Genomic DNA, 72089 nt, shown 5'->3' on the forward strand with positions numbered 1-72089 from the left:
GAAGTCGCCCAGTATGAGAGTGTTAGGTTGGACCCTAATATTCTCCAGAGTGCTTAGGAATGTGGAGTGTGAGTCTTGGGACATGGTTGGGGACCTAGAGCAGGCTACTACCTGAATTGCTGTCTTACCCAATGTTAGCTGCACCTGAAGTATCTCAGATGCGTTATGCTGGGCTACTAGTCTGGCAGTGTGCGCATCCTTTATATTTATATGGAAACACCACCTTCCTTGGAGCTTCAGTTCACGTTCTGGGGCTGAAAGGTGTGGAATGAGTTATAGCCTGGTTGTGCAGGGGTACTTTCTGCTGCCTTGAACCAGGTCTCTGTTCCAGCTCAAATGTCAATGTTTTCCATTTTAAGGAATGCTTACAGCACAAATGTCGATGTTCTCCATTTTAAGGAATGCTTTGAGTGTGTTGCCCTCCCTGATAAGGTCAGACCATAAATCAGTCTCATTTGAAGTAAAGATCAGATTGACATGACACTCTCACAGAACCAAAAAAAAAAAAAAAACTGAAACTGAGCCTACTAAGCAATGATATAAAACATTTCAAAGCCCCTGCTATTACAGCCATTAATGACTCATATGCAGAAGAGTACACAAATACCCTATATAGTTACTTAAACAAATGTATTGACTCAGCTGTACCTGACAGGACTAAAATCAGGTCCTCCCAAAAAACAAGCCACCCTGGTGGACAGTAAGTATAAATAAGTTATACAACAAAAGAAAGAAACCAATTTCTAAGAACAAAAGGGAACTTGCTCAACAGAGGAAGAATACCCTCTACAGCCTGAACAGGCAAATCAGATATATTGTAAAGTCCTCTAAGGCTAGTTTTGAGACTATATTAGCATCCCTAGCTAAAAGACAACTATAAGGCATTCTTTAGCTACATTCAAAACCTAAAAGGAATGCCCAGCTGTTTGCCAGACTTATAGTAGATGGTACCACCCACACTGAACCTGAGGAAATTGCCAACCTGCTAGCTGACAGAGTTGGCAATAACTTCACTCCCCTATTCCCACCAGCCATACCTCAAAGCATTCCTGACACCTGTCCTCTACCAAGTATCTCCAAAGAACAGATCACACAAGTGCTCACCAAGGCCAAAAACACGGCTGCTATGGGACCAGATAACATCCCAGGTTGTTTATTAAACAATTTAATAAAAGACTTAGCAGAACCACTTGGCACTCTCTTTAACCATAGTCTGAGCACTGGCTTTGTTCTGGCAAAGTAGAAAACAGCAACAGTGATCTCCTGGATTCTAGCACCTGACAAACAACTAACCGTGACTTTCTCCTTATCCAGCCTGGTGAGAGGCACATCTGTGTGTCTCACAATGGAGTCTGCTATGACTAATATGTTGGGTTTATGGTTAAGCCTTTGTGGTTGCGAGATACAGGTGTGTGAACTATGCGTGGTATGTGATGCGGAGGGTTGTGGAGTTCGTTTGTGTTTTTGTCTCTGAGGTCTCCTTAAAAAGACAAAAATCTCTAAACATACATATGTTTTTGCAGTGGCTGTGTCTTCATTCATGCTCTAAGTTGCAGTTTATAGTTATGACACTTTGGTTATTGTTCAGATATGGTGTTTCCTGTTTTCCATTGAGTGATTTTGTTAAGTCAAATGCCCTGGAACAGTTGGTCCTCACCCCCACAAGGGGCTCAACTGTCCTAGACCTAGTGCTCAGCAACATGGTGGATGTCACTGCAATACATAACAGCCTGGGAAGATATGATTGACAGACCATGATGCTTTGCTAGAGATGGCCTGCATCTATCTCACTTGGGCTTCAGGCTTCTGGCAAAGGCTCTTGTCTCCCCCATAGTGTCTTTCTTAAGAAAAGTTCTGAGGTCGATAAAACCAACATAAAAATTTCAACAAAATGTAAATTAAAGGTCATGCTGCTAAATGCTAGGAGTCTAAACATGAAACTGCACTCATTGCAAGCATTCTTAACACTGGAAGATGCTGACATTTGTGCAATCACAGAAACCTGGTTCAAAGCTGTGGAGAGCACCCCAATCTTACCTCATTACTCATCCTATCATACATTCAGACCCCAAACTGTGGGCAGCAAAGCCAAAGGAGGTGAAGTTTCAATTTATATTAAAGACATACACACCTCCAGGCTGGCCAAACAGTATGACGCACAGGAGACACTCCAGGTGCGGTTAACCACTGACAAGACCCCTATTCAAATCATAGATAGCTACAGGCCCCCACATTTGGTTCAGGATGCCCACTCCACCTATCTGGACCTCTTTGAATCTATCAAGATTCAACCCTTTACCCTGATCCTGGGTGACTAACTACCCAACCATAGACTGGAAAAACTACGCATGCCAGAATGCACATGCCCAGAGATTCCTCGATTTTATCAATGCAAATGCCTTGAAACAGTTGAAACCCCTACAAGAGGTGGTAATATCTTGGACTTGTTATTAATCAACATGAGTAACCACTGCAGTATCCCTGGTATAAACAGCTTCACAGTCCCCTCCCCCACTGTTAGAACTGGCACCAATGTCTAAATCTACACCAAAGTTCTATACAAGCACTTATATAGATGCATGGAATCAGGAATACCTGACAGGACAAAATCATCCTTTGCAAGGAACAGTAAACCTGTCTCTTGGATATCTGTAATAAATAAACTATATAAGATAAGGAAAAAATTGCTGTCCAGGACCAGTAAGGAGCAGGTGCCCAACTTGAAGCAATCTCTCCTTAGCCTGAACAAGCAAATAAGAGCACTAGTGAAATCCAATAAAGCCAGCTTCGAGTCCAAATTGGCCACATTTGCTAGAGACAGTCATAAGGCCTTCTTCACATATGTCCGCAATCTCAAAGGAAGCACCCAGATCTGTTCAGAGCTGGTGGTCAAGAATACCACATACACAAATGCTGTAGATATAGCCAAACTACTGGCTGACAGATTCAATGAACACTTCACCCCTCTGTCCCCCATCAGTAAATCAGGACATCCCTGTATCTGCCTCCCTCCCCTTATCTCTAGGGAATAGGTCATCACTTCCCTCTCAAAGGCAAAAAATACAGCCTCCATGGGACCCAATATCATCCCAGACTGCATTCTACAGGAACCTGCAGCACCATTAAGCACCCTACTCAACCAAAGCCCGAGTACTGGCTTTGTTTCAGCCAAGTGGAGGATAGCCACTGTCATCCCTTTACACAAAGGTGGAGCATCCGCCGATCCAGGAAATTATAGACCCATCAGCCTAACTAGCCTGATCTACAAGGCCATGGAATGGATTATCACTGATCTCATTAGCAGGGACATTGGCAACCCCACACAGTTTGGCTTTGTCAAGGGGAGGTCATGTCTTTTAAATCTAGTCGACTTCTTTGAGACAATCACCAAAACTGTGGAAGAGGGGAAGACAGTGCACACTGCCTACCTTGACCCGGCCAAAGCCATCGATACTATTCCCCACTTGGGCACACTAGATAAACTCTCTCAACTAGGCATCAATCCATATGTTATCAGATGGGTAGCAAACTGGCTAACTGATAGAACCCAGCTAATCAAAATATGGGAAGCCACCTCAAGCAGTAGCTCCATAATGAGTGACATACCCCAGGGATCGGTCTTGGGGCCTCTGTTATTTGGGATATACTTCTCTGAGGTGCAGGCTAAAACCAGTGGGCTATGGCTGACCAAGTTTGCAGATGACTGCAAACTGGGTGCGGTCATTGATTCCCCAAGTGCTGTGGATGTCCTTTAAGAGGGTCTCACCCAAACAAATGACTGGTGCCAGAAACATGGCCTCAGGTTGAATGCCAAAAAATACATCATCATTCCCTTTGGGGAGAGTGACATCCCAACATATTATCACATTAATAACAATGTCCTAAGCATGCAATCAGTCATCAGGGATTTGGGCACCCAGGTGATAACAACCTGACTTTTGACCACCATGTTGCTTCCATTGTACAGAAAGCTTTCTACATGGCACACATCATAAGTAAGGGTATCTCATTCGGGGACAAGGAGGTCATAACATCTCTGTACTCTTCCCTTATAGGGCCAGTTATTGAGTACAATGCCCCCTTCGGCATGTACCTCATAAATCAAAAGCAGCAGCTGGAGAGACCACAGAGGTTCCTCAGCAGAAGAATCCAGGGCCTCAAACATCTACCCTACACAGATAGGCTAAAAGCCATGTCCCTCTACTCAGTTTCATAGAGATTGCTCAGAGGTGACCCCTGTCTGGCATACAAAGAAATCTCAGACCCCCACCTTGATGGGACTGCTGCATATCTGCAGGCCGAGCTCCAATCGAGTAACCCACATGCGCAACCTCAGCCTGGTCTGTGACATCAACAGGACTTGTTGGCAGGACAGATTTGTGTCCCAGAGACTTCCCCTTCTGTGGAATAGACACCCTCTGCATGTCAAGCAGAGTATCTCATTATCCCTTTTCAAGCACAACCTGGATAACTGGATGGGAAACAGAAAATACACCCTTGGGATTCTACCTGTGCCCCAGCTGGACAGGAGCTTTGGGTGCTGACTTGTCTAAACATGGGCTAAACTCTTGGCTAGGCTTATAAGGGCCGCAGGGCCAATAGCCTAGTAACTTCCTATGATCCTAATGTACTTTAAAGACTTCTTCAGAACATTTACTGCACTAAAACAAATCCATTAAATAATCTCATTCTAATCATGTGATCTATCCCTCCTAAAAAATGAAAGGTACCATTTATAAAAAACAGATATATTAAAATTACTCTTACTTATATTAATGAAATGCATAATTTGAACTCACAACTTGCTAATATATATATATATATATATATATATATATATATATATATATATATATATATATATATATATACACACATATATATACATATATATATATATATACACACACACACACACACACACACACACACACACACACACACACACACACATACCTACATACACATATATATAGATATACATATATTTAGATCTAGATATGTGTTTCAATAAAGGATATTCCATTTTTAACTCAACTGTGGACTACCTACTATTTTCTATTTGATTATTTCATAGCACATATTTTATAGTTATATTTCACAGTTCGATTTTTATTTAGTGAACTAAGTGCATAACATAATTTAGGAAGTGAGCATCATACCCTCCACACTGTGAAGTTTCTTCTTTGTTTGTTTTGGAACCAGTGCAAGTTGCATACTGGGTTTTTCTGAGACTTCGAGGGACACCATGGATTTTCTTTTTGTTGCTATTGATGTTTTTTCTATAACATTGCAATAAATATCTTTGGAAAGGAGACAGTCAAGTGTGTGATTGGTTTGAAGCCCTCACTAAAGTACTGACACCCCTGATTGAGTAGAAGAGACAGCCACTGGCTGCATACAGGACCTCGCCCAATGAGGAGAACTTACAGGCACTCTGGTGTGCTTGGAGTCAAATGCAGCAGGTAGCTTGTTGGTGTGCGAATGATTCCTTTTGAAATGATGTGGACAGAATTAGGAGGACGTTTCTCTTGATGCAGATACAGATGGAAGTTTTTACAGCTCCTACCCTTACGTGTCAGGAAGCCCTTACTAGTGCCACACCACTGATCTTTGCTCCTTTTCTGATCTGACCCATCATTTCGGACCCTTGGATCCAAGTCTCCTGGGACCATCTGGATCGGAACAGAGGATCATAGTGTCTTCAACTTCAAAGGTTTCTGTGAGTGTACTGGCTCTGATAGTTTCAGATCTGGATGACTGTGCAGAGCTGACGCGTCCAGTTCGACTGTGAGGCATGACCTCAGTGCTCTCCTCATCACCATGAGCAACTGGTATTGTCTCACCTCACACAAGATTGCTTGGAAACATGAAGTGAAGGAAGCTCTCACTATGTATGAAACCCCACCTTAACAAGGAGAGCAGAGGATAAGAGAGCCCTCAGGCTGCCTCTTCCAGACTGGATTGTACAGCCACAGAAGATGCTGCTCAAATCAGTTCAATAGAGGTACAAACCTATGATCCTTTAGGAAGTATGCATATACATATACTTGCATATACACATACATGTAAACACATACATATACATATATTCACATACATATAAGATCCAGGTGTGGAGGTACCGGCACTATGTTGATGGATGTCGGGGGCAATTACTTGAATGTCTGTGTATGTTCGTAAATGTAACACTATCGTTTACATTTGTGATCAGTTTGTTTAGATTATTTTCTTTTTTTTCAGTGTAGTTATTGTAGATGAGGTTGCTTGATGATATCTATCTATGGGTTCACTTTGGAATCTTTAAGAACTGAAATGTCGAATTTCAGTATCTCCAAGACCAAATTGTCAAATCTGCAGTTGCGTGAAACTGCAGAATGTTGAACCCAAGGTACTGATGGCATGTTAGGTGTTATGTTTTTTAAGGATTTTGGGGAAGGTTTGTGTGTTTGTGACTGTGTTGGGGAGTTTTAGGTGTGGGTTAGGGTAGGTAGGTAAGAGTGTGAGTGTGTCAGTCTTCAGACTGGTGGTGTTTGTATGTATGTGATGTGTGTTTGTGCAAGGGAGCAGTGTAGAATGTGTGGTGGTGAGTTTTCTGTCTTTTGGTGTTTAGTGCAACCTTAGAGTTAGTATATATGAGTAGCGGGGATGTGGAGGGCACAGCCTCCCACATGGGGGATGCAGGGAGTCTTGCCCCCTGCTTATAGGAAGGGTAGGTGTGTGTGTTTGTTTTGTTGTGTTCGTGTGTGTTGTTTTGCTTTGTTGTAGTGTAGGGAGGTAGATGTATTTATGTTTGTATGTGTGGTGTAATGTTTTGTTGATGTTCGTGGTTTTGAATTTTGCAGTTTTGGTTTTCGGGTTTGTGAGTTTTTGGCTTTGTAGTCTCGAGATACTAAAATTTAATATTTCAGTATTTCGAGATTATAAACTGAATCCCTAGAAATATATATATATATATATATATATATATATATATATATATATATATATATATATATCATTTAAGCAATGTGAAGGCGTGGAATATTTTAGAGATTGTTCAGCATAAGTGCTTTTTCTGAGAATCTTCCATTACTGACTTTCTGAATGGATGGGTAAAAGTTTACTCTTTCAGAACTAAAAAAAAATATGCCTTTACTTATCAAGCTTAAAGACAGATATTTATTAATAGGAAGTTAATTTATGGAGACTTTCTTAACAGTGCCTCTAGGTGATTTGGTGACATAGACTAATACTAATGTGACACCCCAACCCCCATGTAAAAGTGGGAAAAGAGGGATTGGTGATGATGATGCTGACATTCATATCTGAAATTATGACATGACCATAGCAAATGGAAACATTCTGAGACTGTAAATCTTTAGGATGCAGCTTGAGTAGCCTATGCATAGACACGGCCCTGAGCATGTACTGTATAGGAAAAGACAATGCTGTTCATCATCTATCAGAGATAATAATCTGATTTTAAACAGTGGAGAAACGGATCCTTTTCTATGCAAATATTAAAACATTTGGATATGTAAATTATATTAAATAGCATCAGCAAACTGAAATGATGTATTTTAGTTGGCGCCATAGTGAAAGAACTACATAAATAAAAAAGGATTCTGTAACATGGATTTCAAGTGCCATCCAGTGGTTAAAGGATGTACTTAATTGCATGCTTGCTGTTTTAATATCTGCAGCTGAGCATTTAATTGGATTGAATTTCAAAGATAAGCTAAATGAAATGGTCTCTATAAAATGCTTTCTAAAGAAGTTGGCTTTAAACAGATAATAGTTTTACTGACTTCATTTGTGAGCCTTCAGTTTAGTTAAAATATTAATGTCATGGAAGATTTGTTTTTAATGGTCTAGTAAGTACATGTTTTTTTGGATCTGTTTAACAAACAATTTTATTAAGTGTTTTTAATATTTACACATAGTACCTTTATTCTTTATAGGTTGGGTGAATTGACAGGTAGGATTCTGGGACTTAAGTGTATTTGCCAAAGATTTTTTCCTTTGGCTTGTCAAAATCTACTGAATTGTATCTGTCACTTTAAAGCCATTTAATTAGTTTTAATAATTAGTTAATTAGCATTGTATGTGTTATTTATAAGCTCTGCAAAATGGCTGTACTTTGTCTGAAGAAGGAAAAACACAGTTTGTTTCCGAAAGCGCTTACTCAATAAATTGTTGTAAGTAATCTGCTAAGCCTTTCGTGCTTTTGATTCTTAGAAAGAACTACATAAATAAAAAAGGATTCTGTAATATGGATTTCAAGTGCCATCCAGTGGTTAAAGGATGTACTTAATTGCATGCTTGCTGTTTTAATATCTGCAGCTGAGCATTTAATTGGATTGAATTTCAAAGATAAGCTATAGGTGAAGTGATTATTTTCCTAAGTGCACAAAGGTGTATGTGTGTGCTCGTAAGCAGACACAGATCCTGAGACAGACTATATTTTATTTAGGACTGGGTTTGTTCCACAATAGGCCCCCACTTTCATTCAACCCTTTACAGGATCAACAGGATAATCAAAAATGAATGAATGAATGAATGAATGAATGAATGATTGAATGAATGAATGAATGATTGAATGAATGAATGAATATCTGGTCTATGGTGCTTTGCTATACTAGAGCTCAAGTTTTACTTTTCCTGGTTTTGTGCAGTAGGCATTTTACAAACACAAGTCAGGTTTTACTCATTTAAAGCCATACTACTGGCCTTCTGCAATCAGTGTGTTACCATGCATGTATGTAATCCTGCAGCTATTGAAACATGACTGTCTATCAGTACTAAGCTGTGATAATCATAATCATAACCTTAACCAGCATTTTTCTATACCGGATTCAATTTGACACAGGCAAGAATTGCCATGTCTTCAAACCCCTAAAAATCAGATACAAAAAAGTAGAAAAGTTATCTTTTATCAAAAACATATTTATCTTTATATGGAAGACACATTCTCCAAGGCCCTAATTGTAAAATTAATTATAATACATAAAATTAAAACTTTAATTTAATATTATTTTTCTGATTAATTGATCAGAAGATTAAATAAATTAATTTATTTTGTTCATCAGGTAAGTGAACTGATCTAAGGATCCTTCTCACACATGACTTGGGCCATACAGCAAAGACAACGCTAACATTAAAGAATATGAACACAATATCCAATTCTTACAAGAAACAGAATGAGTACATCTAGTATGCATACATTAAAACAGTGGTACAGCACCACTAAACTGAATGGAATAGTGAGCAGTGCACAAATGAATACAGAAACACCCATCGACACACTCACAGTCTCACACAGGCACACACACACAAACTGACAGACGGACTCAAATTGACACACATGCACAAACACACGCACACAAATACACACACACACACACACACACACACACATGGAAATATGAATTTGTATAAAAGAAGCACCATAAATATGGAAAAAATGTTGGTATAACACTGAATTTGAACAATTTTAATAAAGTGTACATGCAGTTAAAGCATTTTAAGTAGCAGAATAAATACTGCATCAATTTCCATACAGAAATCAAGTTAATTAGTATATATTATATTATTACATTTATAGAAGGGTTAACCTATTCATATTGCTTACCAAATATATTCAAGTTAAGAAAGATCTGAATATTTGGAACAATTTTAACCATTTCATAAATCTCCGGACTTTACTTCTGACCAGAATCTGTGTAATTCATAAATTATAGAAAATGGAGAACGGACATGCCAGTGTTAAATAGAACTGTGCCAGTATAGTATATGATGTAAACATTTTGGGTGCCAAGTATATCAGAGAGAGTTGTATTATGGCAAAGATGAGATTTATAACTTCAGTCACTGAATAAGATATGCTTAGTATTTATAGTATTTAGAAAAAGTGTTCATGTACAGTATTTGCAGTATGTACAGAGTAACATGACCAGTTATGCTTCAAGGTGAGATGCAGTTACTAATTGGTTCAGAGGCCATAAAGCAGGTTTGGGTGTAGTATTTTCCCTGAATTCCAGAAGTAGGTGAACATAAAATTTTCAATGAAGTACCTTTTTAAAGCTTTCTGTATAAGCCTGCCAGTTTTTCCAGTTTTATCTAGTATATTTTAACTGCCAGAACTATTTTGATAAATAGCTTTTCACATGTAGCTAGTATATAGGAGGCTCTCTGTACTTGGATACTAATCATGAATTCATAGGGGAAAGGACAGATTTCATAGCCCAAGTAAGTTCTTTAATGGAAAACCAGAAGGCTGCAGGTTCTTTTCAAACTCCAGGTGATTGGATTCCTATTACAAAGCCAAAGTTTAAATATTAATTCTAACCAATTAAAACATGGCATGAATATTCAAGACTCCAAAAACAAGTAAGTAATAAAACAGTCAATTGTTTATGTGAAAAAAAAATCTAAGTACTATTCTAGCTAGAAAAGTACATCCAAAATTTTTAAAGTTTGCAATAAATATAAAGAATAGTTACAAATTAATAAGTTAATGTAATACTTAATTGTTTTTGGAGTCTAGAACTATTCATCCTACATTTTGATTTGTTGGAATCAGCATTTAAGCTATGGTTTTGTAATAGGAACCCATGCACTGATGAAGTCCTTCAAAGGATAAATGTGCTTAGCATGAGTTCTACCTGGATTTTACTACCTATTTCATTAAATACAGCCTTCTAAACTGTTTTGAAGTTTTGGAAGCCTTTTTGATCCTGCAATTCACTACTTCCTTGTTCTTGTGATTATCTCTTGGCACATATTGAAACCAGTAGGAGTCCTTTCATTTGTATACAAAAAACTGTAAATTTATAATATATTTACATATTTGCAAATATTTACAGATGTACAGATATATAGATATACAAATCATGTCACACATATTCATAATTTCCTTTTCAATCATACTAAGTTTTAATCTCTATTAAACCCACACTGCTTTTTCCATAACTGCCATCTGATTTTGTTTAATATTGATGCTAAATCCATTTGCCTTTAAACATAATTTAATGTATTCTTTCATTTCATGTAACCCATGTGACATAAATAACTTTTTATCTATTCTTTTAGCATATTCCTTACTTCTATTATTTTAATATCCATATTTAATCATATCCATGTTTATTTTATCTACTTCTTTTATATCTTCAAAAAATATTCTTTACATAGTTTTACTCATAGTATTTTTTTACTCTTTTACATTTCAAAAACACATGTTCCATAGCTTCTTCTTCTTCTTGACAATGTAAATATATTCAATCACTTTTCTTTTTATAGGGTATGACATCCCCTCTTGGGCCCTTTATCAAGGATCCTTTGAACAAAAATGGATACACCCAGTACTTCCAGATGCAGCTCTCTGCATCAAGCATGATTTCACTTAAGAGCACTCAGTTATATAGAGTTAAATTAATATTAATACAAATGATAGTGTTTGACCAATGCAGTTAGGCTTTCAGGAGTGGCCACAGAGTCACAAAATAGATATAAGTACTCTCAAAGGTTAAAATATTCTCTAAAGGACCAGCCATAATGAAAAAATTAAATATATTTAATAATAAATAATAAAAGAACATGAAAATACTAAATAGCTATTTACAATAAACACCATACATTCATTCACAGGAAATTTTAAAATAGCACAGATGAATAGATTCATACAGATATAGAAAACTAATCTCAGTATATTTTTCTGACTGATCTAAAGAATTCAAACCAACAAACTGATAAAAATACAAAAATCACAGCATGTCTGCAAGGAATAACAACCTTGAAACTATCAATAAAAAATTCCAATGTAAAAAATAAAGAAAACCTATCTCAAGACTTCTTCAGAGGTCAGTACAAGTAAAATCAAGGTTTAAATATACCACTTCAGTTAGTCATGTGACTTAAACAACTCTTAAATAGGTAATACCATGCTAAGCCTACCTACATAAGTCTTTTAATTTTAAAAGACTCAAGATGGAAGTAGTTTCATTCAAAACTGGCCAATAACCCACTTTTAAGATTAATTGCCAGTATAACTCCCTTTTCTCAAGGAAAAGGTGCCAAAGTTTACCTCTAGGGTTTTGAGTAACTTAATCCATGATAACAAATTTAAAATAATGTTCAGGAAAATCATTTAAGTGTTTTGCCAGAGCATTCGTTGTTTTTTTATACAGACATCATAAAGGTGTTCATACATCCCACTTGTTAACATCTGTTCTGTCTTTTCTATATAAAAGCACATACAATGTTGACACAAAGCGGCATATATAATACCTTTACTCCAGCAGTTAAATGTCCCTTTAACCAGATAGACATTGTTTCTTATACTAAAATAGCACCCTGTGTGAATCCATTTATAGAACTTACAAGAGCCACATTTATTTACTTGTACTGACATCTGAAAATGTCTTGATACAGGTTCAAGATGAAAGTGCTCATCATTGTTTTTCTTTGTGAATTTTATTTATCTGGTTATTCAAGACTCTTTTTACAGTAACATTTTTTATTGTTCTTTACAAGGTTGCTCTTCCCTGTAGACATGCTGCGATTTTTGTAGTTTGATCTAAAGAATTACTAGTCCCTGGTCACTTACTACAGCAAGACAATATGATGTTGGTGAGAGATCCCTCTTTGTCTGGTTACAAAAACAAACTGCTCTAACACTTCAGTCTCATCTAGTATTAAAACATCATTTTTTCTCTGGATTACATAATGACATCACAAATGTTTGGTCATCTGACATCTGGTTCCCATACAACCCCACCCATTCCTAGCAACTGGCCCAGAATCTCGCACATATGTGTCAATAACACACACAGATAGATATTTGCTAAGATCTGTTGCAGCTTCTGGAAGTAATAAAACCATTTCAACACTTACACCCTTCCTACAGGCACTAATAAACCATTCCCTGTCGCAGACATTTCATCTCTAGTTGAAGTCAGAGCAATAAGATACAATCTTTATGGCCTAAATTAAGTAATTTAATTTCTTACTATTTTTCAAAGTTAGCTGGAGTAAGATTAACCTCATATCTTCCAGTATCCTATTCACAACAGTACAGTCTGATATAAATGTATATTTCTTTTCTTTCTAGCAGGAAACAGTGTTGATACACTTTAATGCAAGCGATTTTACAAATATATTTTCTACACAAGCATCTGTACAAATCAGTTTGATATACAAATGATATATAATTCTTCACAAAATTCCAGCTAGCTGTGCTGACATATGTTACACATCCACTGCCCTACTTCTCCTGGCATAGCTGGCAATATGTCGCATTGGCATATATGGCATATTTCCTTTTACTGGCAATGTATCTATTACTAGTCTCCACAAAAAATATTGACATTCTACTTTCTGATTATACCATTCTTTTTACTGGATTTAATCTAGAACCCCATATAAATTATATATGTGTATATATATATATATAAATATATATATATATATATATATATATGTATATATATCTGCAGTAATCCCTTTTCAAAAACTGTACCAACATAAACACACTTGTTAAGTATGCTATTTCCCATCAGTACTGAATTTATTTTTTTCTGAATAATAATTTATATGTTGTCCAGAAAAATTTCCCAATGAATTCTACTTATATCTTTATTCTCAAATTTTATTCCTAACACAGAAATGTCATTCATTGTAAAATATATACCCCCCCTATGTTTACTATGTCACATAAACCTTTACTTTTCACTTTATTTAAAGCTATTCCTGCCACCACTAGACACTCATTTGTGCAAAGTATTATTTTTTATCCAATTTTTGTTTTTTTGCAATTATTATGATGTCATCTGCATATGTTAACAGAAGTGGAATACTTAACCTTTCAGGTGTTATGTACACTGCCTCCTTCATTTTGTAATTTATTTCACATATTATCACATTCATAACTAATGCAAAGTATATACAGCTCATTGCACATTCATGTCTTACACCACTCTTCATATGTACCGCATGGCTTAACCAGCCATTTACAAGCATGTTTACTTTATTATTATATGCTGACATACATAATTTACTAATTTACTAACTTTTTCGCTTATGTTATTTCTTTCATCATTATCCATAACATTTTATGTCCAATTATAACAAATGCCTTATAAAGCTCTTCTATCATGACTTTCACTTCTTCTTTTCTTTTCATATCATCCACAATTTATCTAGCTATCATTAATAATTTTTGACACCCCTTACCCGTTATACTATATATACTATCTTCCATAATATTTTCCATTTTAGATTCAAATCTTCTTTGTAGTATTTTCATAAATATCTTATAATCAATATAATTCAGCACTATCAATCTCCAGTGTTTTGTCTTCTATCTTCCTTCATCCATATGAATTTAAGTATTCTACTACATAATTCTTTATGCATAAAACCTTCATTTAACTATTCATTCCAAATATTAAAAAATATTTTATTACAGTTTCTTAATTTTTAAAAGAATCATAGGCCTAAAGCAGGTGCCCTATGCTGACCGCCTTAAAAAACTCCAGCTATACTCTATCACATATCGTCTACTCAGAGGCAATCTCTGCTTAACATATAAGGCCATGTCAAACCCAGAGCTGTTGGACATGCTACACTTAAAGAAATCCCAATCCCTCAGAGCCACATGCTCCAGGGATCTAAACCTTGTTATCACAATAAACAAAACATGCTGGAGGGATAGGTTCCTGACCCAGAGACTCCCCAGACTCTGGAATAGACTGCCCATACATGTCAAGCAGAGCACCTCTTTGGCCTTCCTCAAGAGGAACCTTGACAATTGGATGGGAGAAAGGAAATTCACCCCAGGATCACATCAGTCACCCTGCTAGACAGGGGTCCAGGGAAGTAAATAGTGTGGGAAGAAATAGCCAGGGAATTGTTATGGCTAGGCTTGTATAGGCCCTAGAGCCGATAGCCTAGTACCAACCTATGAACCTATACATTTCATACCTATTCCATCTGGTCCTGAACCAAATCTATATTTACTTCTCCTAATACTAATATTTTATCTAGCTCATTTAAAGAAATCTCCCTTTCCAACTCTTTACTCTCTTTTTTCTGGTAACCTTTTCAATTTCCATTTTTTTTACAACCTTCTTTTTTTCTTTAAACATTTCTTGTATGTATTGTACTACACTACTGATAATCTTTTCCTAAGTTCTTTCCATTTCTCCTTCTACTCTTTTTTATTTTTCTTATTACATCATTATTTTTCTTTACTAACTTGCATAAGTAATTCAATACTTTTCTGTTTTTCTTTTTAAAAAATACCTTTGTTTATATAACAATTCTTATATTTTTTCTTGATTTCTTTCATATAAGCTTTTTCTTTGTCAAAGTACCTTCTATCACTATGTTCTAAATCTTCCATTGCATTGTTACATGTTATTTTATATTTTCCTTTCTCGACTTTTCTCACATCATATTGCCACTGTAAAAAACATTTTTTTATATTTTTTCTTAAATATCATCCACCATTTATAACACTTTTTTAAAAATATTCTTAGTGATATGATCTTTCAGTGACTGTATTACTGATCTCTCCTTCATTTTATGCTTTCTTGTTTATCTATTTTATTTATTTGTCTATTATTATAAATTCCTTGTTTTCTTTTATCTTTAGCCATATAACAGGATTAACAGAACATTCTATACATACCCCTTTTGTAAGTACACACATTTTTATCCTAAAGTTTTAACTAACCACATCTTATGTTATAATATTTTTCTTCTATCATATTAAAATATTAATATTTGACGACAGTGTAATATCTGATTAAATAAGCTTTCCCTTTCTTTAAAATTAATATACACATATAGCGTTCTAAAGCTAAATACTTGTTCTTTCCATTTTAACACTACAATGGTTAATCTTTCCATTTTTGCTAAAGTTACATCTAATATCTTTACTGTATTTCTACAGAATATAGCTATTCCAGAATATCTTTCATTTCCCAAACTCCAGATTATCTTTCATCCCCATAGTTTCTCTGTTTGTAGTTTTTCTTCATTTGTTAAAAATCCTGTGTCTTCTAATGTAATTACATCTCCTTCACATGTATTACACCACACTAAAATCCCTATTCTTCTTACTATAGCCTTAATACTACTCACATTTACAGAAAGCACTTTAAAATGTTCATTATTCCTTTTCTCCTTAGATTTATGGTTTTATAAGTTCATAGCTAATTACTAGGTTTGCTTTCTTAATGGGCCATTCTTAGGCTAGCCAGTTTCCATCTCAAAGGTGAGAATCAAACACTGTAACTTGTGTTTGTGGGTCAAACACCTTAACCATTATACACATCCCCACTCAGCTGTATATATTTGTTTTCACCCATTTCCTTCTGTTTTACTTCTGTACTTATACATTTAAATTTCATTTCTCTGTCTTTTAATCTTTTACCAATATAATTCTTTTTTCTTTTACTACCTCCCAATTTATATCATCTTCATCACTTATTCCAGAAACTTTTTCTATGTCATCTTTATTATTTTTCTCTCCTACTTTTCCTCCATTTCTACTACTTCTAAAATGTCTTTTCTTTGTTCATTATCTTTTTTTTCTTTTTCCTTACTCTTATTTTTATTTTTGCAATCCATCCGTTACTGTCCACATTTTATTACATTTATAACATTTCAATTCACATTTTTGCATCATGTCCCATTTCTCCACAAATATAACATTTTCTTTTATCACATTTACTTATCAAATATCCTTCTTTTCCAAACACAAAAAATACTTTGCCCTGTCCTCAGTATTTTACAATGCCCCTGTTCATCTTTACATTTATCATGCCTGATATATGTACAATTTTTTTCTATTTAAAATGCAACATTACAGTACTACCCACTAGTCCATAGACCCCTTTGTCGTAAACTTTCACAGTGTCCAGTACTTCTTTTCATGAAGTTTTCAAATGTTCTTTCAAAGTCTCTCTTTCCATCTCTATTTGAAACTGTAGATTAATTTATTTTGCTACTCTGTTAAATGGTTTTATCACTTGAATATTCCATGGGTTACAGTCTTTTTTTCATATTCTCCAAGAATAAATTCCATTAATCAAATATAATGTCACAAAATGTCTCTTTGTTATTAAGAATAAACAGTCTTACCTCATGTGCTTTTAAACCCAAAGGAGCTATTATATTGTCCCAAACTTTATACCTGTCCAATTCTTTGTCTTCTTTACTTTGAATTCTTTCTATGTACTTCCATTTTTTACTTTCTTCTGTCTTCTTTTCTGCTACTTCTCTTTTGCCTTCTTTTACTTTCTCTGTGTATGTTTTCTTTTCTATCTCACCACTATTCTTCAGGATTGTCTCTGCATCCTCCTTTTGTATTCTCTCCATAATGTCCTCCCCAAAGGAAATGTCTGCTTCATTTCCTGGCTCACTCTGCTTCACCATTTCTTTAACTAACCCATCTCACAACCCTCCCAACTTGTTGTAATTATATATCCATTTGCCGACTCATTTCTATCAACACATTCTCAGAATCCTGCACACATTCTCTGGTCTTGTTATTTGCTTTCCCTCCATTACCCTCACCACTCCTTTATCTCCTTCTCTATCCATCTGCCTCCCCATTTTTCTGGGCTATCTCTGTACCTGGAATGGAAAAAGGAAGTACTCCTGTAAAATAGGCCCCCCTCACAACAACAATCAGTAGCGGAAGTTCCCACTTGTCATGGCCAAATATCCCCTAGTGTTATAAATATCATCTTGAGTCTCCCCTGAAAACAGGCCACTAGCCTAGCTAAACTAACCATGTCAACAAAGGATAGATAGATAAATAAATACATAAAAAATAAATATGTGAGAAGTAGCTTTCAAATAGTCTGAAGGTTAGTGAGTTAACTGCAGAAATTGCTAAGTCTGTTAAACAATATAACTCCTCGGAGTTCCCATGATCTCCAATCCAATCTTGAGAATTTCATTTTCTCCCTAATTCTATAACCTTAAATATTGGATTCATGTGTGCAATTATAATGCTCATCTGTGAATACTGATCCTTTGAATGATTTCAGTAAAACATGTTAAAAATTACACAGATTTCAACTTATCCCAAGACTGTCCCCGGGATTCACGAATGCTAAAGCTCTGTGCAGGAACATTGTAGCAACTCCTGCATGGAGTTTGGCTGCCAAGCGATTTAGCAAACAGCTGATCTGACGTGCATGAGCCTGTCTACACTGTTCCTGCATGGAAGAGCATGCGGCATGCTAATCACCTCCTTTGCTAGTGAAAACCATGCAAATGAGGTGAATTAATGATTCAGGAAGCTGCCAGGTCTCCATGCAGGAACAATGTCCATGCAGAAATGTGCTCAGTTACTAAGTGAACTCATTTCTGCAAAAAAGAAAACGGAGGCATGACAGCTCAAATAAAAGCATGTATTCACATCTCTAGGCATGTCAATGGCCAAATATATGGCCATTGGGATGAATAAATGTTTAATTTTAATCAAAAATAATACTTTGTTTTGTGGCCAGTCTCAGCTGTTTAAATATAGGGCAGTGGTGCACAAACACAATTGTGCCGAAAATAAAAGCAAATGTGAAAACCCAAGTTTAAGGGAAATCTGCATTTTGCCATTATAGTCTATGGCATGCAGAATCAAAATACCAGGGGACAGTGGTTGTCAAGGGGAAAGGCTCCATATCAGTACAGTATCTATGGGATAAGGCAGTGGGGTATGCAAATGAAGGGAATGTTACTGAATCACAAAATATTCCAAGTCCAAAACCTGCACCTAACCATGTAGGTGCTAGAACATGATCATGTAGGCAGAAGGAGCAAATAGCATGAAAAGGGGGTGTGTCATGCTTGCTGTAAGCACATTGGAGCGCTGTTGCTCGGGTTTGCACTTAGCTAAGTCCAGCTAGGCAAGGGGGTGTTTCTTAGGCTATATAGCTTTGTTTACACTGCCTACAGGGGTGTGCACCGGGTCTTAAAAAAAAAAAAAAAAAACAGGAAATGGCAGCCTGTGTATATTTTTTATTTTATTTATTTTACATTAGTTAACTGGGTTAGTCTGGCTGAGCTTTTGGCTCATTTACAGCAGAGACCAGGGGAAAAAAGCTCCTCTGGACTAGAAAACAATTTATTAAATTTTAGTAACAGAGTAGTAACAATCAGCTATAGGATCTTACAGAGACCTGGAGAGAAAAAAAAAAAAAAGCTTCTCAGGCAATTCAATTATACAGAATATTAATAATTGTCAGACAAGTTATAGGATCTTACAGAGACCTGGAGAGAAAAAAAAAAGCTTCTCAGGCAATTCAATTATACAGAATATTAATAATTGTCAGACAAGTATGTGAGTTGTTACAAACAAGGTTTTAAGCAATTAGCAGAAGAAAATGTGACTAGTTACAATATTATTTTAGCTGCTTAGAGCAAAATGAGTTAATAGGCAGATGCTTATTTAAAGTGGGTAGGATCTAGTTGTATAGGAGTTTGGAAACAAGAAAGGAAAGTAGGAATGGCTAGTAGGAGATGTAGGGGAGGTAGAGTATAGGAGACAGACTAGACAGGTAGGTTGTTTTGAGATTGTAAGAATTAAGAGTGGATGGAGATAGAGGAAGGGAAGAGGTAGAAGAGGCAGGGGAATAGTGTTAGAGATACATTAAGAGTGAGATGATGAAATAGGAGAAAGGATGGAGGTTTCAGGATGGTTGGCTACAGTGGAAAGACCATTTTGTTTTTAGGTATTTCCTTGTGGCTAATTTGAAACTTTTGCTATGCTGGAGGGATTTTATTTCCAAGTAGAGTTGTTTCCAGGATATAGCTGGGTTATAGTTAGAGAAGGCAGCGTATTTTGGTTTTGGGTTTGTAGATGTCTAATAATTCTTGATTTGAGCTGCATAGCATCCTAGCAGGGTAATATTTGGATATGATAGTGGAGAGGCTGGGGCAGAAGGAGGGTAGATAGAGAATAGAGTGGATGATTTGTAGTTGATATAGTTGGAGCAGCTGAGGAAATTCTAGCCAGTCCAGTTGCTGTATTGCTAAGCAGTGGTGTGACTTGTAGGTTTAGTTAGCTGCAAATCTGGCGATCTTATTATAGGTAGTTTCAAGCTTAGAAATAAGTGTAGAATTTAGGTTTGTGAATATGTGGCAGCTGCACAGGAGTGGTGGGAGTAATAATGCCTGGGAGAGAGTTATTCGGGCAGTGTTAGTTAAGTATTTCTTGCTACAGAAAAGGTGTCCAAGTTTCTGATGAGTTCTTTTTACCAAGTTAGTAATATGGAGATCAAACTTAAGCTGATCATCTATTGTAACACCTAGCAATTTAGTACTAGATTCAGCTGAGATGATAGTGTTGTTGCAGGATAAGATGGTAAATGTACTTTTGAGTGTGGTGATGTTTTTAGGGAGTAAGAGTAGGAGCTTAGTTTTTTTGGATTATGTATTAGTTTGTTATCACTAAGCCAAGTCTCAATGGTGTGGAAGGATGCCTGGGTAGTTGAGTGGAGGTCAGTTGGGTTGTCAGCAATGGTTATAACAGTTGAGTCATCAGCATATTGCACAAGAGATGACTGAGGACAAGAGGAGTAGAGCAAGTTGATGAAAATATTAAAGAGTAGTGGTCCAAGTATGGACCCTTGGGGGACTCCCATTTGTACAGTGATAGGGGAGGATAGTGCATAGAGCCATTTAACTTATTGCTGGCGGGTTGAGAGATAGCTGGAGAACCAGGAGATAGTAGGGGGAGAGAAATGTAAGTTAGTGAGTTTATCTAGGAGGAGTGGGTGAGAGACAGTGTCAAAGGCTTTAGAAAGGTCAAGGAATAGGCATGAGACAAGTTTATTGTCATCACAAGCTAGGGAGACTATGTTGATGAATGATATGAGTGCAGTAGTTGTACTATGCTTGAGACGGAAACCATGCTGTGTGTGTGTGAGAAGGTTTTCCTGGTGAAGGCAATGCATTACTTGCTTGTGAATGCATTTCTCTAGGATTTTTGAGAGTGGAGAGAGTATGGCAATCGGTCTGAAGTTGGATATGTCTGAGGAGTTCCCCCCTTTGTGAATGGGTAGAGTAAAGAAATTCTTCCACACAGTGGGTACATAGGATTCAGAAATGGATTGGTTGATTAAGATGGATACAGGATAGGCAAGAGGTTTAGAGGCAATCTGCAGGAAGTAAGAGGGTATCTTGTCAACAGATGGGAAGCAAGGTTTAAGTTTAGAGAGTAATGACTTTACATAGTTAGTTGATACTGCTTTTAGAGAGAAGTTAGGAGGGTTTGGAAAAGGTATAGAGTGTGGGGGTGCTAGTGTTGTTTCTGGGGGGGGAGATAAATTATGGAGGTTATCGAGTTTATAAAATGATTGTTAAATTTGTTGGCTATGTCTTCAGGTGCTGCATTGGGACATGGGTTAGGAGAGAAAGGGTTTCCTGGATGAAGAGTCTATTTAATAGAGCTCCAGAATTTCTTTGGGTCTGATTTAAGAGTAGAAGGAGGATTGGCATAGAAGTTTCTTTTGTCATAATGGATGATTTTTTATTTTATTTTATTTCTGAGTTCTTTATATTTCTGAAGAAGAGAATGGGTCCTAGTTTTAGCCCACATTTTCCAAATCCTATCCCGGTCTTTAATGAGGGTTCTGGTAGATTTGGTGAGCCAGGGAGCAGTATTAGATTTGATTTGATTCTAATTGTGTGAAGAGGAGCAAGGGAGTTAAGAATAGGTTCATAGGTTCATAGGTTCATACTAGGCTATCTGCCCTAGGGCATTTATAAGCCTAGCCAGAATGTGTTTGGCTTTCACCACCCATTTTAAATTTATTTTGCCATGCCCTTTTTCGAGGTTAGTATACTGTGCCTCTGTCTAACAGTGACACAGAAGTGATACCCGGGGTAAACCTACGATCTCCCATCCACTCATCAAGATTCCTCTTGAAGAGAGTCAATGAGGGACTCTGCCTAACCTGGACTGGGATTTTATTCCAGAGTGAAGGGAGCCTCTGGGTTATGAATCTGTCCCTCCAGCATGTCCTATTTATTTCAGTGCTGAGGTTCAAGTCTCTCAAGCGCGTAGCTCAATGGGATTTGGATTTTCTGAGGTGCAGCATGTCCATTAATTCCGGGTTGGACATGGCTTTATACGTCAGGCACAGATCGCCTCTGAACAGGCGGTATATGCCACTGAGTAGAGCTGGAGTTTCTTTAATCGGGCAGCATATGGCATCTGTTTGAGCCCTTTGATCCTCTTGGTGAGGTACTTTTGGGGTCTTTCCAGTTGCTGCAGGTGTCTGGTAAGGTACATCCCAAAAGGGGCATTGTACTCAATTATGGGCCTGATGACGGATGAGTCAAGAGGCACGGTGACCTCCCCTGATCTAGATGTGAATCCCTTCATGATTAGGTGGGCTATATAAAATGTTTTTCTAACCACTTTGGCCACATGGTTGTCAAATGAGAGATTGCTATCAACTTGGGTCCCCAGGTCCCTAATTACTTCTTCTGTACTTAATGGATTACCACCTATGTGGTAATTTATGGGCACTTTGTTTTTGCCAAAGGGGATGACTATACACTTTTTGGCATTTAGCTTGAGGCCATGGCTCTGGCACCAGTTGTCTGTTTCTATGAGGCCCTTTTGGAGGATGCTTGTGTCGGCTGGAGAGTCGATTATGGTGCCCAGTTTGCAGTCATCTGCGAACTTGGCCACAGTCCTTCCGTGTTGTCCTGTACCACCGAAAAATATATACCGAACAAGAGAGGTCCCAGGACTGAGCCTTGTGGGACACCACTTGTAACTGGTTTGGAGTCTGACATGGCTCCAGCAATTCTAACCATGTGGGTTCTGTCCTTGAGCCAGTTTGCAATCCATCTAGTGACATAGGGGGTTTATATTTAAGCTGGTGAGCTTATCTATAATGCCCGAGTGGGGTATTGTATCGAAGGCTTTTGCGAGGTCCAGGTAGGCTGTGTGGACCACCTTCCCCTCGTCAATGGCCTTGGTGACTGTTTCAAAGAAATCAACCAGGTTTAAGAGGCAGGATCTGCCCTTAACAAAGCCGAACTGGGTAGGATCCAGTGTCTGTAGGTCCCCAATATCTTTATTTATGAGGTCCATGATGATTCTTTCCATAGCTTTGCAGACCAAGCTAGTCAGGCTTATGGGGCGATAGTTTCCAGGATCCGTTGAGGCACCACCTTTATGGAGAGGGACCACTGTTGCTGTACGCCACTCTTTGGGCAAATATCCTGTAGTAAGGCTGAGATTGAACAGTAGTTTTATGTTTGGGTTTAGCTCTTCTTGGAGTTCATGTAGGATGCAGCCCGGGACACCATCTGGTCCCATTGATGCTGTGTTTTTTGCTTTGGAGAGGGCGGCTCTTACCTGAGCATCTGAGATGTCAGGGGGTCAGCACTCTGCTGGGATAGATATTTGCCCTTTGGTGGGGAGTTTGCGCTGAACCTGTCAGCTAGGATGTTGGCAATGTCTGTGGGTTTGGTGTATTTTTTGTCATTTTGGACTAATTCTGAGCATATCTGGGAATTACCACCCAGGTTCCTAACATAACTAAAGAAATGTTTGGAAATGTAGTGCTGAAGGAGTGGACAGCTTCATCTAAAGGAAGAGTGGTGAGGTAAGACTAGTTAATTTTGGAGAGTTGGTGAATAATGGAGTTAGGACAGAAATGAGAAAGTGAGCGGGTGGTAATAAATTTGTTAGGTTTGTTAAGGTGGGGAGTATGTCTGGTAACGGTTATAGGGCAGTGGTCGCTGAGGGCATTTGGAAGGGTTTTGGAGTTATGATAGTTTTGAGGGTGGGAGACCAATATCCAGTCAAGAAGAGAGCTAGGTAGGTGAGATTTATTAATGTAGATTGGGGTTGTGATTAAGCTGCTCAAACCCATGTAGGTTTATACAGGAAGTAGTGCTGGGAGCTTGTATTGTAAGCCAATCAATATTAACATCTCCCAGTATAATTATTTCATTGTGGATGGTATGTGAGAGGTGAGATAGGATGTTCTCAAGTACGTTAATATTATCACCAGAGGGGATATAGATTGCTGTGACAGTTAAGGTGTTGAAACTGTTAAGTTTAAAGTTGGTCAGTAGGAGTTCAGCTGGTGAGAAGGAGGGTAAGTCTAGTATGGGACTGATATGGGAGAGACAGTTGGAGTAGAGTATGGAGACTCCTCCTCCTTTTCTTTTAGATCGATTTAATCTAAGGATATTATAGCCAGGAGGGATGATTTCACTGTCCAGATGGTGTGGTTTTAACCATGTTTCAGTTAGGGTAACTATGTCAGGAGTATAGTTAGCTATCCAAGCATGGAGTTCTTGAACTTTATTTACAAGTATCCTGACATTGATAGAGCAGAATTGTACTTGTTTTTGTGGGTTGGAATGGGTTGGCAGGTTTAGATACAGGGGGGTATTGTCCAGGGTAGTATCTGTAGGGCCTGGGTTAGGATGAATGTCACCAGATAGAAGTAGAGGTTTGTAATGGGGTTTTAATTTGAGTAAGTAGACTTTTTTTTTGTTTTAAAGGGGAGGGGGGAGATATTTTTATTTTAGGAATGGGAGTGGTGGGGGGAGGATGGAGGGACAAATTAGTAGATAGGGTTGTGGTGTAGTACTTGAGTTAAGAGTGGTGTTTGAGGGATGGAAATATGGAGTAGGTAATTGTGAGTGATAGGAGGTGAGGTGATGACGTATAAGGAGTAGAGAAGGTAAGAGTACAGTTTGAGTTGTAAGAGACATGTCACTTTATGGGATGTAGAACAGAGGATGAGAGGAAGGGGTGGCAGTAAGGTAGATAGGAGGTGAGGTGACAGTATAAGGAGTAGAGAAGGTAAGAGTATAGTTTGAGTTGTAAGAGACATGTCACTTTATGGGATGTAGAACAGAAAATGAGAGGAAGGGGTGGCAGTAAGGTAGATAGGAGGTAAGGTGACAGAGTATAAGGAGTAGAGAAGGTAAGAGTACAGTCTGAGTTGTAAGAGATGTGCCACTTTATGGGATATAGAACAGAGGATGAGAGGAAGGGGTGGCAGTAAGGTAGATAGGAGGTGAGGTGACTATAAGGAGTTGAGAAGGTAAGAGGATAGTTTGAGTTGTAAGAGGCATGTCACTTTATGGGATGTAGAACAGAGGATGAGAGGAAGGGGTGTGAGTAAGGTATAGTAGTCTTTGATAGTTGATAGTAGGTAAGTGTGGTGGAGGAGCAAAGAAGGGATATGTAAGCAAGGGTGTGTGTCTGAGGCTGTATAGCCTTGTTTATCTTGCCTAAATGGGTATGCATGGTCCACACCAGGATTTAAGCCACAAAATAAAAAAAAGAAAAATGGAATGGCAAGTGGAACGAGGCAAAAAAGGAAATAGCAGAATAGTGGCACTCAAACACAAGTAATAGAGCTGACAAGTGGAATGTATCATACTCAGCCAATCACACAGCCAGCATCTGCAGCACACCACTATAAACTATGCAAACACCTTTCAGTCTGGTTTCTCCCACAAACTCTACATCACTGGTGTACACAGATGGGGAAGTTTTACCTGATAAAACTAACAAAATGTTAGGGGCTGCTGTCACTCTCATATATCAGTATTTGCAAGAGGCTGAGGGTGGTGAAGAGGACAATGCTGACAATTGCCTCAGACTTATGAAGAGGAGGAGAAGAGTGTTCAGGCCCAGGGTAACCTATCAGGGGCTACATGATCTGGAGATAGAAAAGTGCTGTAGGGTGGACAGGGACATGTTGCAGCAAATTGTGGAACTGTGTCAGCCTTGCCTCACATCCAGAAAAAACAAAGGGGAACCAATCCCAGTTGATACCAAGGTATGTGTATCTTTAAGATTACTAGCTACAGGTACTTTCCAAAGACCAACTAGGGATATCATGGGGGTCTCACAGGCATCTGTGTTCCAGGATACTCTACCAGTTCGTTGATGCCATGCGACCACATGCCGAGGAGCACATTAAATTCCCCACCACTCTTGAGGAGAGGAACTGCAATATGCATCTCTTCCACCATGTAGCAGACTACCCAGAGATACTAGGTGCGATAGACTGCACACACATCCACATCAAAGCACCACCTGCTGACCAGGTTAGGGTCTACATAAACCGCAAGGGGTTCCACTCCGTCAACAACCAGGTCATGTGCTATGCCCAGGGCATTATCATGAATGTGTGTGCTGGCTGCCCTGGAGGTTATCATGACTCCCACATCTGGCATTCCTCACAGCTGTATCAGTGGTTGGCAAGGGGGGACATCCTGTATGGCCATTTAGTGGGGGATGCTGGCTATGCACTGGATCAGTGGATGATGACACCCATCTGAAATGCAGACACCCACACAAGAATGCCATAATGAGGCACACTCACAAATCAGGATCATTATAGAGCATGTTTTTGGGATTTTCAAGTCACGGTTCCACTGCCTTGACATATCTGGTGGAGCCTTGCAGTACTCTCCAGCCACATGTGCACACATGTTCATAGTATGTGCCATGCTACACAATATGAACCTGCGGAAACAACTGCAGCAGGAACAAAATGAGGAAGGGCCACGCAGCCCCCTGCCATTGCCAAGACCTCCACAGACACAGAGGGACTCTGAGGAGGAACATCATGAGCCTACCCCTGTAGGCAGATGGGGGCATGCCCAGTATGCCCTGGCCTTGGCAAAGAGGCAAAACATAGCACATACACTGACACTGTAGGGCCCAGGGACTGCTCTCTCTCTCTCTCTCTGACTTGCACACACAGTAAAATGGATGCCAAACATCACACCACCTATACCTGCCCATGTATAGGCAGTGTACTGCATGCAACCAACATAGTCAGCCCTCAAGCACCACCCTCACAACAGCTGCAGGCACAAGATAAGCCAGTCTCTGTAACAAAATAAACAAATTGAGTAGAATTTTCTGATAGCATATCTATGGTATTGATCATAAAGGAATGGGGTGGCTAACTGGTATAGCAGCAGACAACTGACAGCTCTGTGGGACAGCAGGATGTGTATCCCCAGTACTGCCCTACCCACATCATGCAGTACCACCCTAGTCAACAAATACCACTGCAGTATATGTGGTCAGACAAATAACTGGGGGGATATAGGTCACATGCATGGATGTCAAAGTGGGGGTCTGATACCCACCACCAACCCCACACAGCAGATCTGCTGTGGAAAACCATACAGAAATGCCTGGCAAAGGCCCCCACAAGGCGACATCCATGAAATCCTCACCCACAGACATTTACACAATGATATCACAGCAGGTCTGGCAGTAGCAGTTTGGCTTTGAAAGGTAAGAAGTCTGAAACTACAAATGTCCATGTCCAAACAATCTGACCTGTTGTTGATACTGTTATGCCTATAATCAGAAAGATAGGGCACACCACTATGCTACATGGGACCAAAATGTTACGCAAATATCAGCACAGTCTGTGCAGATGTGTATCGTGTACAGTCATGTCATCCCCCCATAGTCCCATAGAAATTCAGTAACATGTTCCTAGACTTAAGCAGCATCCAGCTGTCACCTAGAGAGATGGTGCAATAGTAACAGAAAGCAATTGTCAGTAACAACCACAGTCAACTTACTGGTGCCATCCCATGTGTGTCTCCTGCCAGCAGCCTGGGAACATGTGATCATCAGAATGCACTGTCCTGCTACAGATGGCCTGCATCTGTCACACTTGGCCTATAGGCCACTGGCAAATTCATATTCATCACCTGCAGTGCCCTTTAGGGAGTGTCATGGGGTCCATAACACCAACATAACACGGTCCACAAAATGCAAAGAAAGGCCATGGTGACAACTGCTAGGAGTAAACTTGCCAGCCTCATGGAGCCAGAAATTGTGACAAAGCCATGAATAATGGGGTGATGAAGGCCCAAAGAGAAGGGCACCTGTGAAATACTGCTCTAATAATGTTGATGGAATGACTTGTAGTAGCAGGGAATGTCTGATGGGTACAAAGTCTGAAACTGCAATGTCAACTGTCAGTAATATCTGACTTCAACCCTGAGTGACATGCAAAACACTTTTGCTGGAAAACCACACCTGTTTGGGTAACCAGAAAGATATACAAGTCATGGATGTGGACATTGTGTAACATTCTGTACAGTCAACAAGCAGGGCTAGGTGTTTAAACATGGGAATGCACTCACTGCAGACGGGTCTAACCCTGGAAGGTGGTGACATGTCTGCACCTACAGAACCCTGGGCCACAAACAAGGGGAGTAACACACCCCTCCCTGATCACTCATCCTAGGCAACATCCTGACCCCAACATGTGGCCATCCAAGCAAAATGAGGTGGGCCATACATATATGTGTGACAAACATGCACCTCCAGGCTGGACAAACAGTCTGACACACACAAGACCCTCCAAGTCTAGTCAACCATTGAGAAGAACCCAATGCAAAGTACTGATAGCTATAGGCAAACATATCTGCCCAGGACACACATCCCCCACATATCCTATCCCCTACAAATCTATCTGGAGTCTGCCTGTCACCCTGATCCTGTCTGACTTATATTACCAAACTGTGTACTGGAAATCAGACCAGGCCAGAACATAAATGCACAGAGATTCTACCATTGTAATATATCACCAAGGTGCTGGACCATTTCCACAGCACCAGCAGTCAATTGCTTATAGGCACACCCCTCAACAGGCTGAATTGTGCAAGAATGCATAGCATTAGGCCCATAAACCTTCTGTGTGCATCATACATCCTGTATTCCTCTGGTAAATCACTGTGATTATCTGAGGAGGTATGTCATGAGGTACTGAAACAATACATGACAGTATCAAATGGCATATATGACAGATGTCTGCTAAAACAAGCCTTGTGAACCTAGCAACACATACATTACTGAGAGAAATTGTCGCAATCACTGTATGGCCCATTGTCCCACATTTTGATAGGCTATTTCCAAATATCCTACACCAACAAGTTGAGAGATATGGCTGTAGCACAAAACAAACTGGACTGGAATACAACACTCCCTGGAATGGAGTCCCACATCTACTATAGAAGGACACACTGGGCATACTCATACACTTGGAGAAATGTCAGTAGGATCTAGGAATAAACAGGCCTTCCCCACCCAGTGCACTTCCCATTGCCCCACCTCAGAAGTCCTGAAGATGTCTGTCACCATAGAAGTTGCTTTTGTTAGGCCTAGCCCTATAAGCTCTGTGGCATGTGCAATAACTGCATAACACTATAGTACAAATAGCTAGTTAGCTAGGAGTTCTAATCTCAGTCCTGGAAAATGTAAATGTGTGTGTGTGTGTGTGTGTGTGTGTGTGTGTGTGTGTGTGTGTGTGTGTGTGTGTGTGTGTGTGTTCACAACTAAAGGCTTTTGGGTCCATTCAAACCCAGTACACTTCCCCTTTCCCTACTGTAGCAGTCCTGCAGATATCAGTCATCTTAGAAGTGCCTTCCATCAAACCTCAGCCCCATAAGTTCTGTGGTGCGTGCGATAAATGCGTAATGCTATAATACAAATAAATAGTTTAGTAGGAGTTCTATTCTCAGACTTGGCAAATGTAGAAGTGTATGTGACAGTTGTGTATACTAGACTGCGGGAGATGTGTGTTTCTTTGTTTATAGGTGAAACAGTTTTACGCCATTCCCACCCATGACACTGCACACTGCCTAACCTTATCAGTCCAGATGATGTCAGTCCCTTATCAGCAACTTTGGACAGCTGTTAAACCTGTAAGCTCAGTAGTTTGTGTGATAAATGCTTAACACTATAGTACAAATGAGTAGTTTGGCAGGGGATTCTACTCTTGTATCTGGCAAATGTGTGTGTGGGTATGTATGGTTGTAAGCAGAAGTATTTTGATACATTTCCCACTCACTGCCCTACTTTATCAGTCCTGCTGATGTCATTCCCACTCACTGCCCTACTTTATTAGTCCTGCTGATGTCATTCCCCATATAACACCTTTGGCGAGCCCCTGTCCAGTAAGCTCTGTAGCACATGTGGTAACTGTGTAACACTGTAGTTCAAATCACTAGTTAGGTAGGGGTTCTACTCTCACATCTGGTAAGTGTGTGTGTGTGTGTGTGTGTGTGTGTGTGTGTGTGTGTGTGTGTGTGTGTGTGTGTATACTTGTGTCTGTTTGTAGGGCAAAGTATTTTGATAAGTTTAACACCCACTGCACTACTATCAGTCCTGCTGATATCATTCCCTTGATAGGTTCACAATTGTGTAGTAGGCTAATGGCCAAGGAGCCTTAACAAGCCTAGTACTTAGAAGGGCCCTGCCATTGTGCCACCTGATGCTACTTTCCAGTGCCTGTATAAAATACAGCCACTGCAGTGATCCTTGGGTTGAACTGTCTATTATCCATCCAGTCAGCAAGATTTCTCTGGAACAGGGTCAGCTAGGTACTGTGAATGACATGTATAGAAAGTGTATTCCAGGGTATTTGCAGTCTCTTGGTGAGGGACCTGTCCCACCAGCATGTTGTGGTAATTGTGGTACTGATGTACAGGGCTCTACAGTGTGTGGTTTGGATGGATTTATATGTAGCATTTCTGACCCAGCTGGGTCAGGCATGGCTTTGTAAGTCAAGCACAGATAGCTGCTAATTAGGTGACATGACACAGAGAATAGCTTGGGTCTTCTGAGTCTGTCTTTGTAGGATGTGTGTTTAATGCCTAGGAACCCCTTTGTGATGTACGTATGTGGCTTCTCCAGCTGTAGCAGGTGTCTAGGGAGGTACATGGCAAATGGACCATCATACTTGGGGAGTGGTTTAATGAGAGAATAGTAGACAGAGATAATTACCTCTGTCTTCCTGGATGCAAAACCCTTGGTAATGCAATGCGCCATATAGAAGGAGTTCCTGACCACAGTGGCAATGTGGTGCTTGAAGGAGAAGTTGTTGTCAACCTGGTCCCCAGATCTCTTATAATGCCTACAGTGTTCATTGGGCTCCCATTTATGTGGTACTTACTAGGAACTGAGTGTTTTGCCAAAGGGGACAATGATGCATTTTGTGGTGTTAAGCTTCTGGCCATGGTTGCCATACCACTCATTGGTCTCAGTGAGGCCTTTTTGTAGGATGTCTGCATCACTTTTGGAGTTTGTGATAGCTGCCAGCTTGCAGTCCTCTGTGAACTTGGTCAGCCAGAGTTCCTCTGTGTTGGGCTGGACTCCTGAGAAGTAGATGCTGGACAGGACACTGTCCAGTACTTATCCCTGTGGGGCTCCACTCGTGACTGCTTGCCAGTCTGACTTGGAGTTTGCCACCGTCACACTGTGTGTTCTGTGAACCAATTTGCAAACCACCTACTGACATAGGGGTTGATGCCTAGTTTGTTGGGTTTATCAATAATACCTGACTGAGGAATGGTATCAGAAGCCTTGGCCAGATTGAGGTAGGCTGTATGCAGTGCCTTACTGTCATACACTACCCTGGTGACTCACTGAAAGACATCAACGAAGTTGAGCAGGCATGATCTGTCATTCACTAAGCCAAACTGTGTGGGGTCCAGAGTTAGGGGATCACCCATATCATGTCAATCAGGTCCCTGATGATGAGGTTCATAATGGTACATAGTAGACTTGTCAGGCTAAGGGCTCAATAATCCCCAGGGTCTGTAGATGCTACCACTTTATGGAGTGGGATGACTGTAGCAGTGTGCCATTTTGGAAGGACAAAGCCTGAGGTGAGGCTGTGGCTGACCAGGGTGTACAGATGTGGTGCCAGGTCTTTGTATGTCACATAGAACACAGCCACTGATATGTTGGGGTCCCATGGAAGCTGTATCCTAGCCTGTGGACAATACAGGTCTAACCTGGACTGCAGTAATGCTGGGTACCTGGTATTCATCTGCCATTGTGATTGTCCCCTTGTGGGGGAGAGGGGTAAAGCTGGCACTGAATGTGTTGGCAAGACTGTGGCCAATATTTGTTGTCTCAGAATAGGAATTAGCATTGTGCATTAACTCATAGCACTTGTGGTTATTGCTGTAGAGGTTGCTGATACAACTATCAAAGGCTTTTGTGATTGTCATCAGTGTCTGCTGCAATTCCATGAAGGATCCCAAGTTGTGTTTGAGGCTAATAATGGGGTTCACCCATCTTGGGGCACCACCTTTTTCTGCAACAGTGTCCTCCTTCTGATGTATACTTTAGTAATGGCAGGGGACCATCACATTGGCTTCCACTGTGTGGAGGACAGTGTCTGTGTTCTGTTGGCTATGGCTAGTACCATGCATCCATGTACATGTTTGTGCAGTGCATATGTATATGATGAGACAGTCATGCAGCTATTTCCCATTGGCATGTGTGCAGTGAAGTCATCCACCCCTGTTTGTATGACTGCAGTGTCAGCATTGGAGAGGTTTTGCAAGGTTGTTACCTTTGTGGGGGTGTGCGTGAGATGTTGAGCCCCATGTTGATTACATCATGTTTGAATCTGACTAGGTAGAGATTGACAGCTGTGGTTGAGCAACAGTCCCATAAGTAAGTAATCAACACAGGTCAATGTTGTTGCATCCTCTACTGGAGGTCAGTATGTGCCATTCCTGGGCATTGAAACTGATGAATTCCATGAAGTATTGGGCCAGTGTACTGGTGCTTGACTACTTTCCCCAGGTGATGGAGGGATAGTGGAAGTCTCCTACTATGTCAGCATTGGGTTGGACCTTCATACATGTCAGGGTGTTGAGGAATGTGCATTGACAGTTTAGGGACAAAGCTGGGGACCGATATCAGGCTATGGTGTGGATTGCACTATTCCCCAAAGTCAGTTGTAGCGGATGTACCTTGGATGCAGTATGCTGGGATACTAGCCTGGAAGTGTACATATCCATTATGAACATGGAGACAACACCACCTGTGGAGATGTAGTCCATGTTTTGGTGCTGACAGCTGTGGAATGCATCATAGCCTGTTAGTGCAGGGCTGCTGTCTGCTGCTGTGAACCACCTCTCTGTTACAGCAGAAATTTTAATGTCCTCCACTCTGAGGGGTGCTTTGAGTGACTGCATCTTGACAGATGTCTTCTGCTGAGCAGTATGACCCTTAGATTGCGTACATGTCTAGCTGTTACAGTGGTAATTTGAGTTGGAACACTGCCTAATAAGGCACTATAGGGGTGGCAAGACACTTACCCTGTACCCGAAAACCCAAGGTTGACAGATTTAGGACATCTCTGGCAAGGCATTGAGGTCTGTCAATCATGTTATCCCAAGCAGAGAGATACTGTACCCCCTGAGAATGACACACAACACGTAAGCCAGTGTTGTAGTCAATTATCTGTTGATAGTACTGCTGCATCATTCTGGGTGACAGCAGTATACTGCTCATGGCTACTGTCACACCTGCCTGGACCACATAATCCGAGTGTTCAACCACGTCTCTTGTCATGTAGTCCAGGGAGGTGTGTCTCAGGTCATTCACACCCACATGGATGATGACAGAGTGATACTTGTAGTTGTTATGGAGTGGCCTGACTGGGTGTGTCATGTGTTGGATGCTGGCACATGATAGACAGTTGGCTGTTACCTCCTTCATAATCAACTTAGTGAATGGGACATTTGTGTGCCACAGTACTGAGTTAACCATGCTCACTGTATTGTGCATGGTGGTCAGCTTAGGAGCTTAGGTTGAGGGGCACACTGTGTAGGTGACATATGTGTCCTTTGACATGTGCTATGCCGTGGTGTCTGAGTGGGTGTCTGTCTTGCTGGTCTGTGCTGTTTGTGTAATTGTCCATTGAGTGCGTCTGTGAAGGTGGATGTGTGGCTTTTCAGTGTATGTCAGGGCTGTCATAGTTGGTGTTGTGGCAAGCTATGTGGTCCACATGGTGTGGTGCAGGTGTTGATCTTATCCTCTTGACCAGCTAGTCCAGTCTTTGCTGGAGAGTGCATATTTTCACATTTGGTGATATACAGGTAACTCTCACTGGTCTGAGTGTTTGGAGTTTAGAGGAGGGGCTTGTCTGTGTACATGAGGCAGTTGCAACAGTGCCTCAGAATGGACAAGTGCACCAGGTTAATGGGTGAAAGCACAGAAAACCGCACTTCAATCATGACAGGGGGTGGTCATAAGTAGTAAGTACTAGGGCTAATTCTGTAATGAACAAGCATTGCTGATAGTTCCCAGGTGTGATACACTTATTGATAGAATAACCTGTCGAAGTGCAAAGCTATAATGCTATTTGAAATGCAAGAAGGAAAGAACTAGCAAAATGTAAGGGAGAAACTGAAGTCAGACATCATGCCAGCTGTAATACTTTACCAAAGCTGTGCAGTTATCAGCACCTTTGGCCAGTGGTAAATTCAGTAAGCTCTGTAGCACATGCAGTAACTGCATAACACTATAGTACAAGTAGCTGGATAGGCAGGTGTTCTAATCTCAATACTGGCAAGTGTGTGTGTGAGAATCATATACTGTGTGGGTTATACCATTTTTGACTTGTGTACCACCCTTTACACTTCTCCTCACTCCAATTTAGTAGTCCTGTTGATGTCATTCACCTTAGAAGTACCTTTGGTGTAGGTGAAATAGTATAAGCTCTGTGGCATGTTTGATAACTGTGTAACACTATAGTAGATGTAACTAGATAAGCAGGAGTTCTAATCCTAATACTGGCAACTGTGTGTATGAATCAGATACTGTGTGGCTTATACCATTTTGATTTGTATACCACCCTTTACACTTTCCCCACCCTACTAGTGTTGTTGTTGTCATTCACCTTAGAAGTATCTTTGGACAAGGTGAAATTGTGTAAGCTGTATGGCGCATCTGCTAACTGTGTACTACCATAATGTGAATAACTAAATAGGCAAGAGTTCTAATCTCAATACTGGCAAGTGTTTGTGTGAGAATCATGTACTGTGAAGGTTATACCATTTTGAGTTGTGTACTACCATACTCATCTTAATTTAGTTGATGTCATTCACCTTACAGGTACCTTTTGATGAGGTGAAATTGTGTAAGCTCCGTGGTGTGTCTGATACCTGTGTAACACTATAGTAGACATAAACAGATAGGTAGGCATTCTAATCTCAATACGTGTATGTGTGTGTGTGTGTGTGTGTGTGTGTGTGTGTGTGTGTGTATCATATCTTATGTGGCTGATACCATTTTGATGTGTGTACCATACATGGCAGGTGACCACCTCCTGATGCCATTACTTTATATAGTGTGGTAATGGCATCTGCCTCACATGCAGCATGTGAAACCATTGTACAGGCCATGCTAGTACTCTGTACAGATGTGTCTGGAACATCCAGATGTTTGGAATCTATTAGTGCTCTGTCTGCCATAACAATGCCCATGCATGTGATATTGCTGCCAAATGGACCACAGTGAGTACACTGACACATATGGCAGCATCAGGTATCATACCTGACTTAAACAGTATACTGATACAATGTCTGCTACCCTCACACTTGTCCAGGCTTGTAGATGCAATACATGAGTCCAGATGATTGGTTTTACAAGTGAATTGTTCATGTCATGGGTCACATTACAGGTTGGGAAAGGTGTGGACTGACATATTGTGGTCTCTATAAGTATATATATTTATATATATATATATATATATATATATATATATATATATATCAGAAAAAATGGCATCTTAACAGGTTTGTGTATACATTTTATATCCACTGTATATCAGTAATGTTTCACACATGTCCCCTACCTTAGTCAATTTGTCCAACATATTTTGCTGGTGTCTGTACAGGCATCTTCCACTGACAAGTTGTGAGGTATGCTACAGGAATGTTACATTATCTGCAGATAGGCTCCTGTGGTGGCCACTGTGATGCTATACAATCAACCCTATCACAGATGAACATGCACATAAAGTCACAGGTGAACATGCACATAAAGCAATATGGCTATTATTCATAATCATGGGCATGGTAACTTGTATGCTCTCCACATGCCTGGGGTATTGCCAAAGCACAACTGACAAATTCCATACTCACCAGCTTCAGGCTTATGAAGACCAGAGAGACCTATGTAGTTGTGGGAGAGAGGTATTGTCAGCAGACTCACATGTGTCTTTGGTAAAGGATGGATTCAGCATGTCTGCACATTTATAGTACAACACCCAATAGTATACAATTTGTTGTCCTTCACCATAGATTTGCACTTCTGTGCATTAGAAATCCCCATCCACAATTGCAATCTGACCTGGCACATGTATTTAGATACTGTACAGATAGAAGTATGTGTCATACAGTAGTCTACTAATCTCCACTGGGACCTTACCTGCACATTCCTTATCCATTGTGTGGGTGCCACCCAACTCCAGCAAGTGGGGATTTTTACCCTGGTGTTGTACTGTGATGGGTAGCCCAAGCTTGGCAAGGAGTTCCTTATTTGGTGTCAGTGGGGGACGCATGCCTGAGCCACCATCTGTGGCTGTGGGGTCTCTGGCCATGGTAGCAGCCCTTTGCCAGGCATGGCATTTGAGGTTGGTGGCATGATGCTAAACCTCCTCATACGTGCGTGCATGCAGGCCCACCTAATTTACCTTGTGGACAGGGTCATCCCACAGGGTGGTCCTCTCCTGCAAATGTTGCTGGCTTCGGCCCAACTGTACTGGGTTCTGTATTATGGCTTCCATTATCAGGTTGCATTCTGCTGGTGAAAATGTTTCCCGCCAGTGATGTGACATTCCACCTGGTAGACACTAACAGGAAAACACATCACAGGACACCATACATTTGGCAGCATATTTTGCCTGTGTCTGTCCAGGCATCTTCCACTGATAAGTTGTGAGGTATGCTACAGGAATGTTACACTATCTGCAGATAGGCTCCTGTGGTGGCCACTGTGATGCTATACAATCAACCCTATCACAGATGAACATGCACATAAAGTCACAGGTGAACATGCACATAAAGCAATATGGCTATTATTCATAATTGTGGGCATGGTAACTTGTATGCTCTCCACATGCCTGGGGTATTGCCAAAGCACAACTGACAAATTCCATACTCACCAGCTTCAGGCTTATGAAGACCAGAGAGACCTATGTAGTTGTGGGAGAGAGGTATTGTCAGCAGACTCACATGTGCCTTTGGTAAAGGATGGATTCAGCATGTCTGCACATTTATAGTACAACACCCAATAGTATACAATTTGTTGTCCTTCACCATAGATTTGCACTTCTGTGCATTAGAAATCCCCATCCACAATTGCAATCTGACCTGGCACATGTATTTAGATACTGTACAGATAGAAGTATGTGTCGTACAGTAGTCTACTAATCCCCACTGGGACCTTACCTGCACATTCCTTATCCATTGTGTGGGTGCCACCCAACTCCAGCAAGTGGGGATTTTTACCCTGGTGTTGTACTGTGATGGGTAGCCCAAGCTTGGCAAGGAGCTCCTTATTTGGTGTCAGTGGGGGCCGCATGCCTGCGCCCCCATCTGTGGCTGTGGGGTCTCTGGCCATGGTAGCAGCCCTTTGCCAGGCATGGCATTTGAGGTTGGTGGCATGATGCTAAACCTCCTCATACGTGCGTGCATGCAGGCCCACCTAATTTACCTTGTGGACAGGGTCATCCCACAGGGTGGTCCTCTCCTGCAGATGTTGCTGGCTTCGGCCCAACAGTACTGGGTTCTGTATTATGGCTTCCATTATCAGGTTGCATTCTGCTGGTGAAAATGTTTCCCGCCAGTGATGTGACATTGCACCTGGTAGACACTAACAGGGAAACACATCACAGGACACCATACATTTGGCAGCAGTATGTCCAGTACCTTCACATGTACCTTGAATACCAGTAGCCAACACTTACAACCACACCAGTAGCCACCACTCACAACCACATCATACCCCTGTAATCTGTCAGCACAGTAGCAGCTTGCATTGCACTCCAGGTCCTGATACATCATATTTTCCACACTGAGGGCAAGTTATTTGCATTATCTGTCATTCCTCATTCAGGTCTGAGTAAATGGATGACATTAGCCATCTTCCATGCAGATGGTGTGTGGATCGTGCTGTGGCTTGGTGTGACTATAGTGTGTAATGCAGCTAGGAGCACATGCCTGAGTTCATGTAGGATGCAGACAAGGATGATATGATGTCTCATAGATACTTACATTCATTGCTTTTAGTAGGCAACATGTCCCTGCTCACTGGTGATGAGGGTAGGGGGTGTGGTTGCAGTACATATCCACCTATAGTGATGTTTAGCTGGGGTGGGGTGTTTGCCATAACCCTATCTGCATCAGATTGCCTGTAGCTATGCTGTGTGTATGTGATCTGATTGGCCACCATTAGAGGTTAGGTTGGTTTGTTGCCTCTGAGAGTGCAGACATATGGGAAGATGGCCTTGTTATTGTCCTTGGTGGAGGTCTCCAATTTGTACTCATAGTTGGACTTACAGTAATCCACCTGAGACATTATATACTTGTTCATAAAATGGCTGACAATGCCATGTTGGTTCCTGCACCTACTTTTCCCTGTACAGCCACTACAGGGACTGAATCTGTGGTTTGTGTAATGCTGCTGTCCAACAAAGGGGATTACTCTATGTTGGTGGAGGCATACAGCCATGTATGTGTTCAATCAGTTGTTTGTAGTGGGCATGGCCACAAAGTCATAACACAGTTGGATACCTCTCCAATTTAGTAATGATAATCATGCTTATTGTACTAACCATGGCTATGTCAGGGCAATGCAACAACCAGTAGCTGTAGAAATGTCACTCTTTTGGGTGCACAGTAACTAGGATTACACATGCGTACAATATGTATAGCTTTTTTATCTGACATTTTGCATCCCATGTCTCTTTTCATGAGGTGGACACATACACCTACTCATACTGACATGTTCATGGGTAATACCTCACATACATGTTTGTTCTATGTCAGCATGGTACACGGTATTCACACTCTTCCTGTGAAGCCATCCCTCTCATCCTGTTACAGCAGAACGTCTGTAGGATGCCATGCAAACATGGGTGCAATGGGACAAAATCAGTGACAGTGTCTCAATGCTGCTGTAACATACTTGAGTCATTCAACAGCACAGTAGCCTTTACAGAGACAGACATCCCCTGGAGGATGCCCAACAGTCATATGGCAGGAAGAGAGGGGAAAGGCTAGGAGGGTGGTATTGAGGGTATGAATTGTTAATGTTAGCAGTATGAGTGATATAGGGACCAGGCTAGCTGATATGATGGCCAGGGGATGGTTGATATATTGTGTGTGTGCAAGAGACCACATGGAAGGGGATTATGGCTGGGTGTATGGTAGGTAGGTCACAATTGTGCTATCAAGGTGTGGACTGAAGTTGGAAGGGTTAGGGCTTCTGCTGAAGGAACAGTATGCCAAGAGTGTTTTTGGAGGATGACATAAGTGTCTGATGGTGTAATGATGACTGTTGTTAGTGCATATACTATGCAAGTTGGTTGTGCAATGGATGAGAAAGAGAAATGTGACATCAGTTGGATGATGTAGTCATGCCTGTACCCAAGGTTGACAGACTGGTCATTGCAGCAGATGTCAATGGGCACATTGGTGAAGGGACCAGAGGGGATGGGGAATTGATGAGTATGTATGGTGTTAAAAGGAGTAGAGATGGTGAGATGGTAGTAGATTTTGCAAAAAGGATGGACATGGCTGTAGTGAATATGCACAATAATATGAGGGAGGAGCATAGGGTGACATACAAGAGTGGAGTAAGATACACACTGGTGGAATATATCAAATGTAGGAGGGCCAGTTTGAAGGAGATTGGAGTCTTAAAGTGGTGACAGGGGAAACTGTATTTAGGCAGCAGAGAATGTTGGTATGCAAGATGATGTTGATGATCAAGATGAGGAGGCGTGTGGGAGCAGCACCAAGGATAAAATGGTGTGAACTGGAAAGGGGTGATTGTGAGGTGGAGTTCAGGGAAGAGTTGAGACAGGCACTGGGTGGCAGTGACAATATAACAAATATCTGGTTAAGTACAGCAGAGCTGGTAAGGGAGATGGCTAGAAGGGTACTTGAGGTGACATGTAGAAGGAGGAAGCAGTGCAAGGACACCTGTTGGTGGACTGTGGAAGTAATAGACAGTATACAGAGACAGAGATTGTGGAAGAAGGAGCGGGATTGTCAGAGAGATGAGGAAAGTAGGGAGTATGAGGAGATGATGTGCATGGCAAAGAGAGAGGTGGCAAAGGCCGAGGATGAGCATATGAAGAGTTCAATGACAGGTTGGAAGCTAAGGAGGGATGAAAGGAATTGTACCAATTGGCTGGACAGATGCACTGAGCTGGGCAAGATGTGCAGCAGATAAGGGTGATAAAGGATGATGAGGTATATGTACTCACAAGTGAGGAGAGTGTGTTGAGCACATGGACAGTGTACTTTGAGAGGCTGATGAATGAAGAGAGTGAGACAGAGAAGGTTGGATGATGTGGGTATGATGAATTAGGAAGTGCAATGGCTTAACAAGGAGGATTTAAGGATAGCTATGAAGAGGATGAATACCGGCAAGCATGGGGTTAAGGGAAATGGCAGTGGTGTGTAAGCCAGATTGTTTACTGATATCTTGGGAAGTGTGAGGTTGCATGAGGAGTGGAGAGAAAGTGCTTGGGTATGGTGTTAAGAATGAGGTTGATGTGCAAAGTTGTAATAACTACAGAAAGATAACATTGGCCAGTCACAGCATGAAGTTATGGGTAAGAGTAGTGGAAGCTAGATTACGCGGGGAGGTGATGAGTACTGGTCAGCAGTATGGTGCCATGGGTGGAAAGGGCACTACCGATGTGAGGTTTGCCCTGAGACTGTTACTGGTGGAATACAGAGAAGGTCAGGAGTTGCTCTGTGTCTCTCTGGACTTACAGAAAGCATATGGCAGGGTAGCTAGACATGAGGTGTGGTATTGTTTGATGAAGTCATGAGCGGAAGAGATATATGTAAGAGTGGTACAGGATATGTACAAGGGTGGAGTGACAGCATTGAGGCCTGCATTGGGATTGATGGATGTGTTTAAGGTGGAGGTGGGATGACATTAGGGATCAGCTGTGAGCCCTTTCTGATTTGCACTGGTGATGGACAGGTTGACAGACAAGATTATACAGGAGTCCCAGTTGACTATGTTGTTTTCAGATGGCATTGTGATCTGTATTGAGAGTAGGTAACAACTTTTGGAGACCCTGGAGAGGTGAACATATGCTCTACAGAGGAGAAGAATGAAGGTCAGTAGCACTAGGACAGAATATCTGTGTGTGAATGAAAGGAAGGATTGTGGAGTTTTGAAGATGCATGCAGTACAGTTGGCAAACGTGGATGTGTTCAAATGATTGGTATCAACATTTCAGAGTAACAAGGACTATGGATGACAGGTAAAGAAGAGAGTACAAGCAGAATGGAGAGGGTGGAGAAGAGTGTCAAGAGTGATATGTGATAGACAAATACCAGTAAACATGATATGTAAGGGCTACAAGAGGTTAGTGAGACCACCTATGTTATATGGGTTTGAGATAGTAGCATTGACAAAAAGGCAGGGGTCAGAACTGCACATGGCAGAGTTATAGATGTTATGATTTGCACTGGGTGTGACATGGGTGCACAGGTTTAGACATGTGTATATGACAGGCTCAGGCCATGTTGGATGGATATGAGACGATGTTGGAGAGCAGCAATACATCAGTTTGGACATGTGCTGAGAACGGGTGATGAGTATGTTGTGAAAAGGATGGCAAGGATGTAGCCCCCAGGTAAGAGGAAGAGAGGAAGGTCTCAGATTAGGTTTCTGGTTGTGGTGAGAGAGGACATGCAGGTGGTTGGTGTGAGAGAGCAAGATTCAGAGGACAGTCAGAAATGGGATCAGATGATCCACTGTGGCAATCCCAAATAGGAAAAGCCAGAGGACAATGAAGGGGGATGTTGTAATGTCAGTCTTCACATAATTGGCAAGGATTTGACTGACATAACACAACTCTATGGGTAAATAACTACAAATATGAGGCAGGCATATGGTCAGTGTGCAGAACACTGGACAGTTGAATGGTATGAGCTCAGTATATAACATGCAGTTCAACACACACATCTCCAGCAGTACTTTGCTGTACACATGCTCTGTATAGTTGTCTTATATTTACAAGACAAAATGTGTATCATAGTTATATGCACAGATAACATTTGGATATGTACAACATCCCAGTAGCTGGCCTAGTAACTACAGACAGAGCCACATGCTATGGCCATCAGTGCTGTTCAGCAGTACATCAGTACAGCAAGTCTTGTTGAGACATATGCTTTCAGACCCCTATTTCCCATTATTACGGACCATCTACTGCATTCAATTACATGCTTACTTGTTTCACATACCTTTTATTTATGCTGGATTTTTCACAGATATATCCTTTATTTTTTTTCTCACACTACTTCAGCTTTGCACTGATGGACTGTCTTTGACAGAGATGGTTTGAATAGATGGCAGCTTGTCTTTTGTAGGTAATGCTCAGGATCATGTGATGGCCTGAGCACCAACTGATGTTCCCCAGTTGCTGATTGCATGAGCAGCTGTGTAGCTATTCCAATAGCCAGTGTCATGGCAACACACTCCTATAATGGAGTACTCCATGTGGGCATTGGCCCTTTCCCTTACCTGTGAAGAAGAGATCCTGGAGATGTGTTAGCTAATACCTTTTAGAACAAGACCTGTGGAGACAAGCCAACTACATGGTGGAAAAGAGTCAAGACTTAGGGGCAGAATTTGAGCATTGCTAATATATGTTTTGAATACTGCTTGTTTAACATGGTTTATTTGAACATGCTACTTCTGCATGGGTTTCAGTCTGACAAAGTTCTGTGTCTGCATAGCTATCAACTGTAGGGCTATCCACATAATGGCCAGAGGTTTGCCTGTTATGTTTGCTCTATTCCCCAGACAGGTGTTGTCCCTGGCAAATCAGTAGCATACTCTGCAGCAATAGGTTCTCCTGTTCGATTCTCAGCTAGTGTGCGGGGAGTGCCTTCTGTGTGGAGTCTACATGTCCTCCCTGCACTCGAGTGGCCTCCGAAAGACATGCGTGAATGGGCGTGCCTTCGCTGAAGGGTGGGCGTCGGGCTGGCAACTCTGCACCATAAAAATCTACTGCCAATCATTAGCGGACCGGAGTTCCGCTGTGGCGACCCCTTACCGGGAAAAGCCAAAAAGACAAACAACAAAACTCTGGTGATTGCAATCAGTGCATGCCAATATCAATTTGTGTTTCAGACTTTATATCCCTCAGAAAAGATATGTTACAATAAACCCTGTAACACCAGCAAATTTTTCAGTGTTTAACAGCAATATTTCAAGTATGGCCATGTTTTTGGGCCTCTGTCCCAAATTATGTCAGGCTTTGTACAGATGCCATACAGCAGGAGGTTGATAGGTAGGGTCTACCATTATTTTGTTCTGTCATTTCTGCTGAATGGAAAAGGTGGACAACATGTGAGACTCTATACATTTAAGAGGTTGGTGTACAGAGAATGCTCTTAGATGACGTAACATATTTTATATGGAGGAGAGTAACAAGTGTTTTAAAACTAGGTTGTTAGGACATGTGAGGCATATTACTGATGAGGAAAAAGACAGCTCTATAGCTGTACATGTCACAAATTCTCACCATGGGGGTAGTAGTTATGAAAGAACTTTTGTTATGTACATAATTGGTTTTAATCCTTAAATGTGATACTTTATCCCCTGGGGTAAAAATGAGTAGTGTAATTGAAGACTGTGTATATACATATAATTAAGTGTAGTGGGTTACAAGGTACTGCTTTGGAAAACATCTATTTCTCAGTTTGATCAGTCATAGAAGAACAATTGTTATGTACAGAATAAATGTATGTTTTTAAATGTGATACTTTATCCCTAGGGGGTTGAATGAGGAGTGTAATTGGAGGCTGCATATTTAAATGTACTTGAGTGTTAATTGCTTCTTCTAATTAAGGCAAGTATTCCTTGTAATGAGTTACCCCTTGAAGGCTTTGGCAAAGATATCAGACTAAAATGAATTTGCGTGAATTAGAGGCTGTTTGTATTTTTGTTTACTATCTTCACTCATTGTAATTATTTTGCTAAGAGGTCACTGTATATGCCTGGCCATTGTCTATGGCCTATCAATTTTGTAGCATTGCACCGTTCACTTATTTGGAGTGGGGGGGGGGCAGATGTGAGTGTCACAGGTCCTTTTGAATCCAACAGTGCACGCTGCCCCTGTTATGGGTGGTCTATCAGCAGCATAGGTTTGTATGGGCATTTAGAGACATGTATGCATATAATATGGCTATACATATGGCTACCTATTATGCTCTCAAAGACACAGGTTGTTGAATGCGTCTTTGTCAAACTGAAAAGCACGAAAAGGCAAAAGAGCAAAGTGGCCTTTCAGCGAATTCTTTCCCTGGGAAAGAATTAATTTGGCCTCTTTTGCTACTTTGCCTTTTTGGGACTGTAGTGCAATCTCAGAGTTGGTATATTTAAGTAGGGGAGTTTGGGGGGTGTGGGGGGCAAAGCCCCCACATTATGTACTGTTTTACAGTTTTTTTGTTTCGATATTGTAAGCTTTCCCTTACATGGGGTCACTTATGTGTTTGCTCTTCTGAGCGTGCGATATCATAATATAGACCCATATATATATATATATATATATATATATATATATATATATATATATATATATATATATATATATATATATATATATATATATATATATATATATACATATATACACACACACACACACACACACACACACACACACACACACACACACACACACACACACACACACACACACACACACACACACACCAGTAATATATCTATATATTGTTATACATATATATGTATCTGCACACATATCTATCTATCTCTCTATATATGTAAATATATTTTTTATGTATATATTTGTAGAATCATTCCTCATAGCACAGTGTGTATTTCCAATTGTAAACTGAATGTACTGCATGGTATGTTGTAGAAAACATTCTAACGTCTCACAGCTAAGATGGCCTAGTGGTAAATCGTTGTGACTATGGTGTATAGCATCCCAGGTTGAAGACTGAGCACAGCTGATTATTTTGTTGCTGGCCAGAACAAGGGCTGCTGGATACAGGGTGATTAAAGCACTTTTAAGCAGTTGTAAGTGGGTTTGCATGGGTTTGCACAGCGCTAAGCGATGCTAAACCACGGTTAAACTGATAGGCACTTAAACTGTGTAGGCTTCACTTACCGATGCTTACCAGTGTGCAAATATGCTTAGCAGAGCTAACTACTGGTTATCATTTACATTTAAGCAATGTGTAAACCTGCTAAGCATAGCTCAGCCCTGGTAACCATTCCTCACATTCCAGTCTCATAAAATAGCAGAGTAATGACATCATGTAATATGTTTATTTAATGTCTTGTACATAACATGCTTTTACGTGTTCCCATTACAGTAGCAAGGGGTGTGACTATACTGTACAGGACACTTGGGTATACATGTTTTTATTATTTTTGTATACATGGTTAGTATCACATGTTATATGCACTCACACTTGCATGTTACACCAGCTACAGTATACTGATGTGGTGGCTTAATATGATTCCACACATATTGTATTATGGAATTAGTACTTTTTACACTGGTTTTCCATGTAAAATTAGATTGCCATTTGTAGTACTCCAACCATGCACCTCGGCATGCAGAGCTGGGACTCTGAGTCCTACACTGTCTTGTTCTTGATGTTTCAGCTGTGTGCTTTTATGTATTTCTATTGGATATTATTATGATAGTATATTAACTGTAGAGTACAATGTTTTTGGCCATGTCATTGAGGACTGCTGTTATGTAGTAATGGCATACATTTCAGTTTCAGACTTCTATCCTTCAGGACATTCATCCTAATGCATAACATGTTTGCTGTCCACTTTCTGTCTGTCCTCTGTGCAGATGTGCAGATGTCAGGTATTGCTAAGGACATACAACTATGTAGGTGCCCACATAGTTTTGTGCTCTGGGCCTGAACACTGCTGCTAGCTTCAGCAAATGGGATGTCCTTCATGTGGGCCTTGGCACTTTTACTTGCCTGTGTGAGGGACATTACAGAGGTGGTGGGCTACAGATTCACAGACAGTAGGTGAGAATACTTCACAGGACAGGACATTTGGAGACAGCACAACAGTATGGGGGACATATTTCCAGAATTGTGAACAGATTCTATGTCATCATCAGTGCTGTTATACACATGGTGGGTTGACAGATTGACAGAGTTTGTGTGGACATGCATTTAGTGAGGGACATCACGTCTGACAGTGATATGTCTCTCACATACCTCTCCACTGGGCATTCTGTATACAGACTGGCCACATGTTTTCCTGTTATGTTTTGTCTGTTCCCCAGATAGTTGTTGTCCTTGTAAAATCAGTCAGGGACTCTGGGGAATGCAGTCAGTAAATACTAATATCCATTGGTATTATTGACTTCATATTCTTCATAAAAGATATGTTACAACAAACCCAGTAACATCAGCAACTGTCTAAATTTCTGACAGCAATATGGCTAATCTATGCCTACGTTTGTGCCTCTGTCCCCATATGATGTCAGGCTTTGTACAGATGTCATGCACTATGAGGCTCAGATGTATGTAGTATCATAATTTCTTGCATTCATTCCTCCTACCGTCCCAGTGATGTCTTAGACCCATACACATGTTACAGGGAAGAGGCCATAGATATCATTCCTGAGCCTGTACATCTTGAGGTGAACTGTATATTTGAGAGGTCTGTGTATGTCTGCCCATTATTGACAGACCATCAGGATTGTGTATACATGTCATGTGTACATGTTATTAGGGCTGTGTTTGGAGGGGGTAGATGTAAATGTTATAGCTCCTTTTTTATCTGACTGCGTGCTGTTCCAATGTCTGCTGGTCTATTGGCTGTATGCCTTTGTAGGGACAGACTGTGACATGTCCTGTACCATATCCAGGATTCAGAAAATTGGGCCACTATATGTAGGGGTACTGTGTGACTGGAAAACTATTATGTATTTCTTCACACAGTCCATATACTCTACTGTTTACCTGTCCTACCATTATGTGACGGTGACTGTGTTGGCATTGGTTGTGGGTATGCACTTTCACACTGGTGTCTGATTTTTGGTGCTGTAACATCCCTGTAATGTCTGACATCCCAAAAGGGGATGGCAACATATACTTTGACATTGAGCTTAAGGCCATGGCTCTGACACCAGTCATTGATCTCAGTGAGGCCTTTCTGTAGGATGTCAACATCACTTGGGTAGTTAATAGCTCCCAACTTGCAATCATCTGCAAACACTGTCAGCCAGAGTCTCTTCATGTTGGCATGAACTTAAGAGAGGTTGATACCAAACAGGACCCAGGACCGAACCCTGTGTAACTCCACTCATGACTCATCAGCAGTCTGACTTGGGGTCAGCTACTTTCACACTGTGGGTTCTATCTGTGAGACAGTTTGCAACCCACCTACCATTATAGGGGTTGATGTGTAGCTTAGTGAGCTTATCCATGACTGTTGAGTGGGGAATGTTATCAAAGGGCTTGGCCAGATTGAGGGAGGCTGTATGAACCACTTTGCCTTCATCCACAGCTCGGTTGACTAACTCAAAGAAGTCGACCAGGTTGATTGAACAGGCATGATATACCCTTCACAAAAGCACACTGTGTGGGATCCTGAGTCTGCAAATTCCCATATCCCTGTTTCTTAGGTACATGACTATGCATTCCATAGCTTTTCATGACAGCCTTGTCAGGCTAATGGGGCAATATTTCCCAGGGTCTGCAGACACTCCTCCTTTGTGGAGAGGGATAAATGTAGCAGTGCACCAGTCAGTAGGGACAAAGCCTGAAGTGAGGCTGTAATTGGACAGGGCACACCGGGGAGGTGTCAGTTCATGGTTTACTATTGTTTGTGCGAACAACATTCTATCGGCTGTAATGTGCCGAAAAACAGAATGTCAAATGCACAAGCAGTTTTGCACCAGATAGTTGACTCCATTATGCGAATGCACAACTGCATTTGCATAAGTGGAAATCGACTATCTACATGGAGATCACGGTACAGTGGGGAGTGGAAATTAATTCACATCCCCACTGTAGTGCAAACTTGGAGTTAGAATATGTAAGTAGGGGGTGTGGGGGGCACTATCACATGGTGGTTTTGACAACAACGTTGAGACAAATGTGTCGAGCATTTGGTTCGACATTGTGAACGTTTTTTTTTTACTTTCAGTATTACCATTCATTTATTTGAATGGAAAATGTTTTTCCATTCGAATAAACAATAGTAAACCTCAGTTCACTCTATAGTTCATGCTGAAGATAGCCAGAGATATTGCCAGGTCCAATAGAAGCTGTATTCTTGCCCTTGGACAGTGGTGTTTTAACCCAAGCAGCAGTACTACTGGGTGCCTGGCAGTATACAGGTATTGTGATTGGTCCTTTGGGGGTGAGTAGAAGGGTAAAGTTGCCATGGAATCTGTGTGCCAGTATATTGGCAATATCTGTTGGCTCAGTATAAGAGGTCCCATTGTGCAATAACTAAGAGCACATGTTGGTATTGCCATGGAAATTCTTTACATAACTATAGGAGACTTTGTGGTTGTCTTTACTGTGTGCTGCAATTCTGTTTTTACAGCTAGCTTTAGAGTATATGATGAGGAATCTCATCTTTCTGTTGAGGCTAATAAAGGGGGTTTTCCAGTCTTGGGACTTCACCTTATTCCATATCAGTTTACTCCTTCTGTTGTAGAGTTTTTGGGCAGGGGACCTCCAGATTGGTTTCCTTTTTCTGTTGGAGAGCATCTTTCTTGTTTCTTTTGGGTATGGCGGAATCCATGCATTTGTGTACATGTTCGTGCTGAATTGGTGTGTGATTTGGAGGTCATGCAACTAGTCTTCATTTGCATGGCTGCTGTGACGTTAGCCACTTCTGTTTTTGGAGGCCAAAGTTAGCTTTGGAAAGGTTTTCCATGGTGGTTACCTTTGCATGGGGGTGGGAGAGATATGGATTCCTAAGGTGATGACATTGTGGTCATTTCTGACCATGCTGTAGTTGACTATTGGTGTACAGCAACAGTCACCCATGTTAGCACTGACTAGGTCAATGATGTTGCTACCTGTAGTGGGTGTAAGAACAAGCTGATCCAGGCCATTGGAATGAATGCATTCCAGGAAACATTGGGCAAGTGCATTGCTACATGAGTAGCTTTCACAGTTAATGGAGGGGTAGTTGAGGTCAACCAGTATGAAAGAGTTAAGTTTGACAGTCTTATTCTCCAGGGTTCTTAGGAACATGGGGATTCACTCTTGGGACATAGTCAGGGACCTATGGCAGACTACAACTTGAATTGCTGTCTTATCCTAATTTAGCTACACCTGCAGTATCTGTGATGCATTATGTTGGGCTACCAGTCTGGACGTGTGTACATCCTTTGTGAATAAGGGGTACTTTGAGTGAGTGCCTTTTGAGATTTAGACTTCTAGTGTTGAGCAGCATGACCCTCAGGTTGGATTTGTTTGTAGCTGTTATATATTTAGGTATAGTTATGTATACACACACACACAAACACACACACAAACCCACACATATATATATGTGTATGTGTGTGTGTGGGGGGGGGGGTTGTGTGTGTGTGTGTGTATATATATATATATATATATATATATATATATATATATTCACTTTATAACCTCGAAATGCTAAAATATCGAATTTCAGTCTCTCGAGACTATAAAACCAAATCCACAAAACTCCGACAAACAAAAACCGCGAAACCACATAACCGAAAACACCACACACACTACACTAAACACAACACTCACATCACAACATAAACAAAAAAACAACACACATACACAACTCACACACACAAAACCCTTACAAAAACTCACTTACCTGACATAACACCTACATCCAAACACGCGCACAAGACTCAACAAAACACAAACCGACATTACATATACTTCATAACCGAAATTACATATTTTCGACATACGTCAAATTCGCGATTATGAATGTTCGCTATTTTAACATTCAACTTATAGTTGAGATACTGAAATTACATTTCAGTATTTCGATGTTATAAAGTGAACCCATATATATATATATATATATATATATATATATATATATATATATATATGTGTGTGTGTGTGTGTGTGTGTGTGTGTGTGTGTGTGTGTGTGTGTGTGTGTGTATGTATGTATAGATGTATTTATTTTACATGTATATCTCTATAGATATATTTTATGTCTAGATTTGCCCACATATATGCATCACCATATATAAATACATGTGTATATATAGAAAACCTGACTGATTGTGCAGAATCTTTTCCCTACTGTTGAATGACTACTGACTGATATGTTTGGAAAAGCATCAATATTTTTGTAGAGATTACATGGTGTGGTGGTACATTGCTCTGACTATGGTGTACAGGGCCCTGGGACAAAGACTTGGCAGGATTGATAATTTTGTTGCAAGTCAGAACACTTGCTGTTGGAGACAGAGGGATAAGGGCAATATTTCAAAGGGGTCCTTAGTTTGGGCCCATTCATCCCCATTTTGACATCATTTGGACAGATTTGTTACAGTATGGTTAATTATGCTTACACACAGCCCTAATAGTGCTTATTCTGAGTTAGCATCGCTTAACACTTTGCAAACCCACTTACTCCCGCTTACTAATGCTTACACCTGCTTACCCCCATGATAATTTCTTTCCAAGAAAAGTAAAAGGGGTGATAGGACAGTGGTGATTAAAATGGACATTTGGACCTGCTACACTACCCTGGTCAACAAATATATATTATTCACTACCTATTCATAAAAAAGTATATTTTAGTCCTGTTTCACATATGAAAATGAATAGACTGGATTGGGCGTCTACCCATGAATGCCTGCACGTTAAGTGAAAGCTCTAATCACTACACTATTCAGCTTTTGACTAATTTGGCTCTATATTTCTATTTAGCTCCTTTAGATGTTTACACTCTGCTATGCATAGCTGCAAGGCAGGCACAACCGCTCAGCTACACTTAGACTTTGTTGGGAACAGTAAAAAAAAAGTTGAAATGGTGTTCTGTTTTTATTTTCCTTTGGGTATGCACATTGCTTTCTGCCTCTTACAGCAGGATATCTGGACAAAGCATGACATAATGGAGGACAAAAAGGGACAGATTTTAGATATTGCTCTTGCCAACTTAGAAAGTTGATTGAATAACAGGCTTTGCATTGGCATGACTTTTCTGAATGGTATGATGTCTGAGACTCATATGTTTGTCATTATTTTCCAACTTCGAACTTTAATGATTTTACACTAATTTGCCAGTAAACCATTTTTTTATAGAGTGTGGACCACATATATGGGGCTAACATTTGGCACTCTGTGAGAGTGTGTACGGTTGAAGGTATGTGTGTGCATTTGCACACATTTCCTGCTTCTGCAGGGTGTAGTAGTGCTGTACTGTGCTTAAGCAATACAGGGGGAATGTCACAAAAGCTGTGACACACCCCATGTGTTACTTTCCTCTTTGCCAGTTTCATTTCAGTGTCCACAGACAGTGACATGATTTATTTTACATTTCAGTGTCCACAGACACTGAAATACTGGCATAATATTAGAGCTACACTCTAATATCATGCCAGTATGGATTAGAAAGTGCCATATGGCACTTTCTGAGTGCAGGGGGCATGTTTAGTGTCCGTGGACTGCAGAGACATGCCCCTGCACTCTTATACTGATCGTGTCTGTATACAAATACAGCAGCATGCCTTAATTAATATGCAGGAAGCACCACTGCTCTACACGGGCATGGACACTATTCTTGCATGGAGGTTCATGAATCCTGGGGTGTGTGATTTCACAGTAGGTAATCTTAAATAGAATGGCGCATGAAGTAAAATCCTCTGCATGGGAAAAGGTATAGAACATACACTTCACTTAGTCTGTACTTTCAATCTCGTGTGTTTTCTAGCTTGTTATTTGTTGAACAACTTTGTGCTTTATTGCATCACATACTTTCAGAACCTTGCCTTGCACTCCGATCCCAATATCCTTATAGAATCCCTCTTCTTCTCTTCCTTTACCAAACCCAACTTTTGCTGTAATCCATCCCTTTTCTGATTAACTTCACTATTCTCCCTTCATTCATCTTGCTTTTAATTAACATTCATATCTTTTTTTATTTCATCCAGACTCTCAGCTCCAGCCAACACTGCTTCCTTATTTCCCTGAATGATTTAAATACTTCAGACTGACATACAGTAAATGTATCCTTTACATTCTGAATCTGTCTCCCTTCCATTCCCTCCTGATGTCACGTCACATTTCCTAGTAACATCATCTTGTCATTCTTCTGGTCTCACATATATTTTGATATTCCAAGACATTCCTTGCACTTTTCACTTTCTTAATTGACAACTTTCATTTACCTTCTATTTTTTTCTTTGATTGCATTGATCTTATTCCTCATCATATGTATTACATTGCTACACACCTCATCTTCAGTGTTGTATTCACTGATCCCATTCCTCATCAGATTTATTACATCACCACAAACTTCACCTTTAGTGTTGTATTCACGGATCCCATTTGTCATCATATTTATCCCATTGCCACACATGCCACCTTCAGTGTTGTATTCACTGATCCCATTCCTCATCAGATTTATGAACTGCCATACACCTCACCTTCAGTGTTATCTTCACCGATCCCATTCCTCATCAGATTTATTGCATCGCCACACACCTCACCTTCAGTGTTTTATTCACTGATCCTATTCCTCATCAGAATTATTGCATTGCCACACACCTCACCTTCAGTGTTGTATTCACTGCCACTATATAGCTAAAATGTGTTTTTTCCTCATTCTCCTGCCTCATACTAGCAGTTAATGCTTCTCAATATACTATCATGCCTTTACACTTCCATAATAACATGTCACATATCTCCTGCTATTTCCTGATATATTTAGCCTTTGAAGATCTTGATCAGAACACCAGTGGGACCATCTTCAGTTGTATCACTTTCATTCCCTCTGTTAAACTATTCACCTCTTATTCCATCATTTTCTATATCAGTTCCAATCTTTGATGCACTCTTTCTTGACCTCTCTTACTGCTGTATATTAATGTAGTCCTATAAGTCTAATTCTGAGATGCATATAATGGAATATCAAAAAATGTGATACTTTATCCCTAGGGGGTTGAATGAGGAGTGTAATTAGAGGCTGTGTATTTAATGTACACAGTACAGATCACAGCATTTACAGCATGCACCACAGTGTTTATGCACCTGTTTGAAATGATCTGACACAGGACTATTTTAAATGACTTGTCAAGTGTCTCGAGTATGCATATTAAGATACTGTAACATACAAAAGATATTAAAATAGCACTTTCAACTACCCCAATAGCAGAAGATTTCATGCTGGTGCATAACCAAGATAGTGACTGTGAAGAATTTAGACACTGTTATTTGTGCTAACATATCTGGTTGAATTTCTGTACATAAATTCAGATTAACCTGTGTATTATATGCCAGCATGACTAGCTATGATATTGTAAATAAGTTCTTACATGTTGATTTAAAATCTGTTTGTACAGAATGTTTTAAAGACTTGAACAGTGTCCTTTTACTTTTCTAACTGTGCATGTTTGTGAAGAAATATTCTAAAGGTAAATTGTTTCAGATTCAACTAATCTGCAGATATCGTTGAAATGTTGACACTTGCTATGTGTTACTGTCAGGAGCTGAAAGACAGTAAAGAACATTTAGAAAACAGCTGATGGTTGATTTTAAAAACATGAAATGAAAATTAGAACCAGAATAGTTGTGACAATTTGGCTAGTCTATAAAAGAGCCTGCTGAAGACAGTTAGCAGTCGGAAGTCAGTTACAGCAGTGACAATTACAGATGTACTGTGCAGTGGATACCCAGAAGGACTCATCAAGAACTGTAAGCCTGCCTTTTCTCTTTTGTAGCAATTTAGTTTAGATCAGGGACAGTGTACTCTAGTCAGATAGGAAAATTATAACTAATCAGTTAGATCAGTTAAAGTTTTTCTAAATGTTGGATATCTATCCTTCACTATTGATTTAATTTTCCTGTGATTGAGCTCTGTTTCTTTACTGAAAATTACTGTTTTATATTTTTAATCATGTTGCTCTGTATTAAATATTTTTTATTAATTTATATTGTGGCTGCTCAGTGTTTTCTTTAGTGATTGGAGAGAGCTTATACTTGCCTTGATAACTTCGCAGGCCACTCTGAAAACCTGGTGATTGGGTCATTTGCTATCATTTGTTTTAATATCCAACTAATAATTGGACACCCCTTTAGAAGGGCATGAAAATACTCTGATTGCTGGCAGCATTACCATATTATTTGGGGAAGGGACACAGCTGGAAATCTGTGTCAGGCTTTCCCAGAAATGTTTGGATGTGTGAGATTTAATTTATTTAAGTGTGAGTGTATCAGAGATCTTAAACGGGGACATGTTGCTCTGGGCTGTGTAATACGCATTTCCATTAGGGATGGACAGAAATATACAGCCCAGTCCCACTCTAAAGAGTGTGTTCCTGTTTTGTTCTTAACAATTGTAAAATATTACTCCTGTTTAAATAACAGTCTCACATTGGAGTCAGTGGTGAGGATTGAAGCTTCCTCAGTTACTAATTCAGGATAGTAAGGGACATCACATTATTTGGTGGCAGTTCAGTGGGATATTATCTGGATGTCACATTAATTGGTGCCAGAGGTGTGGAAGTTTTAATTTGACATCAAGAGCCTGTGGGTAATATTCATTAAGGTGTGAACTTTCAACAGCCACAAAGTAAACATACAGAATCTCAGTCCACCACAGTTTTATTTATTTGTAGATAGTTAGTCAGGGATAGCAGGCCAACATGTCAGCAGAAGACTATAATAAGCTGGGCAAGGAGTATGATGTCAGAGCCTGCTGCATGCCAACCTGACTAAGGAAGCAATGATTTCAGCCTTAGTTGTAGCTTCAGCTCAGACCAGCCTTTAGGAAGATATCTAGTTTGGTATTGGAGACATGCAGCCTGCTGAGACAGGAAAGTCCACATTTTCTTTAGAGGACCTGAGAATCTATCTTTAGTTATGGAGATGGGAACTGGAGGCTGAAGAAAGAGAGAAACAGCATAAATATGAACTGGAAGCCCAACGACTGGAGGCCAAACATTTTGAACTAGAATTAGCAGAGAGACTGAGACATTTAGAAGGTGAGAAAAATAAGAGACAGTGTTGCCATGAAGTGGAGCTTCTTACCCTTCAAGAGGGTCATGGAGGTAATAGGGAAGGTAATAACTGGACCCCGGAAGCTATAAAGGTCAATAAACTTTTTATCAATACAGGGAGGGGAATGACTTTGATAGTTTTATTGATATATTTGAGAGGGTATATAGACAGTATAATGTTGACCGTGAGCTCTGGATCTGGCTCCTAACTCCCTTACTCCATGGTAAAGCTGTTCAGACCATGTCAACATTGTCTGATGTAGATTAAATTATGTTAAAGCTAAGAACCATCTTCTAGATTGTTTTAAACTAACACCTGAAGCTTACAGAAAAAAACTTTTGTGAATACAGAAGCAAGGCAGATGAAAGTGCACTTACTTTCACAGATGGGTGAGTGGGTGTCAATTCACCACTTTTGAGGGACTGGCAGTCCTTTTGGTGAGGGAATAAGCCCTCGTTACTTTGCCTGATGACATGAGAATCTGGTTAGCAGACAGAGTGTAACTCTGTGGAGGAGTTAGGGAGAAAAGGGGATCTCTACTTAGCAAGCAGAGCACCACTGCATAAGAAAGGGATACCCAGTGCTGCATATGGACATAAGGAAACCCATGGGGGGCAATCTAAACCACTCCAACAGAGCACACCAGTAAGAGGGGAAACTACTACTCCAAGTACACGGTCAGGGAATAGATTTTTCAAGTGTAACCAGATGGGCCACATAGCAGACAAATTTCCATTGAGGCAAGATGAGAAGCAGAAGGTGAGGGAGCCAGCAAGTAGTGATGATAAATTGCCAGTGGTAAGTTGTTTGGAAACAGGGGTGCCAATCTATCAACAACATTTATATCCTATTTTAGTAGATGGTAAACAGGTTACTGCTAAGAGAGGCACACCTTCTGGTATAACCATTGTGATGCCTGCAGTGATTAGAGAAGAGCAGTACTTGCTTGGACAATCCACTTCAGTCAGTGCATTGGGAGGGTCTCCATTCCAAATACCTCTGTCAATGGTTCATCTTGATTGGAAGGGTGGAAGAGGAAACAAGCAGGTAGGTGTGTTTGAGAATATTCCTGCAGATGTCCTGATAAAGAATGAATTTGATGATGCAGTACCTTGTGTGTATATGGTAACAGACAGTCAAGCATGGAGACAAGCATGTAGGTCCAGTAGCCTGGGGGAAGCCCAGACAGATCTCATACCTGAAGCTGGGACTAGTGTGATGGCTGTTTCAGAGAAGGAGCTATCCTATAGCAGTACATCTGAAAGTGAGCCGTAGCTGCTGGTAGGTACTGAGGTTCCCTTGGACACGGTGACTGCAAGGACAGAGGTGAGTAATAGTACCCAGATTGACAGTGAGGCACAACTGCCAGAAGTTATTAGGCTTTCTGTGGAATGGGAGCTTGTGTTTGAGAATATTCCTGCAGATGTCCTGATAGGGAATGACTTTGATGATGTAGTGGTTTGTGTGCATGCAGTGACACATAGTCAGGCTTGTATAAAGGCATGTATATCCAGTAGCCTGGGGAGACCCAGACAGATCTCATACATGAAGCTATAGCCGGTGTAGTGGCTATTTCATATATCATATTCCTACATTACAAAGCTTGAGAGAGATGTCTAAGGGAGCACCTGAGGCTCAAGGAAGAGGAGATTCTCTATATTGGAACAAAAGGTTTGTTGTATAAAGGGTGGACTCCTAGTAGAGGTCTGGAAGGTGAGGTAGTATGGCAGATGGCAGATACTAGAGCTTACTATCTGCCATTTTTAGTTACAGTCCCTAATATTCCTTGTGCAAGTGATATTGAGGCAGAGAAGAAAGGTTTGCTGCATGGAAAGTAGACTCCTAAGGGAGGGCTGGAAGGTGACGTAGTACCATAACTCTCAACCTCTTAGAGCAAGCAATCTGGACAAAGCCATAAACAAAAGTGGGAGAAAGTTCCAAAAATAGGAAAAATGTTTAAATATTGCTCTTGCAAACTTAGAAAGCTGATAGAATAACATGTTTTGCATTAGCACAAATTTTCTGAAGTATATGAAGTCTGAAACTCGAATGTCTGTCATTATTTTCTAACTTCAATCTTTTATAACTTATCACTAATTTGCCGGAAGACCACAGCTTTATGAAAAATGGACCAAAAATGTGGCCAAAATCTGGACATTCTGTAAAAATCTGTATAGTTGAGAGGTATGGGTAGTATGGTAGCTGGTAGAGCATACAATCTGCCACTTCTAGCTATAGTCCCTAATAATCCTTTTGCAGGTGACATTGATATAGAAAAGTTGGAAAATGCTTTTCTAGAAATTTTTAGCAAGGTGGGTTTTCCAAGGGCGGTACTGACTGACTAAGGTGCCAACTTTATGTCAGACCTGCTAACTTGTTTGTGGAAGTGTTGTGGGGGGGGTAAAATGTAAAGATCACCCGCTACTATTCCCAGACTAATGGTCTTGTGGAGAGGTAAAACTCTACATTAAAGACTATGCAATGGGTATTTGCAGACCAGTTTAAATGGGCAGGACTAACCATTAAACCCAGTGTCAGGTGGGTATGACAGAGGTCAGATACTTAGGACACAGATTGGGAGTGGTAAGATTAGGCCAGAACCTGACAAAGTGGAAGCTATTCAAGCATGGCCAGTTCCTGTTACTAAAAAGCAAGTGAGAGCATTTCTAGGGACAGTGGGGTACTGTGGAAAATGTGTGTCCAGTTGTGGTCCAATGACTGCACCCCTTACAGGCTCAACTAGGAAAAATAAACTGTATAAGGTGGTATGGACCACAGATGGTGAATGGGCATTCCAAAGACTTAAGGAGATTTTGGGAGGAATCCCTTTGTTGTCCAGTCCAGATTATAGTGAAGACTTTGTTATGCAAGTGGATGCTTAGGACTGTAGTGTGGGAGCTGTGATCATCCAAGTTTCAGAAGGAGAAGAACACTGCAGTGGGGTTAATAATCCCAATGCAAATGGATTTCCCAGGAGAGGAGTAGGTTGATATTCCCAGACAGACCCATTTTTTTTCTGAAGCGTCATTTTTCAAGGGTCACTTGTAAACCATGCTTGAGTCATGGGGGGGGGGTGAAAAAATTAGACACTGTTATTTGTGCTAGCATGTCTGGCTGAGTTTTTGTACATAATTTCAAATTAACCTGTGTATTATATGCCAGAACGACTAGCTATGATATTGTAAATAATGTCTTACATATTGATTTAAAATCTGTCTGTACAGAATGTTTTAAAGATTTGAACACTGTCCTTTTATATTTCTAACTGCGCATGTTTGTGAAGAAAGATTCTAAGGGCAAGCTGTCTCAGTTTCAGCTGATCTGCAGATGATGTCATCAGAATATTGACAGTTACTATGTGTTACTGTCAGAAGCTGAAAGACAGGAAGGAACATTTAGAAAACAGCTGTTGATTGATTTTTCAAATATGAAATGAGAATTAGAACCAGAATACTTGTGACAGTTAGGCTAGTCTATAAAAGAGCCTGATGAAGACAGTTAACAGTCAGTAGTCAGTTATAGCAGTGACAGATGTACTGTGCAGTGGATACCCACAAGGACTCATCAAGAACTGTAAGCCTGCCTTTGCTCTGTTGGAGTAATTTGGTTTAGATCAGGGACAGTGTTCTTTAGTAGGAGAGGAAAATTATAACTATTCAGTTAGATCAGTTAGAGTTTTTCTGAATGCTGGATTTCTATCCTTCAGTATTGATTTCATTTTCCTGGTAAATGAGCTCTGTTTTTTTATTGGACAGTACTGTTTTATACTTTTAATCATTTTGCTCATTATTTTTTTTTATTAATTTACATTGTGGCTGGTCAATTAGTGTTTTTTTAGTGATTGGGGAGAGTGCTTATACTTGCCTTGATAAGTTCCCAGACCACTCTGAAAGCCTGTCTGCTTAGGTCATTTGCTATCATTTCTTTTAATATCTAAATTTTTATAATTGGACATCCTTTTAGAAGGGCATGAAGACATTCTGATTGATGGCAGCATTAATGTGTTATTTTGGGGAAGAGACAAAACTGAAAATCTGTCTCAGGCTTTCACAGAAGTGTTTGGATATTTGAGATTTAATTTGTTTAAGTGCGAGTATATCAGAGGTCTTAAACAGGGACACATTGCTCTGGAGTGTGTAATAAGGAGTTGCATTAGATATGAACAGAAGTATACAGTCCAGTCCCAGGCTATAGAGTGTGTTCCTATTGTGCTTTTAGGGGAAAATTGTAAAATATTACTCCTGCTTAAGTGACAGTGTTACATTGGAGTCAGCGGTGAGTTCTGAAGATTCCTTAGTTACTAACCCAGGATAGTGAGGGACATTACATTATTTGGTGGCAGTTCAGTGGGATATTATCTGGATGTCACAAGACCCTTTACATTTTTTTAGATTGTTCTGATAATTTATTAAGAAATGAACGTCTGTTAAGTCTTTCTCTGATAAATTTGAAGTTAAGGATCAAAATCATGAATTGATTGTGAAATTTGGCATGTATTCAAATGAATCAATTGTGATCAGATGTCTATGTTATTGCTTGCCTTTTGAAAGTAGAGAATATAGAATAAAATGTTATTTGGATATTAGAAACTTTTGAAGGTAAGTTAGTTGAGACTCTAGTTTTATATAAAAATTACACCTTTTTCTTCATGGTATCTAAATATATAACGTCCATGTGCTAAATCTTTGTAGATGGTCTGTCATCTTTAATTCAAAGCCCTGTAGTTCCTCCACTGTAAAAGCAGTTCATGTGCACACTGCTGAATAAATAACAAATTGCAAATGGGTAAGTGACAACCTGATTATTTGTACAAACCCTGTGTCCAATATCTATCTAAAATTCCTTTTTTGCTTTAACATGCTTCCTACATGCACAGTTACTGCAAGAAAATTGCATCCCCTAATAATCATCTGTACACTCCCAGGATGTTAATATTTCTTTAAAACCTTCCTGCCAGTATCAGGTGCGTTCCTGAAGACCACCCTTATTTTCTTGCATAAAATGCATTTAGTATGAGTTTCTCCAACAAACCCTCTGCTGTATCCCAGTCTTTTAGTTTGCATAGTATATTCTTCTCAGATGCAGCTCATGATCATATAGGGCCTTAGGAAGGGTAAAAGTAAATGAAAGTTGAGTGATTCATACTTTGCACTCTTGTCACAGGAACAAGTTCAGTAACAAGTTGGAGCCTTAGTCCTGTACACCAACTGACAGAGTAACAGTTTTTAGCTAAATGCAGAAATCTGTGTAATAAATCTGATGATGAATAGGATCAGTGAATACAACACTGAAGGTGAGGTGTGTGGCGATGTAATTAATCTGATTTGCAGAGAAGATTGCATCACAGTAATATGGAACAAGTACATAATGGATTCTGAAGATCTGGCTGTTCTGATTCTCACTGCAAATAATGCATACTATATAACCAGACAAAACTCAATCCCTTTGCATTTGTTGGAGGCTGTAAAAAAGCTTTCCAAAACATATCGCTACAATACAATGTGACTGGATTATATTCCACAGTCCACACCTATTAAGGAATTAATTCATAAATGTAATGAATAAAACAAAACAAGGAGCAGCTGTCATTCAACTACCGACAAGTCATAAAAATATAAGAGGGTTTACTGCAAGTAGCATACTGCTTTTTATGTGGGGTGTGTACATGCTTGCAGTACATCTGCATTTCATGTTTAACCTCCCTACTTCTTCTCTGTCATTAAGAATGACAGTTCCCTCTGACATCACCCAGTACAGGTCTGACGTACTTGGCTGGCTAGTAATACTGTATGTAGCATCATACACCTCCAGAGTAAATGGAGCTGGATTGTGGACAAATAGGTATCACTGACATTTGCTTTTCATTAAATTTTATTTAAAATTTCAGAAAAAAACACTGACACTTGTTTTTTTAAACAAGATATTCTCAAACTGAAAACAAAACTTAAATGTAGTGAAAATGCATTTGTCAGCTCATTAAACTCCAACAGATGTGTTGGTATGCATTCTCAGATGGAATACAATGAGGTACTAATTAGTACATAATTGAAGTGTACAGGAGTTTTAAAGAGACAAATGTGTAGCACTTTTGCTGATAGCCTAGGCAGCATGTCACATTTCAGAAGCAGCCCAGGAAAACTGACTTGTGAAGTAACTTGGCAGAATCATGCACCAGACTAATGAAGGCTGGGAAAATCAAGCCATGTACTACAGGAAGTAGCTTTTTAACAACTTCTCATCTGCAACAAGAACTAAATAAACTGTTGTAGCGCAGACAGTGTTGTTTTTTTTACTTGTCCCTGCAAAAAGAAAAAAAAAAAAGCAAGCTAAGCTAAAATGTGCTCATAGTTAAAATACTAACATTAAGCTTGTAGATGCCAAGGTGTCCAATTTATTCACAGTTAAATAAACATGCTGCCAACAATAAAAAAAACAAAGAAACCAAGGATCACATCAAATAAAAAGTCTTTCTGCTTTTCCCAGTTAGGGGTCGCCACAGCGGAACTCCAGTCCACTAATGATTGGCAGTAGATTTTACGGTGACGAGTTGCCAGCCCAATGCCCAACCTTCAAAGAAGGCACACCCATTCACGCACACACCTACCTGCATGTCTTTAAAGTTCACTTGACCACGGGGAGGACATGCAGACCCCACACAGAAGGCGCTCCAGCAGAGAATTGAATGGAAGAACCTCTTGCTGTGAGGTGACAATGCTAACTGCTGCACCACTGCGGCTGTAATCACATCCAAATAACATGGCTAATATGATGTTCCTTTTTACTACAATCAATTTCCTTTCTTTACACCACAGCACCAAATGACTGGCATTGACCGACTAATCCACAGTGATTTACCAAAGTTAGTGGATGTCTGGTAGTTGGTGTGGAGGATTAAATTTCTTGCCTCCACCACCTAAGGTGCAGGGTATGACTGACCAATCTCTTATGTAGATACTGGGGCATTTCACACACACACACATACACACACACACACACACACACACACACACACACACACACATACGCTCACACACACACACACACAAAATACTCTGTTCCACAGTCCATGTTCAGTGTAGCACTGTGTTCTGTTCACTGCTGCCTGACTTCAATGCTCACTTCCCTGCACCTTACTCAGTTGCCCTTGTGCCTTCCATTTTGCAATCTGGTGCTACCTGGACTGACTTTCCTCACTACTCACCTAGATACCTCACTTTCTGCGAGATTTCAAAACTCAGGCATTTTTTGGAAGTCTCTCATTCGCTCTGCATTGAAGACACCACATGCAGAAGAATTGGTTTGAACTTTTCCTCTTTTTATAAGAGCCCAGTTTGGACTTTTTTTTTTTAATTATTATTGTTATTCCAGGCCTATAACCAACACCAGGCCCTAGGCAGCTGCCTAGGTCACCTTATGCAGGATACAGTCCTGATACTTCTTATATTTTGTTTCTCTCCATCATTAAGATGTTGTTAATATGAAAATGTATAATATTTTCAACACAGCCTTCTTTAAGAAGCTTGTGTTCGATATCCTGTACAGATTTTTTGTACCTTGCTCCTCTGAATGTATTTTCTTCACCCTCACAAGCTGGAAACTCAGATTAATTTGCTTTAAATATTTTAATGAGAACTATTTGCCAAAAGCAGGGTATTCCTGTCTGTTTGGTAAATAAACTGATAGATAGCCATCCTGTCTAACATTAATTAGAACATCCAATTAAGATGTATGTTTCTAGGTCAATAGTATACTGTTCATCCAAAAAAAAATTGTAACTTATTAAGCTGATCATGATGTGATTTGAACATGTAGCCTTCTGATCTGGACTCAAACATGTTACCATTACATCACAAGGTCTGTTACAGATTTAATATCCACAAGCAATTCTTTTCAAGTAATTGAGGAATTGTTTCCATTCAGTTTTATCACCTTTCCAGATGACTATGATATAACTATGGTTTCTTCCTACATGTCTAAATATTTAATAATATCTATTAACCCTGTTTATGTAAGTAAGTTGTTACTTCCATTATCCTATAACTAACGCAGTATATATCAAGACAGTTCTAGTCGCCATCTTACCTTACGGTAAAATTGATTGTAAACCAAAAATAATAAAAAATGCTAATAGATATTAAAGTCTGAGATCCATGGTAGAGAAGGAGTTGAAGCTGGTTAAGGTTGTAGACCATAAAGGGTTCATCCAAGTGGAACTAGACAAGATAAAACTTTGGGTATGGTCTTAACCAGTGTAGGTGGTGTTATGGGTGTCTAGGCTGAGACACTGTTAGTGAGTTGTGATCATGATACACTGTGATTTAGAGTAGTGATAAAGTTAAAGAAAATATGCTGTGGGACTTTAGAAGACTGGGTTATTTTATGCAGGGGCATCTGGTTAAGAATGAGTTAGGAGACTGAAAGAAAATCAGTGGAGTCAGAACCATCCTTGGCAATTGCAGGGCCCAAATTGGACCATTTTTTGGTGACCCCAACAACTTCCAGTGTATTACCTTAGCCCCTCCCCCCACTTGGTGGCCTCTTTGCTTACAATTATTTCAGGCTAAATGTCATAACTAAAAGTATTTTCTATTGCCGTATATTGAAGCAAAATAACATATTGATTCATTAGCTTATATTTTGCCATAACACATATTTAAACATAATTAGACTACTGGGCTCCTATGATAAAATTACAGGGTTAAACCTCTTTTATGCACAGATGTTCTCTCTACCCATCAATTATATCCACTTTACTAAGTGTGTTGTTCATGCACATCAGATACCAATTTGTGATTTTAAAAACTTGCCACCTCAAAAATAATCCAACTTGCTTCCCACAAAGCAGACTGCAAAGTGAGATTAATGTCTATTTAACTTAATCAAATGACAGGATTAGTTATTTTCATCATAACCTAGTAATGGGTGATTTCAACTACCCCACCTTTAATTGGGAAAACTACTCATGTACCAACTCTTTTGCTCAACGTTTTCTAGAATTCATAAATTCCAACGCCTTGGATTAACTTATTCACACCCCCACCAGGGGCAGCAATATCCTAGACCTGGTCATTACCAACATGGGAAACCAGTGTTCCACACCAGAGGTCAATTCCTCATTGGTCAGATCCGACCACAAGCTAATCAAACTAGACATCTACATCCCACCCCCAGCCCCAATTAGGGAAACCATCGTAAAAAAACTTCTCCAAAGCCAACTTCACACTTCTTAAGACAGAAGTGGCAAACTTCATGACACCCATGCAGACGGACAATAGAGGTATGACTGCCAAATCCTACACAAATGCACTTTATAAGCACTTACACGAGTGCATGGATCATGCTATCCCTAATAGAACCAAGATATTATCCTCCAAAAAAGGAAGCCAATCTGGTGGTCCTCTGCCATAAACAAACTCTACAACAGAAGAAAGAAACTGTTGCAAAAAAGAGTAAAATCCCATGACTAGAGGAACTCCCTGGTCCTCAGTAAGAAGCTGAGATCCCTCATAAAATCCTCCAAAGCTAGTTATGAAAACAAAATTGCCACTCACTCTAAAGACAACCACAAAGCATTCTATAGCTAGGTCAAGAATCTAAATGGGAACACTCAGATCTGCTCTGAGTTACAGCACAATGGCACTAAATATACAGAACCAACTGATATTGCCAACATCCTAGCAGATAGGTTCAGTGCTAACTTTACCCCCCTCTCACCCCCTAGAGGGCCCATCTCTATACCGGAAGAATGCAAAGTTCCTATAATCACGGCTGCATAGGTAGAAAACACACTCTTCAAAGCCAAGAACACAGCATCCATGGGACCTGACAATATCCCAGGCTGCATTCTACACGAACTACAGAATGAACTGGCACCCTACCCAAGTACCATGTTCAATCACTGCCTCACCTCAGGCTTTGTACCCATTGAATGGCGCACCATGATGGTTATCCCACTCCACAAAGGGGGAGCCACAACTACTGCCCCATTAGCCTGATGAGCCTGGTCTGCAAGGCCATGGAACGTATCATCGTGGAACTCATAAACAAAGACATTGGTAATCTCCAAACTCTGGACCCTATCCAGTTTGGATTTGTAAAAGGCAGATCATGTTTCCTAAACCTGATTGACTTCTTTGAAGCAGTCACCAAAGCCATAGATGAGGGTAAAATGGTTCACACAGCTTATCTAGATCTCGCCAAGGCTTTCGACACCATCCCCCACTCTGGAATTATAGATAAGCTCACTAAACTAGGTAAAAATCCCTATGTCACAAGATGGGTTGCCAACTGGCACATGGACAGAACCCACACTGTGAAAGTAGCGGATTCCAAATCCGACATCAGACCAGTGACAAGTGGAGTACCACAGGGTTCAGTCCTGGGTCCTCTCATGTTTGGTATCTACTTCTCTGAAGTGCAGGCCAACACAGAAGGTCTTTGGCTAACAAAGTTTCCAGATGACTGCAAACTAGTCAAAACTCCTAACGATGTGGACAAACTACAAAAGGGCCTCACTGAGACAGATACCTGGTGTCAAAGCCATGGCCTGAAGCTCAATGCCAAAAAGTGTATCATCATCCCCTTTGGTAAAAACTCTGTACCCATGAACTACCACATAGCTGGTAGTCTACTTAATGCTGAAAATGTGATAAGAGACCTTGGAAAACAGGTGGGCAGTAGTCTCTCCTTTGATAATCACATCGCCACAGTGGTCAGGAAATCCTTCTACATGGCTCATCTCATCACAAAAGGATTTTCATCCAGAAAAAAAAGAGGTCATTGTTCCCCTCTACTCATCACTCACTAGATGCATTATAGAGTACAACACCTCTTTTGGTATGTACCTCACAAGACATCTACAACTGGAAAGACCACAGAAATACCTCACAAAGAGGATTACTGGCCTCAAACAGATGCCCTATGCAGACCGTCTCAAAAAACTACAGCTTTACTCCATCGCATATCGCCTACTCAGGGGAGATCTCTGCCTAATATACAAAGCTATGTCAAACCCAGAGATGTTGGACATGCTCCACTTAAAGAAATCCCAATCTCACCGAGCTACACGCTCTAGGGACCTAAACCTTGTCACCACAATAAACAGAATATGCTGGAGGGATAGATTCCTGTCCCAGAGACTTCCCATACTCTGGAACAGACTACCTATCTATGTCAAACAGAGCTCCACATTAGCACTCTTCAAGAAAAATCTTGATGATTGGATGGGAAATGGGAAATTCACCCTGGGGATCACTTCTGTGGCTCTGCTTGACAGGGGCACAGGAAAATAAATTTCTTGGGTGGCGAAAACCAGGGTACATTTTTTGGCTAGGCTTGTATGGGCCCTATGGCCGATAGACTAGTACCTACCTATGAACCTATGAACCTTGATGTCTAACAGTTATTGTGTTGACTGTGTACATCTCCTATATCTGATTGTAATAAAAATAATACTATAGTAATTTACACTGTATCTGTTTTACTGATACTGTAAACAACCACAGTACTCCATTTTGCCTCACAAAAATGCACATTCATCCTGTAAATCTAAAATAAAGGGTGTTTAACACTGGCAAACAAGAGCAGCCAGGTTCAGTTACTTTCACCCACTGACAGCCCCCATATTCAAGAATTACAAGGACTTGGGTAAAACTCTGATGTCTCACCATAATAAAATAAATTAAAAAAAATAGTCACAGTAATTTATTGTTAAACCTACATAGCAGCCAACCATATCAGCTTAATTCACAGAAAAGACCACCAGAATTTATTTTAGTTCTGTTAAAAATACGCACTAGCTAACCACACAGCTTGGTTGACAGAAATCAGTTTAGTCCTGTGAAGTCTACTGCCCATGATAATAGTCCTCTTCCTGCCATCCCCAATATGTGGAACACTGCCTCTTCTAATGTGGAACAAATAGGGACAAATGCAGATTACTTACTAAAAGATTACTAACAACTTCAACTAGGAATCTCACAGGATGATTAAAATGTGTTACTTTACACTTAAATGTTCTTCTGATGAGTTGCTATGATTCAGTATTCTTTACCATAGATGTTACTCATAAAAGAAAATCTTAAATCTGGATATGTGATAGCTGTTTTAATTCAGTGTGTATCTGTGAAGAACACATCTCTCAACTTTTTACCTCTAGATTCAGGAAAAATTCCAGAAATGATAAAGGGCAAATATGGACATCTTTTAAAATCTTAGTGCTACTGACTTGGAGGGAGGCCATGGTGGTGCAGTGGTTAGCATTGCCACCTCATAGCAAGAGGTTATCTGGTTTGATTCTCAGCTGGGGTGCCTTCTGTGTGGAGTCTGCATGTCCTCCCTGTGGTTGCGTGGGTTGCCTTCGGGTGCTCTGGTTTCTGCCCACATCCAAAAGACATGCAGTAGGTGGATTGGAGACTCTAAACTGGCCCTAGGTGTGTGTGTGCATGTGTGTGTCTTCTGTGGAAGACTAGGTTCCGGTATGGCAACTCGACACCATAAAACTCCACTGCCAGTCATGAGCGGACAGATGATCTGCTGGGGTGACCCCTAACCGGGAAAAGCCAGAAGAAGAAATGTGCTATTGACTTGGAAAGTTGATAGAACAACAATAAGAACTAGCGTGCATTTTCTATAGTAAAAGGCATCTTTAACTCTAATGATTGTAGTTACTTATTAAAAAAAATGAGGAAACTTCTCTGTGTGGAAGATCTAAGATTCCCTAGTGTTCAGGCACCTAATAAAACACATACTGGTAATATCCCACCTAATAACAGGTGGTAGAAATATTTTCATTAAAAGCTTTCCAAAGTATAAATCCACTAATGAAAGTAGGGAAGCACAAGCTAGTTCAAGTCAAATCTTCTTTAATAAAAACACACAAACAAGCAATCCAAATAGCAGATGAAAAAATAAAACAGAATAGTGTAGAAAGTCACCATTCCATATATATACCTGTTTTAAACCTATTTAAAAGCATGTTTAAAAGCATGGGAGTGGTTTCCTAGGGTAGCTGTGTTGTAATACACAATTAGCATGTTTACTTGCTAAATACCCCTTCCCCCATACACCAGTGTGATATCTGACACACTGCAGCCCTACTTCAAGCTCTGTGATTGCAGGATATGTTAAACTCAACTAAACTCAACTAAACTAAACTAAACTAAAAGTTAAACTAAAAATTATAAATTAATAATTGCTAAAACTTCCCAAAAGCATTTCATTGTGGTATCAAAAAAGAAAAAAGTTAACATACGTCTTCAAAATTCCTTAGAAATCTTTTCTACCAACATTCAGAAACATTTTTAACATAGATCACTTTCATCTATTAGAACTTCAGGTTTGTGTGTCAAGTGGGAAAAGCAACTAAAAATGAAAAGTTAAGCAACAATATATAACACTACATTTTGTTGGGCTAAAACATTATTTAATAAAATGTAGTAGAAAAACACAAATCCTAAATAAAAACCTACCAAATACTTGAGAATATATATATATATATATATATATATATATATGGGACCCGGACACATGCGCAAATTTAACTTTCACTGAAAGTCATATTCGCGCTCACACATACCCGAAATTGCTGTTCATCGAAGTAGCAATTTCGGGTATGTGTGAGTGGTGCCGGAGGAATATTCTTTTACTCTACTGTAGTGCGGCTTTGCAGTGAGAATATTTAAGTAGGGGGGGTGTGGGGGCCAAAGCCCCCCCATGTTGGAGGGTGCAGGGGGGTAAAGCCCCCCTGCAAAAACATTTAGTGTTTTTTTTCACAGTTTAACTGAAGCGCTTTTTCGATTAAACTGTGATCAGTATATGGATTCGGACACTTGCTTTTCAAGCAAGTGTCCTAGATATAGATATAGATATAGATATATGTGTGTGTGTGTGTGTGTGTGTGTGTGTGTGTGTGTGTATATATATATATATATATATATATATATATATATATATATATATATATATATATATATATATATATATATATATATATATATAGATATATATAGATATATATATATACACATTATATATACATATATATATATATATATATATATATATATATATATATATCTACATATACACACACATTATATATATATATATATATATATATATATATATATATATATATATATATATATATATATATATATATTTATACACACAAGTCTATTCATCCCAAATGATAAATCTATTAAAGAATTTTAAAGTAAAATTCACTCAGAAATCTATTAAAAAATATGAAAAATCTAGCAGAAAAACAGTCACTCATGCTCACAGCAGTGATATTCACTTGGGTCTGCAAACCCTAGAAAAATGTGTAAACAGGACACCATAAAATTTATGAAAGTTATAATATTGGAGCCAATATAAACATGTAGTATATCTGTCACTAATACTCAGTATGTGTCTAGTTAAGCTGAAACACTGTGCATTAAAAAGTTACAACCTAATATGCCTAAACCGGCACAAAAATCATGCATGTTCTATACAGAATCTAGTGCTGCTGTTTGTTAAAAAATAACATTAGTCTTCAATTTAAAATATTCAGAAGTTAATATGTCTGAGCCAGCTAAAATAAGTAGCATTCAACCCCTCACTAATATGATTGCGGCTATTAAAGCTGTCCATGTTCTCACTAAAAAGTTATAAACAAGAATTAATAAAATGTCATGACATCTGTGGAATATGCACATACTGCGGTAATCAAAAGTCCTAGCTATAAAAAATTATTCTAATAACAGTACAAAATGAAGATATAATTAGAATGAACATTTAAATATTTAAAAAATGGTTATTATAAACAGTCAAATATTGTATATAAATGTAGCCACTAAAGCAAAATTAATAATTAATTATTAATAAACCACTACTATAATATTACATGTTAAAATTACATTTTTAAAGTTAATAGTTAATAAAATTAACTGCAAATAACAAGTAAATGCAAATGACAAATAAATAAAGTTCACACCTTCAGTCTTGTAAAAAATGGGGCAGCTTTCTTCATTTTAGTACACTTTTCAGTGAGCAATAATAGCTTAGTCCAGGCTTTCTAAAAGAGTTCAACCTTAGTTGCCACACAAGTTCTTGTTTTTCTAAAGTATTTGGGATGCCTCCTACAAGTTCAGTGAGATTTATGTGATTAAGTATTTGAAATTTAAACCCAGAGTGTCTTCTGTGGAGTTGAGAGTGTCCGACCAGGGCATTCTTTCTCCATTTAGACTGAATCTTGAATAGATGAACCAAAATTCTTCATTTCACTTTATTAATAGTCTTTTCCACATAAAATACATCACATCCATTTCAACTAGCCCAGTAAACGAATTGTGTAGAGTTACAGTCTCTGTCTGCACTAGTCTTAATAAATTCCTTTAGATATGAGCAGTAAAAAGAGTCTCCGTCTTGAATGTAGGCATGAAATGAACAGTTTGTTTCACATGTTTTTGTGTTCCTTTTCTGTGGTTTAGGTTATCCTTCTACAACGCTCCTAAGATTTCTAGCCTTCCTATATACTAAAGTCAGGGCTTCACCCAAAATCTCTACAAGATAAGGGCTTTCTGTTATTATGGCCTAGTTCTCCTTGATAATGTTCTTGATACAATGAAAATCAATAGTATGTGTCAGTATGCAGTTGTATTTTGATTTATTGTCCACAAATTTCTTAAAAATTCTTCCAATGGCTTGGTTTAGTATGGGTGCATTGGTATTTTTAAGTTCGATGATTGGTTCAAAAATGTTTCTAGTTCTTGTACCCCTTGCTAAGAAATTTTTTCCATATCATTAATGTTTCTCAGAAAAGGTTCCATCTTTGTGCTTATTCTTGCTAACCTATACCCCTGGGACATAACCACATTATATTTTGTCTTGGTGGGATGCAGACTTTTATTGTGGAGTGAGAGGTTCACGCTCATCAGGTTTTGATAAATATCAGTGGAAATTCTGCTGTTAATGTCCTTGGAAATTAGAATATCTCACAACATGGTTGAGCTGGAGTTGTGGGAGGAGGTGAAATGCAGGAAGGTAGCAGTTTGATTGAGGCACCTGATAAACTCTTCTAGCTGTAAATTGTCACCTTTGTATACAATAAAAATATTGTCAATAAAACAAAGACAGCGTGTGATGTGCTGCATGTAATTTCAAGACAATATCCTCTTCTCACTTGCCCAGGGCTATGCTGGAAGCCATCACCACCATCATAGCTATTCCAGTCTTTTGCTTGCAATATTTTCTGTTGATAGAAAAGAAGTTAAAATCCAGTACCAAATTAATGAACTTATTTTACTTTTCTAGCTCTGCTTGTGTACCATTATGGTGTGTACCATTATGGTGTATTTTAAGAATCCACATCTGCTTCTATGCAGTAATTGTGATATAATGACATTACATCAATTGTAAGCAAGATGCTGTCAGCTTCAATAATAATGTTTCCTATTTTTCTCAAAAAATATATAGAATCTTTTATATATGATCTATGGGTTTCAATAGATAATCTAGGTATATGGCCATTGCTTCTGTAAGGGATCCCCTGCTTGCCACCAGTGGCCTGTATGGTGGGTTATCTTTATTTTTATGAGGTTTTGGTATTCCAAAAAACTTAGGTAAACAGGGACATGAGGTCCATAAATAATCATACAGATTCTCTATAATCACATCTTCTTCATATAATGCCATAAGGTTGGTATTCCATTCACCGTATGGTCTCTTTATTCCATCCAAAGTATAATTCTCATACATATTGATGTCATTTAGCATGTCATCTATTCTCAGATTGTAATTGACAGTATCAGTCATTAG

The sequence above is a fragment of the Protopterus annectens genome, chromosome 1.part1 (assembly GCF_019279795.1).
Source record: "Protopterus annectens isolate FY-2018-M chromosome 1.part1, PAN1.0, whole genome shotgun sequence".
NCBI lineage: Eukaryota > Metazoa > Chordata > Ceratodontiformes > Protopteridae > Protopterus > Protopterus annectens.